Source organism: Suillus fuscotomentosus (genome assembly GCF_016647785.1).
Source record: "Suillus fuscotomentosus strain FC203 chromosome Unknown F5891scaffold_13, whole genome shotgun sequence".
In the NCBI taxonomy this organism is placed as follows: domain Eukaryota; kingdom Fungi; phylum Basidiomycota; class Agaricomycetes; order Boletales; family Suillaceae; genus Suillus; species Suillus fuscotomentosus.
The window spans coordinates 1,505-63,571 of record NW_024539525.1 but is presented as its reverse complement, the minus strand read 5'-3'; the positions used below and the strand labels follow the sequence as shown (position 1 = coordinate 63,571).

At 47.9% G+C, this 62,067-nt stretch overlaps 24 protein-coding genes across 24 annotated transcripts in view; 13 read left to right on the top strand and 11 right to left on the bottom strand.

Moving 5' to 3' along the window:
- F5891DRAFT_1018177 (uncharacterized protein) overlaps positions 1-1,780 on the top strand; it is a 2,003-nt gene extending 223 nt beyond the window's left edge. Inside the window, exons 2-4 of the mRNA XM_041361027.1 lie at positions 22-690; positions 743-1,510; positions 1,560-1,780. Coding sequence (XP_041228824.1) covers positions 22-690; positions 743-1,510; positions 1,560-1,625 — 1,503 coding nt within the window. The 3' untranslated portion in view covers positions 1,626-1,780. The remainder of the gene's footprint in view (positions 1-21; positions 691-742; positions 1,511-1,559) is intronic.
- A 71-nt stretch (positions 1,781-1,851) lies between these two features.
- F5891DRAFT_93119 (ubiquitin-conjugating enzyme/RWD-like protein) lies at positions 1,852-3,446 on the top strand. The gene is made up of 5 exons (XM_041373960.1): positions 1,852-1,997; positions 2,051-2,232; positions 2,291-2,454; positions 2,567-2,578; positions 2,645-3,446. The coding sequence occupies exons 1-5, from the start codon at positions 1,974-1,976 to the stop codon at positions 3,160-3,162; spliced, it is 900 nt and encodes a 299-aa protein (XP_041228823.1). The 5' UTR covers positions 1,852-1,973; the 3' UTR covers positions 3,163-3,446.
- A 297-nt stretch (positions 3,447-3,743) lies between these two features.
- On the bottom strand, positions 3,744-5,430 carry F5891DRAFT_1018170 (uncharacterized protein). The gene is given in 5 exon segments (XM_041361026.1): positions 3,744-4,046; positions 4,133-4,202; positions 4,234-4,254; positions 4,274-4,504; positions 4,524-5,430. 5 exon segments carry the CDS (start codon positions 5,055-5,057, stop codon positions 3,802-3,804), a joined length of 1,101 nt encoding a protein of 366 aa, XP_041228822.1. The 5' UTR covers positions 5,058-5,430; the 3' UTR covers positions 3,744-3,801.
- A 95-nt stretch (positions 5,431-5,525) lies between these two features.
- F5891DRAFT_1185391 (uncharacterized protein) lies at positions 5,526-5,858 on the top strand (the record flags this gene model as incomplete). Its single annotated transcript, XM_041366555.1, has 1 exon — positions 5,526-5,858. One exon carries the CDS (start codon positions 5,526-5,528, stop codon positions 5,856-5,858), a length of 333 nt encoding a protein of 110 aa, XP_041228821.1.
- Positions 5,859-6,076: 218 nt separating this feature from the next.
- On the bottom strand, positions 6,077-6,338 carry F5891DRAFT_919607 (uncharacterized protein; the record flags this gene model as incomplete). Its single annotated transcript, XM_041373760.1, has 2 exons — positions 6,077-6,233; positions 6,292-6,338. Coding segments are annotated over 2 exons (204 nt in total), but the record flags the coding sequence as incomplete, so codon positions are not given.
- A 981-nt stretch (positions 6,339-7,319) lies between these two features.
- F5891DRAFT_1185390 (uncharacterized protein) lies at positions 7,320-8,362 on the bottom strand (the record flags this gene model as incomplete). The annotated part of the gene is made up of 2 exons (XM_041366554.1): positions 7,320-7,676; positions 7,718-8,362. 2 exons carry the CDS (start codon positions 8,360-8,362, stop codon positions 7,320-7,322), a joined length of 1,002 nt encoding a protein of 333 aa, XP_041228819.1.
- Positions 8,363-8,989: 627 nt separating this feature from the next.
- F5891DRAFT_935993 (uncharacterized protein) lies at positions 8,990-9,148 on the top strand (the record flags this gene model as incomplete). The annotated part of the gene is made up of 1 exon (XM_041374050.1): positions 8,990-9,148. A coding segment is annotated over one exon (159 nt), but the record flags the coding sequence as incomplete, so codon positions are not given.
- A 515-nt stretch (positions 9,149-9,663) lies between these two features.
- On the top strand, positions 9,664-11,110 carry F5891DRAFT_93045 (D-isomer specific 2-hydroxyacid dehydrogenase). The gene is made up of 5 exons (XM_041373943.1): positions 9,664-9,745; positions 9,800-9,861; positions 9,926-10,148; positions 10,201-10,688; positions 10,735-11,110. The coding sequence occupies exons 1-5, from the start codon at positions 9,721-9,723 to the stop codon at positions 10,960-10,962; spliced, it is 1,026 nt and encodes a 341-aa protein (XP_041228817.1). The 5' UTR covers positions 9,664-9,720; the 3' UTR covers positions 10,963-11,110.
- Positions 11,111-11,891: 781 nt separating this feature from the next.
- Positions 11,892-12,763, bottom strand: F5891DRAFT_1185388 (uncharacterized protein; the record flags this gene model as incomplete). Its single annotated transcript, XM_041366553.1, has 3 exons — positions 11,892-12,490; positions 12,543-12,620; positions 12,682-12,763. 3 exons carry the CDS (start codon positions 12,761-12,763, stop codon positions 11,892-11,894), a joined length of 759 nt encoding a protein of 252 aa, XP_041228816.1.
- A 3,534-nt stretch (positions 12,764-16,297) lies between these two features.
- Positions 16,298-17,492, top strand: F5891DRAFT_1127150 (glycosyltransferase family 49 protein; the record flags this gene model as incomplete). The annotated part of the gene is made up of 5 exons (XM_041364155.1): positions 16,298-16,472; positions 16,532-16,902; positions 16,955-17,136; positions 17,196-17,343; positions 17,400-17,492. 5 exons carry the CDS (start codon positions 16,298-16,300, stop codon positions 17,490-17,492), a joined length of 969 nt encoding a protein of 322 aa, XP_041228815.1.
- A 484-nt stretch (positions 17,493-17,976) lies between these two features.
- Positions 17,977-19,221, top strand: F5891DRAFT_1185386 (uncharacterized protein; the record flags this gene model as incomplete). The annotated part of the gene is made up of 5 exons (XM_041366552.1): positions 17,977-17,986; positions 18,051-18,112; positions 18,180-18,402; positions 18,456-18,944; positions 19,001-19,221. The coding sequence occupies 5 exons, from the start codon at positions 17,977-17,979 to the stop codon at positions 19,219-19,221; spliced, it is 1,005 nt and encodes a 334-aa protein (XP_041228814.1).
- A 3,443-nt stretch (positions 19,222-22,664) lies between these two features.
- Positions 22,665-23,947, top strand: F5891DRAFT_1185385 (uncharacterized protein; the record flags this gene model as incomplete). The annotated part of the gene is made up of 2 exons (XM_041366551.1): positions 22,665-22,670; positions 22,733-23,947. 2 exons carry the CDS (start codon positions 22,665-22,667, stop codon positions 23,945-23,947), a joined length of 1,221 nt encoding a protein of 406 aa, XP_041228813.1.
- Positions 23,948-24,078: 131 nt separating this feature from the next.
- F5891DRAFT_92825 (uncharacterized protein) lies at positions 24,079-25,394 on the bottom strand. Its single transcript, XM_041373910.1, has 3 exons — positions 24,548-25,394; positions 24,283-24,477; positions 24,079-24,228 (listed from the first exon to the last, which is right to left on the bottom strand). The coding sequence occupies exons 1-3, from the start codon at positions 25,159-25,161 to the stop codon at positions 24,210-24,212; spliced, it is 828 nt and encodes a 275-aa protein (XP_041228812.1). The 5' UTR covers positions 25,162-25,394; the 3' UTR covers positions 24,079-24,209.
- On the bottom strand, positions 25,377-29,048 carry F5891DRAFT_1018107 (uncharacterized protein). Its single transcript, XM_041361025.1, has 12 exons — positions 28,866-29,048; positions 28,748-28,816; positions 28,649-28,691; positions 28,251-28,600; positions 27,899-28,196; positions 27,645-27,847; positions 27,084-27,594; positions 26,696-27,031; positions 26,360-26,646; positions 26,141-26,306; positions 25,859-26,091; positions 25,377-25,803 (listed from the first exon to the last, which is right to left on the bottom strand). The coding sequence occupies exons 1-12, from the start codon at positions 28,962-28,964 to the stop codon at positions 25,498-25,500; spliced, it is 2,901 nt and encodes a 966-aa protein (XP_041228811.1). The 5' UTR covers positions 28,965-29,048; the 3' UTR covers positions 25,377-25,497.
- Positions 29,049-33,600: 4,552 nt separating this feature from the next.
- F5891DRAFT_977829 (uncharacterized protein) lies at positions 33,601-35,574 on the bottom strand (the record flags this gene model as incomplete). Its single annotated transcript, XM_041376740.1, has 8 exons — positions 33,601-33,660; positions 33,696-33,839; positions 34,149-34,193; positions 34,228-34,532; positions 34,758-34,925; positions 34,958-35,007; positions 35,113-35,355; positions 35,417-35,574. 8 exons carry the CDS (start codon positions 35,572-35,574, stop codon positions 33,601-33,603), a joined length of 1,173 nt encoding a protein of 390 aa, XP_041228810.1.
- A 1,532-nt stretch (positions 35,575-37,106) lies between these two features.
- F5891DRAFT_92682 (uncharacterized protein) lies at positions 37,107-38,262 on the top strand. Its single transcript, XM_041373889.1, has 3 exons — positions 37,107-37,443; positions 37,499-37,590; positions 37,648-38,262. Exons 1-3 carry the CDS (start codon positions 37,289-37,291, stop codon positions 38,199-38,201), a joined length of 801 nt encoding a protein of 266 aa, XP_041228809.1. The 5' UTR covers positions 37,107-37,288; the 3' UTR covers positions 38,202-38,262.
- Positions 38,263-39,969: 1,707 nt separating this feature from the next.
- On the bottom strand, positions 39,970-40,923 carry F5891DRAFT_947670 (pseudouridine synthase; the record flags this gene model as incomplete). Its single annotated transcript, XM_041374753.1, has 2 exons — positions 39,970-40,256; positions 40,326-40,923. Coding segments are annotated over 2 exons (885 nt in total), but the record flags the coding sequence as incomplete, so codon positions are not given.
- F5891DRAFT_92641 (uncharacterized protein) lies at positions 40,858-41,599 on the bottom strand. Its single transcript, XM_041373878.1, has 4 exons — positions 41,558-41,599; positions 41,456-41,508; positions 41,361-41,403; positions 40,858-41,312 (listed from the first exon to the last, which is right to left on the bottom strand). Exons 2-4 carry the CDS (start codon positions 41,462-41,464, stop codon positions 40,954-40,956), a joined length of 411 nt encoding a protein of 136 aa, XP_041228807.1. The 5' UTR covers positions 41,465-41,508; positions 41,558-41,599; the 3' UTR covers positions 40,858-40,953.
- Positions 41,600-43,737: 2,138 nt separating this feature from the next.
- Positions 43,738-44,603, top strand: F5891DRAFT_1211427 (uncharacterized protein; the record flags this gene model as incomplete). Its single annotated transcript, XM_041369205.1, has 5 exons — positions 43,738-43,858; positions 43,940-43,953; positions 43,988-44,102; positions 44,197-44,258; positions 44,352-44,603. The coding sequence occupies 5 exons, from the start codon at positions 43,738-43,740 to the stop codon at positions 44,601-44,603; spliced, it is 564 nt and encodes a 187-aa protein (XP_041228806.1).
- A 3,127-nt stretch (positions 44,604-47,730) lies between these two features.
- F5891DRAFT_92572 (uncharacterized protein) lies at positions 47,731-49,077 on the top strand. The gene is made up of 4 exons (XM_041373867.1): positions 47,731-48,161; positions 48,210-48,263; positions 48,317-48,387; positions 48,446-49,077. Exons 1-4 carry the CDS (start codon positions 48,106-48,108, stop codon positions 48,946-48,948), a joined length of 684 nt encoding a protein of 227 aa, XP_041228805.1. The 5' UTR covers positions 47,731-48,105; the 3' UTR covers positions 48,949-49,077.
- Positions 49,078-52,950: 3,873 nt separating this feature from the next.
- Positions 52,951-54,099, top strand: F5891DRAFT_92493 (uncharacterized protein). Its single transcript, XM_041373855.1, has 4 exons — positions 52,951-53,185; positions 53,241-53,341; positions 53,400-53,995; positions 54,050-54,099. The coding sequence occupies exons 1-3, from the start codon at positions 53,043-53,045 to the stop codon at positions 53,936-53,938; spliced, it is 783 nt and encodes a 260-aa protein (XP_041228804.1). The 5' UTR covers positions 52,951-53,042; the 3' UTR covers positions 53,939-53,995; positions 54,050-54,099.
- A 1,232-nt stretch (positions 54,100-55,331) lies between these two features.
- F5891DRAFT_1127146 (pseudouridine synthase) lies at positions 55,332-56,757 on the bottom strand (the record flags this gene model as incomplete). The annotated part of the gene is made up of 2 exons (XM_041364154.1): positions 55,332-55,772; positions 55,804-56,757. The coding sequence occupies 2 exons, from the start codon at positions 56,755-56,757 to the stop codon at positions 55,332-55,334; spliced, it is 1,395 nt and encodes a 464-aa protein (XP_041228803.1).
- Positions 56,758-58,044: 1,287 nt separating this feature from the next.
- On the top strand, positions 58,045-59,075 carry F5891DRAFT_1211365 (uncharacterized protein). The gene is made up of 2 exons (XM_041369204.1): positions 58,045-58,211; positions 58,266-59,075. The coding sequence occupies exons 1-2, from the start codon at positions 58,198-58,200 to the stop codon at positions 58,786-58,788; spliced, it is 537 nt and encodes a 178-aa protein (XP_041228802.1). The 5' UTR covers positions 58,045-58,197; the 3' UTR covers positions 58,789-59,075.
- Positions 59,076-59,341: 266 nt separating this feature from the next.
- F5891DRAFT_902609 (uncharacterized protein) lies at positions 59,342-59,599 on the bottom strand (the record flags this gene model as incomplete). Its single annotated transcript, XM_041373486.1, has 1 exon — positions 59,342-59,599. A coding segment is annotated over one exon (258 nt), but the record flags the coding sequence as incomplete, so codon positions are not given.
- Between the last annotated feature and the right edge of the window lie 2,468 nt (positions 59,600-62,067).

The window sequence follows — 62,067 nt, the reverse complement described above, 5'->3', positions numbered from 1 at the left end:
TGATCGTACTTGATATCACAGACGTGTCGCTACCTTCGCAAAGTCCTTGATGACTCCTCTGCACTGCAGTATGCGATTGAACTCGAAGCACAAAAGATGGTGGAGGTTGTTGCGCCAGACGCAATGACATCCCCCGCCGAACGCTTGGAGATACTAAGAAACCAAATGTGCTCCTGGCGAGCATTTAAACCTACCATCGTAGATCAATTTCTACAGCCAGGTGGCGAGGTATCCATGTCGTTCGGACATCTATCTACCTGGGATGATTATCCCCAGATCGCGCAAATTCGTGCGCTGGATTCAGGCTCTTCAGAGTCCCAGTCATATAGGCGTTGGAATGCAGCCAGTTACCCAATGCCAAAAGATACTTCTTTCCGAGTCCACAACGTCTGCATGGATCCGTCACAAGATTTGTTTGCGTTTGTGATCCTGGAGCCGAACCACATGGCAGAAATTTCTTGCCGGATTTACTTGGAGACCCTTAGCACAAGCGAGCCGCATCCTTTGGCAGCCAGTGAGATCCTGACCTCCTTCAAGCCACATATCTCAGCAAACTGCCACATCGACGAGACAAATATAAAGCTCAAAATCTGGGGAGATCGTATTGTGCTCTTCAACTTCTGCGATGAATATTCTCACTGTCCTGCGAGAATCCAGATCTGGAACTGGCAAGAGAAACAGGACTTCAAGGTACGATCAGTACGCGTTTATTTGAGCGATTGCACTTACCATCTGATTATAGTGTATCTATCGGGAACCGGAACCATATGACAAGATGGATGACTGCTGTATCGTGAACCGAGATCACTTGATCGTATCATCTAGAATGAGCGGCCGCCTACCATGCAGACTGAGCATCTTCTCATTTTCTGACCTTGGGAAACCCCCAGTCCGCATAGCAGAGTGTGTCCTACCCTTTCAACCAGAAGCAACATTTCTACGGCATTCTTCATTTGTAACTGTCAGCCCGGACATCCGTCGTTCTATGGCTTCTCAGGACATACGCTTCTATCCGGACGCTGAAAATCAGCTCATCGCTCTCAATGTTGACGGTCCACCCAGCCTTGTCTTTATCATCGATACAGATCAACTCCTCACGGCTTGCCAAAGCGGCATACATACTGAGGGTCAGAGCCGCGTTTTGCCCTGGAAGGAATGGGGTCCAACTTGTTCGCGATGCATTGTAGACCCCGTGCCTAACAACCTTTTCGTCCTGCGATTAGACGTCGCCGGTGGTAGAGCAGTCCACGCCACCCCAAATGATGACGACTGCACATCTTATAGCCTGCGCACGTACGACTTCAACAAGTATCGTATTTCGCGTGCCGCAGCTTCTAAAGACTTTCGTGGCAGCATTATTACAGAACCATCGACAGTCAAACACCGACAACTCGATGAAGACATTATAACAAGCCTTCCTTACATGGTGGTTGTGGCCGAGGATAGCATCGAGACGGCCACGAACATGATAGATGTCACTTTCGATGACGAAAACATTTTGATCATCAAGGTTTGTAGATCTTATCTGTTCGAGTGTGCGAGGCTGAGATACCACACAGAGCTCCGAGGGGGATGAAAACGAATTTGTGATCGACGTTGCCAAGCCCTCCTCTATGGCTGCATGAGGAAAATAGGATGTACATGGAATTGTAGGATTTATGTCGTTAAAAAGATTGCGACCTGCGTCGAACTGATATTGGATGTCATGTTATTGAGATTGGTTTACTCCTGTACATCCAGCATATTCTGCACAATAAATTCTGAGTTGTTCAGAGTCCCATAGAGTTGTGACCAGTGGCCTTAAACAACAATGGTGGTGGGTACCGGTAATTGTCTGTGCTACATCCCACAGCAAGTCTCACGCAAGACAAGGGCGGTGAGATCCCACGCGGGTGCGGCTATATATATGTTTGGAACCGGGTGCAAGCAACTGGTATTTAGTACTCATTTCAGCTCACTCTTCCACAAGCAACATGCCTCCAGCTCCCTCAACTGCCGTGCGTCGCAACCCTCTGATATCAAGCATATAATTGTATTGATAGCATTACAGATGACTGTAAAGCGCATCCATAGGGAAGTCGCAGATGCCAAGAAGGAGGACCTAGGCTCTATCACCCTCGCACCCTCCACCGACAACCTCTTTCGCTGGACAGGTACCATACCTGGACCCCAAGGGAGTCCGTATGAAGGCGGCGTATTCAACATTAATATTCAGCTGGCGAACGACTATCCGTGAGCACCCTCCATACCCAAACCCGCGTGTTCAAGCTTCACGAATCATTTGTGATAGTTTCTCAGCGCCAAAGGTCACCTTTGTAACCCGGATATATCACATGAACATATCGGACAAGGGCAACATATGCATTGATATTCTCAAACAGAACTGGTCACCTGCGTTGTCGCTCTTCAAGGTCATGCTCTCACTCTCATCCCTCCTTACCGACCCAAATCCGCGTAAGTACTATTTTGAATCTCGATCCTTTCATTGTACCTTCTGTACTTGTCTTGGACTCACATACTTCACCCTGTATGTCTATCTCGGCTGACTGATGTTCTTTGTTCTTAGAAGATCCTCTCGGTAAGCTCCCTCATCCAAGACTCATGTCCTATTTTTCTGAACCATGATCGGTTTGTGTGCACACAGTTCCCTCGATCGCAACCGAATATCTCCGGAATCGCGTGCAGCACGACCGCACAGCCCGGAGGTGGACAGAGCTGTATGCCCGATCACCTGCATCTGTGCTTGCACCGTCACCCATTGCATCCTCATCTACGTCCTCTACCCGTGTCCCTACGCCCACATCTACATCTACATCCACGCCCACGATCTCAACTTCTACAACTCAGGCTTCTGGATCGCGTAAGGGAAAATCCCGTACCTCAACCAATCAACCTGCGCATGGCTCTGGCTCGTCGAATGTTCTCGCCGAGACGATTGACATCTCTGACTCCGATGACGAGTTATCGCAATCACCGCCCACACGCAAACGTCCACGCGGCACTCCCAATGAGGTGGACATCGATCTTGTGGAAGCAGAGCAACGTGCAGCCAGACGCCGGCGCACAGGCGGCGGTGGCAGTCGGGTTCCGAGTGTTTCTAGAGGCTCTAGAGGAAGTGGGAGTATTGTGGGAGCTGGTGAAGTCATTGTCATTGATGATTAGTCCAATAAGAGGGCTTATCATAAAATTGGAAAACTGCCTCGCAAATATCAACTATCAAACACTTCGGACGTTTACTACCATGAATTACAATAAGAGGTGTCTGTAAGTAAGGTTGTGTACAATTCCCACAACAAAGATTCAGGCTCGGTGGAGTAGTAGGCACCAGGGCATTGCAATGTTGACGGTGACGATTTCAAGTTAGTGTTACAATTGGCAAGGGAGGCCGTTGTCACAGGAAAACCCGCCAGGGTGGAAGTTTGTGTTGTGATTGTGGACGCGTGGAGGAGGGTCCAGTGTTACATGAGGCGAAGCGGAAGGAAATAATGATAATATTGAGGATAGGAGCCTGGCACGGTGGAGCTACAGCTCACCAGGTTCAAGACTCGGAATCAACTCAGCTGTACTTCAAGTTTGGATACCTTTTCTTGTTGGCACACCATAGACTCGTCAGTGACTTGCGCTGCAGAACTTGAACTGCAACGTCGACGTCAACGGCTTTTTTGGCACATTCGTATTCGTCCCTGTTGTGGACGGCACCTTAAAGGCCTACCGTGACGATGAGCAAGGGTCATTTGAATGGCGTATGATCTCGTACTTCAATAGTGGTACGTGCAAATGTAGATGTTTCACCCTGTAATGTTAACAGCAATAGCAACAGGGGAGCCAACGTATCTCGAATAACCGGTACCTAACCTCATCCGCACGACCAATTCCCTCGCGACGCCCCACATCCTCCTTTTGCAGCACCGCCAGCTTCATTTCCCCACCACATCCTTCATTTCTCGAAGAGCCACATCCCCCGTCTGGAAATGCATCATCCACAGTTTCCCACAAGCCTTCGTGTCTCCCCGACGAACGCATTGCGATAATCAACCAAAACACCCCTCCCTTCTTTAACTGCTTTCTTCACGCAATTTTTGATCCACTTGGCATGCTCAGGGTGATACACCACGTCTGCACCAAGGATAACAGTCGTAGGGTTCGAGTAGAGGTGGTTTGGACCAGTCCAGTGACTCGATTTGAACGGAGACATTATTGGTCTTCACATTCCTGCAGTAAGTTATCGAGGACCGCAGAGTGATAGTCTGTTGCCTATGATTGTGGCATCGACTCCCATGCGATCGAGAAGTCGTGCGGTAGTGATGCTGAGAAGTCCCGTGCCTGCACCTAGTTCGAGAACGCGCAAGGGAGTAACCCCATGTGGGATGCTCATATACTGAGCAGGATTCGTACAGATGCGTTCAGCGAAAATGATGGCGCTTGCCCAACTTTGCAGACCAACGGAAGTATGATCCGTGGCTGTGAGTGGAGCATCATTCAGCTCGATCATGATGGGCTCGTCCTCCAGCACCAAAGGAAACATAAATTGTCGCTGTGAGAGCATCTTCTTGCTGCTCATCATCACTGGAAAAACGGGCAAGAAGCTTGCTTGCTTCCTCTATAACGACTAGACGTATGTGGTCTTCTTCTGGAGCGATATCGAGTACGTGCGTCCATATATCGGATCGCTTTATGAGGCCTGTAAGCCATTTGATAGAAAAATTTCGTTCAAGCTCGTTGGAACGCAGGACATCAGGGTCCAAGTCTTCAGCATCGCTTTCCAAATCTCCTTCCAGTTCTGCCTCGTCGTCTTCAGAGGCATAACCGGAATCCGGAACGCCATCGCTATGATTCAAGCGTCCCGTCCGCTTTGGGTGAGGTACGTGTACCGTATCAGATATGTCCTGCTTCAGTGCAGGTAAAGCATTTATTGACAGCGTCCTCTTCGGAGGAAGTGCTGTGGCGAAGTAGAGATCCTTCAAGTCTTGCAGGGCATCTTGTATAGAAGCGGTGGTGTGGGTGGAAAGTATAGAGAGTGGTGGAAGAAAGGAAGTTGGAGCGCTGAAGTAGGTCATGATTTGTTCGTCTGGATAGGATATATGTATGGTATACGTTGGATAGATGTCGATTATAACGAAATCGCCCGATTAACGAAACCTTGATAGACAGTCTAGTAGGGGTATTGGTGCACCGAGTCTATGTGCACAATGAGATCTATATCCGAGTCGCCCTAGTATGATCCCAGAGAAGATGGCGTAACACTTCTATGTGTCTATGTTAGCTGAAGAAAAAAAGGGTGTTAGTCTCTAGAAACAGCGCAGACTCTTTATAAGCTAGAGCCTGCGCTGCTATTGAACAAGGAGCATTGGGAACAGCATGGTGAGAAACGTCAAGTAGGAAGAAAGAGAGCAACTTCCAAACAACTTTCACGTTGTTTGGGCAAGTTTTAATGATCACGGGAGATAAGATAAGATCTTACTAAGATAACAATTGGGTCGAGTCGTCGACCTTACAACAAGCTTCCACATATATATTCAGTTCAAATGGATGTTCAATCCAGGGAACTCACAGTGACTTACAAAATTGTCCCACCGCCATCTGCGGTAGCTCCTCCTTCCCTCTCGCAGGAGACAACTCATAGGTTCCCTATCACCGTGACATCTCTGCCTGACCTGGAGTCTCAGGAGGACACTGAATCGGAGCTGAAGAAATATTATACATCTCTGCGAGCGTCGATTGCAGAAGCTCGCACAAAACTCGGAGGAGAGTTGACTGCTTGGAGGGATGCGGTAGGAAATGCAGAACTTGGAAAAGAAAAGTCTGTAAAAACTGAAGTCGACGATGAAGGAGAGGAAGAGGAGAACACAGAGGAATGACATTAGACAGGGATCGTACATGTGATCCTCCGTGAGCGAAGGTATATTCGATTCTCGTCTGCCGCGATTTATCTTCCCAAATGCTTACTCAAACTAATTCCAGTCCTGAACATAGCGTACGGTTGCAGTACAGCGCGCTTCTTAGACGAGTTTTGAACATCATCGTCACAGAATCAATCACGCCTTCCCCTTCCGCCTCAATAATTCCTCTTCCTCGGTTCTGCATCTACCTCGGCTCCTTTGGAGGGCTCATTCCCATGAGAAGTGGCTGGTCCAAGAGGACTGATGTTAGGATCTGCGAGGAGGAATATTGATCCTTCGCTACGCGAGTGCTTGATGGCAGCAGCGAGTCTATTGCCTATGCTCCGTTCGTCTCTGTTTATCAGTTGTAAATTTCGGAGCAGTGCCTGAAGACTAGTGACCAGGGTCATACTTGAAATCGATATCCTGGTGTGCGCGTTCTCGTCCCTCATCATACTTCTTTGTCGGGTTTCTTGTCTGATTGTTTCGATGTTCTGCTGAACCACGTCAAACGGAGAAGGGAGGGTTCAGACAGACGCCATCATGACATCAAGGACTTTTTAAAACGTTTAGCTGGCCAGTCGACGAGTCCCGTCTGCAGACAAATAATATCGATCAAGATCGAAAAGTCATGCTCGCACTCGCCAGTGAGGTCTGGCGCCGGTCTGGTTGTGCGAGGAAATTGCTGGAATACCACAAGTGACTTGAGTGTGTCGTTGGAGTGTTCAACCAACTATTGATGGAAAATTGTCTTGATCGTACTCGAAAGTCTGGCAAAGTAATCCACCGATGGCATCTTAGATTACACGAAAATCAGTGAGCACAGCAGTTCCGCGGCCATCAATGTTATTATCCAGTTAGATACATACACTGCTAACAGACGGTATTATGAAGAGATGTTTGTATGAACCACCGGCCTGCTTTCAACTCCTAGAGAAAGCGGGAGAAAAAAGCAAAAGCACTAAGATGTGCAAGCGTTCGTGTCCGCCCTGCTTTGGCGCAGACCAGCGTGATCGATAAACCTGGTCTGCAATTTGACTTGAGTGCGTTTGAAGAAAAGACGACAAAATTTTACAACTTGATCTCAAGCAACACGCATCACGTGACGTTTAATCGTCCAACAAGAAGTTGAATCAATTTTGAACTGATGGGTCTCACAGACTCACACTGAGTACTGAGTGATACGGCAAGCGGAGGCCCCCAGCTTCATGCTCGGGGGTCTATATCGCGCAATCTGCACGTAAGGACTTTGATACTTTGCTTCCTGTGCCGAAGGCAGAACGGGTGTGTGCTAGTTTATCTAAACGTGCATCTCAATGTGTTCAACCGAAATCACAATAGCCGTAAAGTTCCGTAGACGTAGAGTTGACTCAGCGCCCGATCCCATGAGCTGATATCGGCAGCATATACAGTACACGCTTCGCAATACAAGTGATTGCGTCACTTCAACCTCTGATTCCTCCACTCAAGGAAGCGGCAGGCATGTTGCATGCCACTAGGAGATTCGCTCTCCTGTTCCGTCATCCTAGCTCTTTGTAGGGGGAGTGCAAATGACGCGACGAACGCTGCAGCGACATCCCCCTCATCCCAGAACACGCGGAGATACTGCCAAAGCGTTTCATGCTCCGGAAATGCACGTACAAGCGTGAGAGCATGTCCGAACACGAGATGTAGCCTGTCTGGCAGGAGTGGGCTTTCCGCGTCTTCAGTGAGACGCGCGAGTGTTTTAAGGTGATGAACAGCACTGTAGTCGGATATGTGAGACTCAATCCACTGCATGACGTTGCTGATCTCTTTCTGAAAGATTTCAGTGGAACGTCTGAGGCAGTAGAATGTACCCCGGGTACGAGGGCAGATAGAATGCATATAGTGCGATGGGTCCAGCCAAAATAGTTGCGGGGATAGAGCTCGCAAGCTCTACTGACAAGATGAATTTCCGCAGAAAGGTCATTCGGGGGAAGGTAGAAATTTGGTGAATCAGGAATCATGTCAGTAATCAACCCTTGAGGAAAGCTTGGGACTGGGTATAGGCGTCTGAGGAGCCATTGCCTGTGATACCACAGCTCGCCCTGTTTGCAACAGTGCCTACTCGAAAGTAGGGCGGCTGTGAATTTGAGTTCCTCCCCCATATCGATGAGGTTCCGCACAATAAGTTGCTTTCTAGCATTAAGCGCAGTTTGGTGAGCCGGATTCATCAAAATGAGGACAGCAGAAGAATCGATTAAGTCTTGAATCGCCGGAGACATGGTGTGGTTGGATGGATCCTCGAGTGTATGGAATCCGGAGGCCTTACGGGCAGCAGAGAAGACAGGCACGGTGAAGAGGTATGACCGATGAAGTTCTTTCTCAGGTACACCGAGATTATTCTCCGTGAATAGAAAAGGAGAACGAGATCGTTCTTCAACGTCTGGAATCCAGATGGAGGCATCACCAGGGAGGACTTCGATAGTCGCGCTATCATTGCAGGGTACGACGGAGCACATGAGCTGTAACGTTGACAAGGCAATTATAACATAGCTCACGGAGGTTTGCGTAACAAGGAAGTACTAAGTGACCTGAAGCAAGTCGAGACTGATGCATCTGTCATTGTTTGATCAATGATTTAGGCGTGGACGAAGGTAACGTTGTAAAACACACTATAAACACGCCATATGTGCTTGGGTAAGCTGCAGGACCCTACTTCTACTACTTAGTAGACCAGACTCGCCATAGACTCTCCTTGCAATATTGCGCAATCTGCACGTCGGGGACTCAGAGACTAACAACACTTATATTCCACTGCTTGTCACATGTCAGATTTTGATCGTGACCTCAGGTTTCACCGCCTGGCAGGCTGCAGCTTCTTCGTGTGTTGCGATCGCGGTCATCTATACAACAGATCACTACAGACATTTGCGAGCTTGGCCTACGATACAGCCACTATCCAAGTCCATCAAGATGCCAAGGTCACTGGCAAAACGTATCAAGAAATATTACTTTGGCCTGCATCCTCGTTGTTATCCATCCGAACATACAACTTACCAAGGTCTTCTACAGTCCTGAGATCGTTTGTGTGTTCAATCGTATCTCAAATTGTTTGTCAAAAGTCTGATTTTTGCAACCGCGCATGTCGAACAATATACGCCCTTCTAGATGATTTGCATGACCTGGATGCGTCAATCAACATACACCTCGTTCTCACACCCTTCGACCGTCAATTGAATACTTGGCGAAATGCTGCACGTCTCTTTACTCGTACCGAATTCGTCATGATGCTTGACGTGGACTTTGAGCGACATATTCCAGGAAGTTACTGAATGTATCGTTTTTAGACATTGCTTTCGCTGGTCAAGGCGAAGAAGATCAATATGTTTCCCCGCATTTGGGTTCCTGGTCATAACGGGACCGATAATCCGCGAATCCCTTCCGCCACCCCTGGTGAAGTTTACAAGGTCACGCAGTACCACCCCGCATACGAAGCTTACGTGCTGCTCTGGCAAGTTTCATGCTGGTGTTTGCATACCTTCGATCTATGTGTCTGATGTTGCTTCGACAGATGACGGAGAGTGGATTTTAGTAGGAATGTCAGTAACGGGCGGTCTTCTGCTTGTACCAAACGAGGTTGAATTGTGACTGACAGAAATGACGTTAAAAGTGATAGTCTGATGTGCCTGTGACGATTTTGCCCAAATTTGTTTACCTTCAAGCTTTTAATCATGCGAGTGGAATATGAGCGACCTCGTGGTATGTCCATCGGTTATTTTAGTCTCATGTCCTCAGCACGTGTTGCATTAACGAAAGATAACAGCTTCCTGGGTCTTGTCCTCCGCCACGAGGCTTGCGATAAGTAGCATAACCTGAAATGCTCCCCCGCGTGCTATTGTGTGGTTGGTGTCTAGTTTTATCAGATGGTCATTCGGACTCTGACTCATGTGTTTCAGGTGAGATTGAGTGTGTCCAGGATGAGTTGAAGGAGATGTTTCATGGGATCGCCGAAGTCATAGTGAGTTAACTTCCCCTTCAATGCACCTCTAGCTTTATGCGTCATCATCCCCTCTCCTCTTTAGCATCTGGTTTCAGAATCTCGTTCTCATTTCCTCTCCTCATTCGGGCCCGGTGGGCCATATGAAGGGACTGTCGCTTTGTACAGGCTCAACGAGTCTTCTGAAGTTATAGGGAAATTTGACGCGCCATTAATCCACGCTCTAGCCGATACGAGCATGGTCCGCTGGATCGCTCAGAGCAGTAGTGGTTACGATGAGATCGACGTGCAAGCCTGCAAAGAACGAGGTGATGTTCACTTTCGATTAGAACTAACTGTTACTAACGTGTGTTTGCCCAGGAATAATGGTGTCGAATACTCCAGGAGCAAATGAGGATGCCACTGCCACTGCCACTTTATACCTTATGCTATCGTGCCTACGACATTTCTCGATGGCCGAACACTCCCTTCGCTCTGGTACATGGAGGACACTCTGTAATCCAGCGCAAACTCATGACGTTACTGGACGCACGCTTGGCATCTTTGGCTTAGGTCGCATTGGTCTGAGATTCGCTCACCTTGCGCACGCCTTTCCGATGCGCATCGTGTACTTCTCACGAAGGAAGGCAGAATCCGTACCAGACTGGTGCGAATATGTCTCGAGCGTGGAGGAGCTCTGCAAGAAAGCTGATGTACTGAGTCTACATGTCCCTCTCAACCAATCCACAGCTGGTATGATCGGAGAGAAGGAGATTAAGACCCTGCGACGGGGAAGTGTGCTTCTCAATACGTCACGAGGACGAATAGTGGACCAAGAGGCGATGATACGAGCACTAGAGGACGGTCATGTAACACTTCCTCTATCTTCTTGTCGTCTTTGCTCACGACTTTCAGCTTTCATCAGTCGGCTTGGATGTATACCCTGATGAACCGCACGTAGATCCGCGCTTATTGACCTTCCCACGATGTGCGCTTCTGCCGCATGTTGGGGGAGACTCAGCAGAGTCAGACAGGACAAGAGAACTGCAAGCATTGGGAAATTTGAGAGCTTTTGTACTGGGTGGCGTTGGGGAAGATGTTATCCCTGAGCTGAAGACGGAGATCGGCAACTCGACTACCTAGGTTGGAGTCCGTGACAAGGCATAACATAGAAGTAACAGCTACCTTCGTATATATAATAGAGGAAAAGATTGATCACTGCAAGCCACACCATTCAATGAGCATTATTTAGATAAACTGGTGACCAGCCCGTCTATCAGTCTGATCAACAAGAATTTGCGAGTGGGACTTTCATTGAATCGTCCCGGGTGGCATTGAATATTGAAATTGAAATATTGAAGTTTGTGAGCAACCGTGAGAAAACGAACACTTCGAAGTTCCCGCGCACCGAGCAATGTACGATCAGCGCCACAGTGCATGTACTATATATAGCTTTAGGTTGAATATGAATATATGAATATTGATAGCCCTACTATGACGATCATACTAGTAGAGCCGTCCTGCAGCGTACCACGTATTCTCTTACACTCAACACGCTGCATTGGTTACACCGTTACAGTAATCCAGAGCAAGCAGCCGCCTATCTGAAGCTCTTTCTTTGTCCTGATGATCCCTTGTCCTCAGATATTCGTCTTCCCACTGATTCCTGGCAGGTTCTCGTGGTATCTCGCCTGGCAAAGTTCAAACTAATTTCTCCCAAATCAATTGGCAGCACGGCAGCATTTTGCTAACAGCTTGAACGCTTGCGACATATGTCGTGTCTGGTAGCAAAGCGTCATAACAGGTACGTTCTCGCTTGATCATTGCTTTTTAGCACCAATCTTTGAGACTCAAGTAACCAAATGCCAGCTCAGTAGTTAGATTTGGGAAAATTCTAAGGAGACTTTACAATGAGTAAGCATTAAATACTGAGTGGAGTGCCCGTGATAATTTCAACGGAAAACATAAAACTTACAAGACGGTCATGCCAGCCGTCACATCTAGGTGGCAGCAACGTCGAGCTCCTTCCTCTTTGCAGCGACGGCGACATCACCGTCGTCGCCCACCCCCCTCTATGCAGCGACGGCGTAATCACCGTCGTCCCCCTCCCCCCTCTTGGCGTATTCTGACTCGGGCTCGCGCTTCCCGGTTCCGCTGCCTCCGTAGCTACTATATCCCACGAGGTTGGTCTCAAGCTCCTCGCGTTTCCCGGTTCCGCTGCCTCCGTAGCTACTATATCCCACGAGGTTGGTCTCAAGCTCCTCGCGTTTCCCGGTTCCGCTGCCTCCGTAGCTACTATACCCCACGAGGTTGGTCTCAAGCTCCTCGCGTTTCCCGGTTCCGCTGCCTCCGTAGTTACTATACCCCACGAGATTGGTCTCAAGCTCCTCGCGCTTCCCGGTTCCGCTGCCTCCGCTGCCTTCGTAGCCAATATATCCCACGAGGTTGGTCTCAAGCTCCTCACGCTTCCCGGTTCCGCTGCCTCCGTAGTTACTATACCCCACGAGGTTGGTCTCAAGCTCCTCGCGCTTCTCGATTCCGCTGCCTCCGCTGCCTTCGTAGCCAATATATCCCACGAGGTTGGTCTCAAGCTCCTCACGCTTCCCGGTTCCGCTGCCTCCGTAGTTACTATATCCCACGAGGTTGGTCTCAAGCTCCTCGTGCTTCTTTGCTGTGAAAGGGTTAATCTATAAACGAGTAGATGGCAGATGAGTGTGTCCCACCTTCAGGACCGCTACCTGGAACGTCTCCGGTGTAGTCAACATGTTGAACGAGATTGGTCGCGGAGGGCTCTCGCTTGGCTGAGTGATACATTGTGGCATCTGAGTGGATATGATAATCCTGATGATCATGAATACTCACAATAAAGTCTCGCTGGTGTGGGTGACGCCACAGCAAGGATGGCGAGAGGTATAAGCGCAATAAAGAGTGAAGAGAGTTGCATGTTCAGGGATAGTAAGGTAAGTGACTATTTCGTCGATGCACCACTGAAAAACCAAGAGGCTTTTATACAGTTTAGCAGGTCCACTCGGCCTCTTCCCTGAACAATTGCGACCTTCTCGGGTCGGGTTTTCGATAGGTACGCCACGATACAGCGTGGAATATCTGGTATGGAACTAAGACCTAGCGACAAATGGATAGTTCGATAAATCAGCTGTGACAAATTGCATAGTAACTGCTCAACGACTGATGCGAGTGAGTCCTATACAAAAGCTCCATCGTCATGATTTACGGTACATTCATGGTTGGCCAGCGTTTGATGGCGTGCTAGGATCTTCCACGTTAATTACGCATGAATCAAAATTCAAATATGACCAACATTATCGAGCCTAAGGCCGCCCTTGCATTTTCGAATGACAATTGAATGTTATTGAAAAAGTTCCCTAACGTTAAGCAAGCGAGATTGTGAAGTGCTTTCTGTACCAGAGCGCGACAGTTTAAAGCGAGTGGCCTGGAGGCGAGATCTGTCGATCTGCTCGTAGTTCACTGACTTATCGCGGAGCTGACCAGGAATATCCGATTGAGGACGTCCGGGAAATGGAAACTCTAGGTCTAGTCTACGTAGAGTCTACGTAGAGTCCACTCTGGGTCCTGTCTGGGGGTGTGCCAGCCGCCCGGCCATATTAAAGCGGAGTTTAACTCCAAATCGGGACGATGTGACTAAGCTTCAAGTTGTGACTTAGCTCACCCCGCCCTCATCTTGATGACGCCCGCCGCCCCACACTCTTGCCCGCCACCCAGGGATCCGCATGGGTATAGGTAACCCGTGCGGGTCACAGGTACGGGTATGGGTTGAAGTGTTGAGCACCCGATACGTACGGGTACTGCCGAACCTGCTTACGAATCTTTCCAGACATCGTCGTGTCACACCTACCACATGCCGCATCAAACGATTCAAACCCCACCCTGCGCATCAGCACTTTTTTTATATATACTAATGACATTTCAATTTATATGTACGGGCAACGACGACGGTCATCGTGGTGAATGTTGACAAGCTAGGGGCTGACGCAGTTGTCACGCATGACTCTCAAGCTTGGTCATACTTCGAACGTTCCAATTAGAGATTAAACTCCGCTTTGATCTGGCCGGGCGGCTGGCACACCCCCAGACAGGACCCAGACAGGACTCAGAGTGGACTCTACGTAGACCAGACCTAGAGTTTCCATAAGCCTGACATTCACATCCGATTAACAGTAATCACGTGCCAATCAATTGACCTAGTCTAAGTGAGTTCTTGATGTTAGAATCCACATAATATGAAAGTTAAAAACGCAATTTAGATTTGCCTCATAAAAAACCAGCCTTTCATCTCTGCCTGAGAATCATGCACGCTGCTGTGAGAATCTGCTATTGTATCACCCAATGCAAGATTGTCCCGTCATAGCCGCCGAGTACTCTGCGATTGATAGGATAATTGCATCGTAGAACGTCCGTCGCGCGAGAACGTCACCACATCGGAGGGCTAATATCGAGCAGCTTTTGTGCCTTCCACAAGTAGACAGTGTGGTCCCTAGATACCAATACTAGCAGGGTGCAAACTGGGTTCAATATAAATTCGTGGGATCGGTCTAGACATCGCCAGCCTGTTTCTAAGTGGAGATATCCCAAGAGCAGAAGACGTGACTGATACCTGCCGAGGAGTGGGCAGAGATAGGCATTAAGTCGATTCGGGGGTCCATCACGATACGAGCGATGAGTTCCATTCAACTATAGTCTCCCTAATCAGACCATATAGAAGGTAGTCGTTCTTTCTTGGCTCTTATCCAATCAAACTGAGAATCGGTGAGGCCACTGGCCATTTGAACGGGCAAGGCACTTGGGGGACCGTTTGGTCCCATATTTGAATATCTTTATCAGTAGCATTGACGCCGAGTTGACCAGTTGGAGAAATTCGGACGCAATGGATTTGAGCCGCACACGAGAGACGACGGCACCCCTTCCGGTGCTAGTGCCCCATAATATGATTGTACGGTTCCATGACCCACTGCCTAGGACTCGGATATCGCCGTCGGCGGAATCATCCAATTCATCCACAACGTCGGTGTGAGACGAACTAGAGGACTTGGGACGACTATTCCACTCTTAGGATCGCATACCAAAAACGCTCTCGCCAGCACTGAGTACCGACTGCCAGTATGTTGGAGTGGGCTATGTTGATTCTCAGACTGAATGCTGCTCGGGAAAGGATGGATTAGCGGAAATATGAAAATTACAATAACATAGAAACTTACTACCGGTCCCAGAGCCATTCGAGTGCCGAAAATCCTGAAAAATCTAAAAGGCAGAATAGTTTAAGCCCCCATTGAACACAAACACACTACCTCACACCACCATCTATACTGAACTTGAACTACCCAAGGGTTTCTTCAGAGCAGTTGTCCACGGCTTAAGCACCTGCAAACTGTGCACGCTAATATCCCAGACAGCATCTTTCTGGGAAACTCGAAGAATCACTTTGGGAGCTTCGCACAGAGTTCAGAGAAGATGGAGCTGTACGGTAGTACAGAAGCAGCGCTGAATAATGCATTGGAAGTCGCATTTGCAGAGGGAGCCGCGAAGAGTCTGCAGTGCGCATCTTGTCCGTTTGAGTTTCAGGAGCGTGGGCCTGGCCTCGTTGCTGACTCTTCAGTAATTTTCGTGTCTCGCACTGCGCAGTTGCGAAGCCACAGAAAAATATTCGTAATCTCGATGCCAGAGTTGCCTTGATGAAATTGAATGAGAAGATTGTTGCTTATGCAAAAAAACATGGCTTTTGATCAAATAATTGAGCCCGCCATCGTCCACAACGAGCACGAGCACTTGAGGTATATTCAGAAATAGTCGCACCACGAGAACAAACATCGATCGGAGTTCTAAATAAGTGGCGGCAAATCGGCAATTCGAACCGTAACCTATCGTCCACCATAATTATTACCTTGCAACCGGCAAGGTCAATTGGAAATTTGGAGTGTTCTGCCCCGGGATCAGGAAAACCCTCCCTCTCTACAGTTGTGAACAGGCAAACTCGACAATATCCATGGGTGGCCAAACTGAGGCCAGTTTTGAACTCCGAGAGGAAGTCCAAAAACACTTCTACTATTAGTAATTAGTAGTAGTCGGTCACCTGTGACCAGGTTCGCCATCGACATCCACTCTCATTGCAATATTTATAGTGCAATCTGGACGCAAGGGACTCGGAGACTAGCAACACTTATATTCCACTGCTGGGCACATGTCAGATCTCAGTCGCGGCGTCAGATTCATCCGTCTTTCAGCTTCTTTGTATGTTGTGATCGCGGTCTTCTATACAACAAATCATGTTCTGTCTCCACTACGAACATTTACGAGGTTGTACATGGCCTCCTACGATATAGCCGCTGTTCAAGTTCATCAAGATGCTGAGGTCGCTGGCATAACGTCTCAGGAAATGTTACTTTGGCCTGCATCCGCGTTATTATCCGAACATACAACTGCCAGGGCAACAGACGGGATTCCAATGAGCGAAGATCTTTTTCTGTACAAGGCGTTCTCGCAGTCTATGCACCCTCTCAAAATGGTCCCCTACTATTACAGGGCTTCAGGGACCTTCGAACAGAACGATATTACCATTACCACCCTCGTCACATTCAATCGATTCAAGGTCTTTTCCGAGCTTGTGACATACTACCAAGGTCTGCCCCTGTCTTACAATCGTTTGTGTTTTCAGTCTCCTCAATTTTTTTGGCCAAAGGTCCGATTTCTGCAACCGTCCACGTCAAACCTAGTGCAACACACGCCCTTCTGGATGCTTTGCATGACCTGTATGCGTCAACGCCCGCGATGTCAACCTACGTCGACATACACCTCGTTCTCACGCCCTTCGACCGTCAATTGAATACTTGGCGAAATGCTGCACGTCTCTTTGCTCGTACTGAATTCGTCATGATGCTCGACGTGGACTTTGCCATTTGCACCGACTTCCGTTCTGCCATCAGGGCTAGTTTAGATGTTAAGATTGGACAAATTCTCAAGGAGGGACATGCTGCTCTTGTGGTGCCAGCATTCGAATATGTCAAACAGCAAGATGGTTTGGACCAGAAATATTTCCCTCGCGATAAACAGGTCTAGATGACGGGCGACATATTCTAGAAAGTCACTGAATGATACCGTTTAGACATTACTCTCGCTGGTCAAGGCGAAGAAGATCGATATGTTCCACCGCACCTGGGTTCCTGGCCATAACAGCACCGATTATCCGCGATTCTATTCCGCCGCCCCTGGTGAAGTTTACAAGGTTACGCAGTACCACCCCGCATACGAGCCTTACGTGATCTTCAGAAAGGAAGGGCCACCATGGTGCCAACCAAATCCGAGTCAAAAATTTGTCTTGCTCTGTCTAATAGAATATTTTCCAGGTGCGATGAACGCTTCATTGGATATGGAGGGAACAAGGCCGCTTGCCTCTACGAGATGTACCTCTCCGGCATGTCGTTTTATGTCCTTGCGGATCACTTCCTCGTGCACCAGAGTCACCCATACGAGGAGGAAGCGCGAAAACTTGAGGTATCTATTCTTCTTCTCTCGCAGCCAACAAAACTTAATATTAGGATTTGTATCAGCGCAAGAGTAACCGTAAGATATACCAGGATTTCAAGGAGGAAGTCTGCCTCCGGTTTGTTCTTGGGCTTATCTCCGACGCTCACGGACGATGATATCTGAGGACCACATCTTTTTTCTTAGGTACCTGAAGCGCCACTACGATTCTGGAACGCTTAACACCAGCCACGGATACAATGTTCAAGAGGAATGCAAGAAAATCAGAGGCGTGTCAAAAATTGCTGCTATGGCGAGTTTCATGCTGGTGTTTGCATACCCTTGATGCATATTTCTGATGTTGCTTCAACAGATGGTAGAGGGTAGATTTTAGTAGGCGTGTCAGTAACGGGCGGTCTTCTGCTTGCACCAAGCGAGGTTGAAACGTTACTGACAGAAATGACGTTAAAAATGATAGTCTGCCTATGATGATTGTAACCAAATTTATGTGCCTTCAAGCTTGAGTGGAATGTGAGCGATCTCGTGGTATGTCGATTAGTTATTTTAGTCTCATGTCCTCAGCACGTGTTAGATTAACGAAAGATAACAGCTTCCTAAGTCTTGTCCCCGCCACAAGACTTGCGATAAGCGGCATAACTTGAAATGCTCCCCCGTGTGTTATTGTGTGGTCAGTTTCTGGTTTATCTGATGATCATCTGGACCTTGATGTGTTTCAGGTGAGATTGAGTACGTCCAAGACGAGTTCAAGGAGATGTTTCATGAGATCGCCGAAGTTGTGGTAAGTTAGCTTCCCTTTCAACGCACCTCTAGCTTTATACGTCGTCATCATCCCTTTTCCTCTTTAGCATCTGGTTTCAGAATCTCGTTCCCATTTCCTCTCCTCATTCGGGCCCGACGGGCCGTATGAAGGGACTGTCGCCTTGTACAGGCGCAACACATCTTCTAAAGTCATAGGGAAATTTGACGCACCATTAATCCACGCTCTAGCCGATACAAGCAAGGTCCGCTGGATTGCTCAGAATGGCAGTGGTTACGATGAAATCGATGTGCAAGCCTGCAAAGAACGAGGTAATGTCTATCCTCAGTCAGAATCATCTATCACTAATGTGCATCTGCCCCAGGAATATTGGTGTCGAATACTCCGAGAGCGAACGAGGATGCTACTGCTACTACCACTTTATACCTTATGATATCGTGCCTGCGGCAGTTCTCGATGGCAGAACGCTCCCTTCGCTCTGGTACATGGAAGACACCCTGTAATGCAGCGCAAACTCACGACGTTACTGGGCGCACGCTTGGTATCTTGGGCTTGGGTGGCATCGGTCTGAGATTCGCTCACCTTGCGCACGCCTTTCCGATGCGCATCATATACTTCTCACGAAGGAAGGCAGAGTCCGTACCAGACTGGTGCGAATATGTCTCGAGCGTGGAGGAGCTCTGCAAGCAGGCTGACGTACTGAGTCTACATGTCCCTCTCAACCAATCCACAGCTGGTATGATCGGAGAGAAGGAGATCAGGATACTGCGACGGGGTAGTGTGCTTCTCAATACGTCACGAGGACGAATAGTAGGACCAAGAGGCGATGATACGAGCACTGGAGGACGGTCATGTAACACTTCCTATATCGTTGTGTCGTCTTTGCTCACGACTTTCAGCTTTCATCAGTCGGCTTGGATGTATACCCTGATGAACCGCACGTAGATCCGCGCTTGTTGACCTTCCCGCAATGTACGCTTCTGCCCCATATCGGGGGAGAATCAGCAGAGTCATGGAGGACAAGAGAACTGCAGGCATTGGGAAACTTGAAAGCTTTTGTACTGGGTGGCACTGGGGAAGATATTGTCCCTGAGCTGAAGACGGGAATCGACAACTCGACAATCTTGTAATCGCTAGCAGCAGGCTGGACAATGCACAGAATACAAGGAACAACCGCCTTCCCTCATCTGATGATAGAATGCGGCTCGTATAATGGAGGAGAAGATCGATCACTGCAAGCCACACCATTCAGTCACAGAAGAATGCATTATAGCCTGGTTCGACAGCGTCAACGTCAATCACCATACGTCCCAGGCCCCATTACAACTCATCTTTGTCGCATGTATCACTGGACCCTGATCACATGGCCACTCTCCAACCATACTCTCCCTCGATCAGGGCTCATTGGAACTGAGTCACACGAAAATTCGACTTTATCGAGGGAAAAGCTGCCAATGCATGTCGTTAGGACAGTAAAAAGCCATCTTCGCACCGCAGACAAGCTATCAGTGTGACAAAAGCGACTTTCAACGTTACCGCACCACATCGTTCCCCATGTGTATGGCGAGAGCAGAGTAATATGGACTATATGTCGGCCCGCCACTACAGCAATGCCTCCAGCACTGAAGCCAACACACTTTTTTCTCGGCGTTCAACCAGGGAGCGAGGCTTACAAGCGGACTTTAGAAATGCAACCTATACAGCATATGCCTGAATGGACACCGCTTAGTTATGACGTATTTCATCGATCTATCATTTCCACACGTTGCTGTTGTTTTATTGTATGCTGCACCATCCTGCACGAGGCTCCACGAGAAGTGCTCGGTAAAATGAAATATAACATTCAATGAACTGCAAGTGTCGTTCGACGAAACTCAATTATTTACAGGAGGATTTTATATACGTCTTAAGGGGCCCCACTTGAAAATGTTCTACACAAAGGACTAAAGAAAGAAGAAATAACTGGCTTTCTATTGGGTAGCAATCAAGTGTTCATGAGCGTAAACAAGATGATCATCGAAGATCAAGGAGGTCGAACGTACCCGCTGAGCCAATAGTCACTAACACTCTGATACGAGACAGAGTGGAGAGATTAAACGAACTACCTCCTGGGGGCTACTTGACCATTCGACGGATTTTGATATTTACTGGGGTCTTGAGCCGGCTGATTCGGATTGGGATTACCAGTACTGGAAGCCTTGTCAACGACACCAAGCAATCATCAGCAACATGCCAATACGTACGCCTTCCGGACATTGCTTGGTACCGTGTTACTTCAATCGAAGTCAGTTCGTCGCAACAGTTGGCAGGGATATATCTCGCACTCTTTATCTTTTTTCTTCGAGTTGGTACCGTATAGGTTAGTTTGTGGTCCCCTGGTTTGACCTTGGTCGCTGATATCGAACATCAATGAAATTTAGTGCAACTATTGAGATGGCATACCGTCCTCCGCATAAGAGACTGGCAAGTTTTCTGAGCATGTCTGAGATCTGAGGCTGGGTGGTCAGTAAGGCGTCTAAGAATCGGAGTATATATATGCGAAATAAACGCTCAGTCTCACACTACCATTCGAAGTCTTTTTGTTCCTATCTGTCACCGCCACAGGAGCATCACTGGATTCACAGCAGAAAATGATGGCTGTCCATCTTTTCCATCGAATGCAGTACCTGTCCACGTAGAATCAAAACTGTAAGTATTCGAGTCCCTGTGTGCAATGGATAAGTGTTCTATTATTATACCTTGAACGAGGTGATTCTACGTATCCCCGTTAACAGAATAGACCGCTTACTAATTACCCGGAATTCTCGAGCGGCGAGCGCTACAGAATCAAGGGTCAGTTGATCACGGCGGTGACGACACGATCGCCCTAGACTGTGACATGTGATCGTCGTCTCTGCACTATGCCAACAAAATCAAACAACCTTGTGCTTGCATTTGATCTGAGACGTCATGGTTCGGCACAGCCGAAAACATCGCAGGTACGTGACACACCAAAGTATCAGTCTCCAAAACAATTTTCATAAGATGTCAGAAGTCCGGATCTATGTAGCTGATTGTGAGCGCTGAAGCGCTGATTGATCTATTGCTGTGACTTCTGCCTCCAACACTTCGATGTTACAGATTTAGCAACAGCCGCTAGGGTGTTCGCTGTAGATGATGACGAGGACGATAAGAACGCAATCGATTACGATTGACCCTTGATCCGGCTTCAGTGTTGGGTGTGAACAACCTTGTGATATGATCGGGTGATGGAACGGCGACTTACCTCCTGTATAGTTGTGCGTTCTGAGGTCCCTTCGAGCAAATCGTTCGACCGCCCCTGGAGAAAATGCATTCATGAACGCAGAGGACGCACTTTGGGAAGATGCTGGCCCTTTCCCGAACAACTCGGACAAAAAATGAAAGAACATCCCGACACCTCGTTCCGTGGCCCCTGACGTATACGGTCCAGAACGACGTTAAATGTCGTTAAGCTCAGTCGGAGCCGTAAGAAACATGTGATTTTGCTGTGCAGCAGACAGGAACTAGATGATATCATCAGCCACAGGAACTACCACAATCAATGTCGAAATATCTGCAAAGTACAGGCTGCGTCACTGCTTTCTATTGTGTTCCAGAAACTGAACAACGTACTCTTCCTGTATCGCCCGGGGACTATGTCACACGAGGATGAAGGTTAGGCCTACCCTCCCGGATATGAACAATGAAAGACTGCTGATTGCTCTGAGCGGTGCTGAAGCTTAAGCGCCTGTGATACTCCATGTGGTAGGTGTACTTATCAGCCTTCCATGACTCTTTTCGTTCGGGTGTTCTGGATGTACGTATGATTGCTGTACTTGGTTATATGCAGGAACGAAGAGGGTTCTTGGGTACCGCTACTAGTGCGACACTGGACGTACAGCAGAATTGAATAGGACCTGTTGTTCACATGTCACAGATACAGACAGAAATGTCTATTACTTTGATAAACCAGACCCTAAATTCATTTGACCAAAGTCAGAGAAATAAGCTCAGGCTATGACAAGTACTCTGCCTCGTATCATGGTCTGGGTAAAATAGCGCCCGCGTGAATAAATAGTTGTTGACCCTGAAGCTCCCGCTCCCGAACAACTGGAAGGTCGGCAGTCCTCCGAGAAGACCAAGCGTGGTAGAGCAAAGTCTGGAACTCTTGTTCTCCAAAATCCATGTGACTCGATGGGTCCGGAACTTCGAGTCGAACTTCCAGGCCAAGTACAAATATTCCAAGTCGAGGCGGACTAGGACCTCGATCAGGGCGACCATCAATGCCGTTTTGCACAAGACAGGGCAACACATTCTTCAGACGCCTCGAACAAATCTGCCTGGACTCGTCTGGATTGACTTTGAATTTGAATCAACAGTCCTTTCGCGGCTGCAGATGCGTTCCAGTACAGGTTGTGAAAAGTTTAATAAAGGACTCGAAGACTTGAACATATACACAGAGTAACTTAGAGTTGCAACTTGAAGTTGGAGCTCATTGTGTTTCAACATAGCCACGTGGTCCGTTTCCTCACAGCCTCGTGTGCATCTCATTCCCAAGCCACATCGTCTGCATATGGCGGTGAGTATCTTTCTCATCATTCTTCCATTCCACACTAGTACTGATCTAATAGCTCTCTTCAGAATCATGACAATCCATTTAAAGCTGTTTTCAATGCCTATTGTCGACTCCCACATGACGAGCTCGTGCTTTTCCTCAAAGTTCGCAACCTCCCAACATCGGGCGCGGACATAGAGCTTGCATCCAGATTAGCCCAGCACGATTTCCACACCTATCATTTTCCAACGATATCTAGTGATGCGCCAACGTCTCTCATGGACAAAGGGAAAGATACGAAGACCACAGAACGTCCTGTAGATCTACCCGTCGAAGTTCTGGCTGAGATCTTTGATCATCTTGGTGATTGGGAGCTCTCTCGGGCATTGGGCATTCCTACTTCCTTGTCTCCTCCTAGCGATTGGAGCAACCCTGCACCCATCGACCTCTCTATGCTCACGGGTTGCGTCCCTCTCATCCGTGCAGCAGACCCTGCAGCTAATCCCCCTTCAAGCCACGGCGCCATTGCGTCCGTGCGATTTGGTTACGTCAATGTGCTGGAATTTTTCGTTACACAATACCGCCCCGTATTCTTGTCTATCTTCAAAGATGATTTGATCCCTTTTCACGCATCAAAGCACGGTCGCATAGACGTGCTGTGGTGGTGGAAACATGGCTTCGAGCAACATCCAGATTTAGTAAATCCTCCCAAACCTGGGTCTATTGCTCGTGCCATCGACAGAGCCTCTCGTAGTGGCCAAGTAGAGTCTCTGGACTGGTGGGTGACTTCTGGGCTCCCGCTGGACTACACAGAAGCTGCTCTTGAAGGCGCTAGCGCGAAAAATCGCATTGATGTCCTGGAGTGGTGGAAGTACCAGCATCTCGCCAATAATTTGCCCTTGAAGGTCGGGCGTGTCATGGAGTTAGCAAGTCAAGCGGGGCATGTGGATACCCTTAAGTGGTGGGCAACGTCGCAACTGGAATATACGTATGACCGTCATGTCATGCACCATGCCAGCTGCGTGGGGAAGGTGGAGGTTCTGCAATGGTGGCTTGGAAGCGGGCTACAGTTTATTTTTGACCAGGATGTGCTGACCGGTGCAACACGGCATAACCGAAGCGAGGTGCTGGAGTGGTGGGATAAGAGTGGGTTACCGATTCAATATCGTATGTGCGACATCGAAGAAGCGCTTGAGGATGCGATTGGCGGTGGGGACAAAGCAAGGAGGTGGTGGAAGAATAAGGGTGTCGATTTTAATGCAAACGACAAGGAGTGGATGAAGCTGCAAAATTTAAACTAGCTGGCGTGTTTCTAGAGTCATTCACGATACTCAAGGTAATATTCATGTACTGGCAAGCCATACCATATTTACTTACGACCTAAGTGCTTCGAGACTGTCATTTTTTGTACGCGTTGAGTCTTTTGTTCCAAATTCGTTGTGTAGGTCCAATTGTGCGAACACACAAGGCTAACTGTAATCCATAAATTATGCGTGCCAGAGATACCGGTAACCACTGTAGAACTAACGACACGTCGGCTTGGTGTACCTCTCCCCAGTGTTGTCACTGGGCATGTAAATGCCTAAATGCGGAGCCATTAAGAACATGAATCTTGAAGCAGTCGGAGTGGACATACCGTCCCAGAACTTTGTTCATCCGGAACATATCGACCTTTTCAGTACCAAAAACAGCTCGCATGTTGTCGTCGCACATGATCTCACGTCTGTTGGAAGGGTTTTGAAGTTCATGGCCACGGATATACTCCCATAGTCTCTTCACAACTTGAGGGCGCGAAAGCTTGTCCACGCCAACAACCACTGATAGAGATTCGCTGTAAAACGAAGAAAAGATGAGGATATCGCACGGTAATAAAAGGCACAGAACAGGGGCATTTGAAGCACCTGAGAATATATTCCTTCGCGAAACCTCCTCTTGCACCTCCACTGCGTTTCTTCTTCGGCTTCCCCTCATCTTCGCCATCGTCCTCAGCACCAGAATCAACCACAGCTGCACTCTTCTTCGTCTTACGTTTCTTGGGCGTGGCAGATAAGCCATTTGATGCGCCACGCCGCGACCGGGAGTTGAGTTCTGATGCAAGTTTCCTGGCCAACTCAGCATCAGCCTCCTCGACACTTTTCACGGCACCCTTCTTTTTCTTCGTTGGCACTTTGACATCCTCCTCCGATGCTTCTCCGTCGTGCTCCTCTACAGCGTCATCTTGGTCCTCCGTATCCTCTCCTTGTTCTTCCTGTTCCGTGCCTTCATCTGTCCCTTCCTCGCGTTTCCTCTTCGATTCGTCTGTTTGTGCTTGCCGACTAACGACCTCATAGATACTCGAAATCATAGCGTCCACCTCCGTCCTTCGTTCCTTCAGTCCTCGAGCGGTCAGGCCCAACGCGGCGTCCTCCAGTAACTTCTGCCGAACTCCCTTCGCGCTGATGGTGCTCAAATCAACACCTGGAGCAGTGAGGATGTGCGTAATGGGGCCTTCGAGATCTTCTAGGTTGAAGCTCATAGTGGCAATGGTGCCGCTGGGTGCCAGCTCAGGCGTCGTAAAGGTGAACCACTGCTCGAGGTTTGAAAGGGGGTCTAATCACAAGACCGAGAACCGTAAACTTGTAGATATGCTTGAGTTATGCCCGATTTTACAGTGATTCCCAGGCTGACGTTTATCTCGAATCTCGACGCTTCAACAACCCGCGGTGCTCGCACAAGGGGCTGGCTAGCCAAATATCTACAAATAAGGTGGCAGCGAGGTTTCAAATCGGATCTAATGACCCAAAGTTACGTTTTGATGTGCTGTCACGGCTATATACTTGCAACCATAATACAGAACGTGTGATATCATGCGCTAATGCGCGATGTTCCATTCCTGCCGGGCTGGATCGCCTGGTGGCGGGAACAACCCTAAATCTCTCTGACCCTCACGGTCTTGCTGCGGTTCTTGTTCCTGCTCTCTAGTTCTACGCACGATACGCGTGCGGACGTAGATCAGGAGCGCAACAAGACCACAGAGGGCCACCAGTAACAACGTCTCCGTAAACTCGTCTACTTCTTCTTGCCTTTGGTGTCCACCACGAATAGCAGCTTCGAAATAGTCCTCGGGACCGAAATCAGTGTCCCTTTCGTTTTCCGCGTTCCTTCTCTCTCGTGCCCACTGTGTTGGAGGATAAGAAAGCGGGTGGCGAAATGATAATAGAGGAAATCCTCACTTGGTATAGATCATCCTCCTCCTCAGCAGCTGCTGTACGAGCGGCTTCGCCCTGCCTTCGTCTGCGGAAATCTTCGCTGGCTTTGCCTATATACCACTTCCCATCATCCTCAGACTCTTCAACAACCCTCTCCTCCTTGTGAGGGGCAAGTTGAGGACCGCCATCTTTTTGAGAAGTGTCTTGGGAACCACCATCTATTTCCTGTTTCAAGCGAGCCCTTTCTGCTACAGACACTGCAAGCACATTAGCCAAGATTGTGGACCATAGTGAGATGCGCCACACTTTTGTCTGCATCATATTTCCACAAATTAAGGCCATCCTTGCCACCCTGAAGAGTGTACCAGAGACTCCGACCATACAACTTCACGAGGGAGAGTAGCACAGGCAAGTATGCCTCGCTATTCGTCTCGACCGCCATATCATAATGCCTCTTAGCAAGATGGAAATCCTGTCATGGATGCTCATGAACCACGAGTAACATCCAAGGGTCAAAATTCTCACCTGGGGTACGCCAATACCATTCTCATACATCCAGCCTAGATTCCACATCGCCAGCGCACTGAGCTGCGTATCGGCAGCGCTCTGATAATATTTGGCCGCTTTTTCCCATCTAAGTGCCTCGGGTTCATCGGGGACACCAAGACCGTGGTAATAGTAGTCACCAACTTTGACTAGTGCATCAATATTTCGTTGGGCAGCGGAACGCGTCCACTGAGTGAGGGCGAGGAGAGCGGTATCATTGGATGCCTCGATAGGGGCGAACCGCGTGAGACGAAGCATACTCCGATCTGTAAATAGATCAGGTTGCGAGGGCCTTCAACTTTCATTTGAGCTTACCTTGGTCTAGAACATAAGCGAGATTATTTTGTGCCATTTCGGATCCTCTTTCTGCCGCAACCCACCATTTAAGGATCGCAATTTCCTTGCCACGCTCGGTGCCGCTATACCAGGCAGCTTCGGCGTCTGTCAGGAGATCATCATCCCAAACTCCCCGCTCAGCGACAAGTTTGAAGAAGGAAACTGCAGAAGCGCAAAAGCCTGCTGCGAAACCTTCATTTGCAACACGCATATTTAGGGTGTGAATCTTCGCAAGGTAAAAGTGGGCCTCAAACGTTGAGCCAAAGCGCACTGCAGCTTCAAAGTACGTGATAGCAAGCTTGAATTCGCCGCGGTCTGTTTGTTGTTGAGCAAATACAAGCGTTCGTTTGAGGAAATATAGGCTCACAATAGTTGTACTTTCCAAGATTGACGTGAGCTTCTGCGAGTTCCTGACCTGCGGCTCTAGTGAAGTGTACAAGAGCTGTCTTCATATCCTGGCGTCCTGACACTAGACCATCTCTCCACATGACACCCAATAGATTGTGGCATTCTCTGTCCTCAAATTCGGCCCCTCGTTCAAACCACATCATGGCCATCGCGTAGTCCTGCTTCACACCCTCGCCCCGGAGATACATCCGCCCGAGATATGCCGCGCTCTTTGGTGCGAATCCAGGATGCTTGACGTTTTCAGCCTTGTAACCAGGTGCATTATGCTGTAAGGGGTTCGTAGGGTCACGAGGCCAAATCTGCCGTGCGATCTGGAGGAAGTAAAACTGAGCTTGATAGAAGTCCTGGGGGACACGTCCAACCCCCTCCGAGCCAGAACCAATACCACCCGCAGAAGAGTAGATGCTACCCTGGTAATAGATCTTCCCCAACTTGTACGCAAAGTCTGTTTCTCCTCTGTCGGCGTTGAACTAAACTTACATAAGTAGAAAGAATGACATGGTAGATGAAAAAAGCGCACGATGTAGTACTCGAGAACGTCATCCCACGTCTCGCCAGCAGTCTGTGCTAGGCCAGCCTTGACAGCGGGCTTAATAACGTTCAAGCCGGTAGACGCAACACTGGCACCCGGCCCGAACACACCCCCATCTAAATCAGACAACCGCGTTGCAGTCTGCGGAAGGGTCTGGCCACCAGGAGGACCAGACAGGAACATTGACATCGCTAGGATGCTTTGTAAGAACTTTGCAGACTCAAAAACTATTGTTCATTCACCTTCATCCGCAGCAGCCTCGTACCATTCGACTGCGCGTCCGCAGTCTTCGACTGTGCTGATACCGCTCCAGTACCGATACCCCAGAGCCATCTGTGCGCCTTTGTGACCGCCCTGAGCAGCAAATGTATAATATAATAATGCTTGGGCTTGGTCGATGGGAACGACATCTGCATAACCTGTTGCATGGAAGAAGGCGAGAAGAGCTTGCGATGAAGCGTTGCCTGTCAGTGCAGCATGGTGCGAGAGCGAATCATATGCAAGTTTAGGGTCGGACGGAAAATGGGAGCTCGGAGGGAACTAGTCACATAAGTTAGCACGTTGAGTTTTGGAACACGTAGAAGCGAGGCCTACCAGAGATATATACCCAAGCGTAAAAAGTGCATCCAGATTCCCTAGTTCAGCAGAGTGTTGCAGCAGATCCACCACCTTTATTGCCTTTCCACGCATCTCCTCGTCCCTTCTCCTCGTACCACTTCCACTGGGTCCACCGAACAGACGGAAAAGAAAGAATTGTTGACGAAGTTTTAGTGCTATACGGATTGCACTTCCTAGAGGGCCTTGGCCTTGTGGATTGGGAAGGAGCGCAGATAGAAGAGAAGGTGTTGTTGTAGTTGGTTGGGAGAATACGTTGTGGGTATGAGATGGCGGATGTGCGGTGAGGTTAGAAAGTGTGAATAGAGCAGATTTGTACGCTCTTGTCGCTGTGTGATATGTTAGATCCCTTAAGTGCTGAAGGAGACCCTGCTCACCCTCAGCATCCTGGTCGAAATCTGGTTCCGAATATACGGTAGCCTATACAAGAATGAGCACTGTCCAAACACGGGGATATCTTGAATCTGCCTGCATACGTCATGTGGGACTTGAGCATTTTGTTGCACACTGAACTCCAGCTCCGACTGGGTGCTCTCTATATTATCCTAAAGAACACGTTAGTATTCATGACCGTGCAATCATGATAACACTGACGGTTTGAGGCTGGGCTGAGGCAGAGAATGCAGCGAGCGCCACCAAGCCAAAGGCTAACCACGTTGCCCGCCTTGAACTTGCATTTTTTCGAGCGCTCATGGCTTCATGAATGACTGTAGCTTATAGGAATCCTGAAAGCCGTATTAGTAATTGTCACTTGGTCGAACGAGCTACAAGAAGTTAATACCGCGTTCTCCCAGCGGAACCTGGAAATGCCACGTTTGCAAACAATTGCACATATATCCTTAAATTATCTGATAAGATAAATAGCTCGGAGACGCAGACTCGGTACTCATCACACCACACTTGCCCAGCAAACTCATTCCATTTCCACCCATCTTCTTTAGAGATCGCGATGCCAGCCAAGTATAGAATCCACACCGAGTCTGGACAAAAATTTGGCAAGCAGACGATAACCACGAGTACTGAATAAAACGCAATGCTGCACTCATCACAGAAGTCTCTTGAAGTGACTTTGGCTATTCAGCGGCTCAAGTAACGTTAAACTTGGGTCGGCATGACTTAAGAGTAATGATTACTAGGCTGTGCAACATTAATCATGGCCCGTTCTGCATGCCCAAGTTGCGCGTAATACAAGTTAGTCCAAGTAACGATATACAGCAAAGCTCCGGCTTCATTCGATCTCTCCCTGCCTCCCTTAGAGACTGCGACGCCAGTATCAAGTATGCAAACCTGAAGTTCAAACAGAGATTTGGCCGCAGCAGGCGCTGCGACATGACCAGTCCGACTACGCGTCAATTTGAGATGTGAGCATGCTTGGTAGTATACGTCAGGCTTGTCACGAGCCTAATCGCAACCATGAGCGGTCAACGTGTCGCTGGCGGCCCTGAATATATGAAAGACACGAACTTGGAGCACTCCCGAAAATAAATGCAGTGGCGGCCAATAACATCTCTTGCCACATTGATAACGGGTGCATGCTGCATATATGTGGCTACCTCGTGGCTCAAGCAATGGTCGCTTGCGTTGGGTCGAGCAGTCTAAACCTGTTGTTCATGTCCAAATAGCGGTTAGTATTTCGAAAATGACATTCATGCTATGTACTTATCAACAAGGCCAAATCAATTATTGGCTATTTGTGGGCCAGGGACAGCCCCTGAGGTATAAGTAAAAACGCGACTATGCTCACATAAGCTCAGGATAGAACATCACATGACATAATTAGCGCAATTGAAATCTCTATATCACGCGAACTTGACCGCCTCTGGTGACCTCTCCAAAGAACCTGGACGTTGTACGAACGTTGAGATTAGTGCAGAAGCATCGCGCGTCATACTTACCACTGGGGTAACCAAAAACGTATCCTTGCAGTGTGAAGTGATGATCACCGCGTAATGCCGAAGCCTCCCTGTTTCGGAGGAAAAGTCGCTGACTCAGACTCCGTTGAGCTCGGTAGTACCGCAGGAGATATGAGGCGAGAAGCACTGCAGCGCTATCTCAAATGCAAATAAGTCGGACATGCCTCAAGCAGGTGGAAAACAATCACAGTACAAAAACTCCCATCATCCCAGCCTCTAATGATACCAGTATCTCATACGCTTGTACTCATACAACACGCCCGAGTCAGAATGAGCGCCAGCTAAAAGAACTGACTCTTTGGATCCACTCGACAGTCGGTGAGCGGAAGAATAGAGTTTTCAAGCATAATCAAACGCTTACAACTCCTCTCCACGCAGTCGGTCCTTGTCCTTTTTACGAGACACAGTCGACTTCCGACACCGTATTCAGCATATGTTGGAACGCTCGTTCGCGCAATTAAGCGGAAAGATGCAAGGCAGTGAAAGAACGATAGGGAGATTGAAAGCACCTTCATGACTGTGAGTATTAATCACATCTCTATCTTGCCTTGAAGTTGCCCACGAGCTGTTATTTTTGACTAGCACTGCGAATGGTTCAGCCCCGGCTGAAATTACCATCTTGGTATAAGTCTGAGCCAGGATTCAAGCAACTCGTGGTAGTTGTGGGCTGGTTGTTGCGTGATGATATTCTCAAGTACATACAGTACTTCAGATCTAAGAGAGGGTGTGTCAGCGGTAACCTTATTTACCAGTCCGAGTATCTAGCAGTAGCAATAACCGCAGGAAATTGTCCGTAAGACCAGGAGGTGAGTTTGCATCACTTCATTTTCCGTCTCTATTTCCACATGATAAAAACAGTGTCGGTGAGTATGAAACTTGCGAGCCACTTACTACGGCTACAGTACCGAAAGTTTGATGCGTGCAAGACCAGTCTCGCCTTGTGCCCTGGTCCCGGGTACCAGAGTCCACGATCTAGTGAGGTACTGCCGTGTCTATAAGGTTGCAGAAACGCAAGTATTAGACAATTTGGCCGACAACGCATGAGCACGTGCTAAATCATCAAATGAGTACGAGTCATCACTCAATAAAAAGACTCGGAGCAGACACCGACAGAAGGACTCCGGGTGGGTAAACCGCGCTCTCGATACTCCACGATGCTCAAACAATCTTCGAAGCAGGAGACAGAAACACCGTCATCAACTATCTGCTGATCTGTTACAACAAGTGAGACAGGCGGAATCAAGGCGAATGGAGAAGGCAAAGCAGATCATGATGAAGACTGGCAGAGCCAACCAAAGGAGGTGACAAACTCGAATGATGGCTAAGCAAAAGTGGAAGCGCAGGAAATTGCAAACATACACATATCATAGGCATTTATTAGTATAATTGGGTGACTTCCTGTAGAGGTAAAAATAATATTAATGCAGAGTATTCTATAATTTCACGCATTAGGTTGAACTTTAAAAGCCAACCATGGTCTCCCTTCCCCAATAAACCTTTGAATTTGTAAGGGTGCAGCTTCTTCGTCTGCTTCGTTCTTTAGAGATTGAATTGTCAAATCGTCCATGGTGGTGGGTGCGGTCGATATTCTGTATTATCTATTAGCCTGCGGTTCAGTATTTTGTGCAGATTATCATTTTTGAATCTGTTTTCGCACTCCGATATATGATAATCCAGACTATCGGAATTGCGCAATGTATTCCATTTTGCTTGACTTCCTATATGAAAACCTTCACCTCCTCGCTGATTCCGCGATGGCAGTCCTATCATATGGATGCTTTCAACGTTCAATGCCGCAATGACGAAACTTTAAAATTGGTAGTCATATGCCATTACCATGCCAGCCTCGGCCTTCAGGTTATTCCGATTTCCAACGGCCAAAAGACTAATATGTCAAAGTTCACGAGGTCAATCTCCAGCGTCTACCCGCCGCAATATCCGTCCTGGCAAGGCCTACTCATGCACACGCCTCTTGGCCCCTGCGGTCGCGTTTCATTACTGGCGTCAAGCTTTGAAGATTCATGATATATAAAAACAAAGTCTCCTGAGTCGTATCCATGTACCTTCCCCCTTGGATCTGCTCGAGATGGTATCACTCCTCGCCCACCTAGATGGTTCGCAGGATGTGGCTATGGTTATAAGGTGCATATATTTCAAATTCCTCCCGACTCAATTGACGAGACTCAGCAGTAACACAAATATGACCTCTTTCGATAGTGACTTCGCCGTTGATCCTTTTGAGTGCGTTTGTTCCTCATAAGCTGACATTCACTGGTGATAATTTGGTTCTTCTAGTCGAAATATAGTTGTAGCAAATGTTGTCACTCATATACATGCGCCGCAGCCTCGCCGTCTATGCCTCGGTAAGAGGATTCATGCACATGATCAACACATGATTGTTAAAGACACCCTTCTTATTTGGCTGTGTTTTGTCCAGATACTATATACACGGGCTCTTGCTCGCCGGCGCACAACCAGGCAATTGGATCGAGCATTTCTCGACCTCCCGCTCCCATCTTCAATCATCCACAACCTCACCGTGCTCTGCGCCATGACAACACTAGCCACTCCACTTCATCCCATATCGACCTCTCCATTGAGCGCCATAGTACCCGTGCTTGCAGGTGGGACAACAATGGAACACCTTGCAGTCACGAGCTATCCCAGAATATTGTTGCCCACTTTCACCAATATCATCGCATCGATGTCGACTCAGATGAATCGTTCACCTGCTCCTGGATCACGCCCCACGCCGGCCGTTGTGGGAGGAAGCTGAAGGTCGACAGCTTTAGACGCCATATCATTACCCACATTGGTATCAAATTCAGGTGTTCCGTTTGCAAGAAGAGCATAGCGGCTCGGAAGGACGTCGCGACCAACCATCGTCGACGCCACCCGGCTTGCTCTCAGGCAGCCTTTGACACTATACAGACCACCATACCCCTTTCTGATAAATGACCACGCTTCCTTTACGATGTGTTGAATGGTTCAGTACCTTATCGTGTCATGTTGTCATATAACCATCGGAGCTGCGCCCAATGTGGACGACGTTTAATTATAGCCATCTATGTTTTTGACCAAGCAGTGACCGGACGCGTGCCTGTGTACTCGGGTTTGTTGGACCTGCCCGATGGTGAGCCAATACCCTACGGTATTCCAAGATAGGACCGGACTTGGAACGTTCTCATTGATAGAACGCCTCAATTTGTAAACAGGTTAGCTATTCGTTGTGTTAGCCCCACGTGTACTGTGTTCACCATCGCGCATTGCAGGACGGGAAATGCATGTACTCTGCAATGCCGGATTTGGATAAATTTTGCCACTCATTTCAAAACTCGTGAGCCACTTGGAGTCTGAAGTACGTCTTTGTGTCTTCGATACATCTCTTATTACCTTATCATTACGTTCCTGTGGTTTCAAGCTCGACGTGCCTGGTCCTGCGCGTTAAGCACTTTGGTTTCCTTGACAGCAACAGCCTGAATGTGCTTTCTCGTTGTAATATTAAGCTTACTTTTATGGCAGTCCTACCAGTCGGAGGGACACAATTGGTTGGTATGTCTCGTATCTGCAGTAACCAGTATACTGATCTGGATATTTGCTCGAGGTTCCCATAATGCTGAGGCCAAAAATACGATCCTGGCGGTCGTCCACGGTACTATGTATTAAAACAATATCGACCAGCTTTCAATCGTAAAGTCGTGCATATTTCTTGTCCAGACCGTGCAAGGATGATTCCACGCTGTCTGATATACTGCACCCTGCTGTATCCGAGTCACTGTTGCGCTACTATAATGATCATGCATGCTAACTTATCCTAATCATGTACGTCGCGTTTAGAATATTTTCGAAACTGTATACTGATTCAAGAACATCACATATTATAGCCGACATCAGCGGGTTAGATCGTGCTACAGAGTGCTACGGAGCGCTTCGTAGCACTATGTAATCATGTGTAATGAGTTACGTTTCCCTGATGGATTTCATGGCTCATCTCTGTCACGTCCACCCCCTGCATCAATATTGTATGCCACCTGACACATTACTTTGTCCGCTCGACTATACAACTCGTTTGATGTACACTTAGCCTGCGACCCCACAAGTCGATGCATAAATTCTACGCGCAAATAACACTTATTCATATTGGAGCAGGGTGTCCCAGGCGCGGTGGCAGGAGTCCTGGCTCGTAGTCGGTAGTTCTCGCGCATGTCGTAGTCTGTCCTCCATAGATAGAGCCGTAGCCTCCCGCTATAGAGGTCCGGCCTTGGTTCCCTTGCAGTCCGTGCCCGTTCCAATCTAAACTGCGAACTTCGACCATAGCGAGCTTTATCATTGAACTTCCCCTTGTCAACTGTGGACTTATCGTACATATGATTTATAGTTTTCTTGCTATGGCTAGCAGTACAATATGGTGCAACTAAATTGGTTCTGCAATTGCACTTGTTGGTGTCGCGTTGGTTCCGAAATTAATACAATAGAGTACTATTATGAAGGTCTGTTGTGGAGTCGAGAATACTGATTTCTTTTACTAAAAACATCCAGAGGGGCGCAGCCCTATATGGCAGAAAATACGTACTAAGATATGCTGTGTCCATTGGTTCAAGCAGATGCGATGTGGGCCCGGTGCATTTCTCATCCGTCCTCTTCATCGTATGAAACGAAGTAGCGGCTTGATGTACTTGCGGATGCGTAACTGATGAGGTGACTAGCATGTGGAACATGTCATCTGGCATAGGCGGGCAGGCTGATAGACAGCGATGGACAGTTTTGTCGCACTGGTGGCATTGCTGGCATGTTGGACTGAGAACTTGCGTGATGCAGTGGAACTGTGGAAGTGCTCATGCATAGATGTGTCCAGAGTGCAGTTGGGAGATAGGGGAGAGTGAGAAGAAGATCGATTCATTTTGTATACGACAGAGAAGCAGACTCACTTCACGTTGGAGTCGAGACCCTTACGAGGAGGTCTGGTGATGCGTGTTTGAAGCGGAGTTAGTGAGTTAGTGGAGGAGTCTCGGGAGTAGTAGGTCTCCGGTATATACAACGGATTGGAAGTCCAGCTCCGTTCCATTTCCGCTTCGACGCCGCCCATCTTTCTTGGAGATTGTGACGCCAGCCAGACGTAAGAATACAGAAGGTCGGACAGAAATTTGGCAAGCAGACGATGACCATGAACACTGAGCGTGTCACGGTAAAAACATGAAGGATCCCCAAAAGATCTTTCTGTCGGACAAATACAACACCGCGGTGGTGGCCAACAGCACCTCGTTCTTGTTACAGAAGTTCTTTGCCACAGTGACATAAGTTTTTTGCCAACCTGCGCCTGAAGGAAGCATCATTAAACCTGCCAGCTCGGTGAGAGCATCATGCCGTACAGCATTCAGCCTTTTCTTCATGTCCGAATGGCGTTGAGTGCCTGACAAATGACATACGTAGATCGCCCAGGGTTATTTGTATGTCGCACCACCAACATCCAAATCAGTGCAGAAACTTGTCTGCACAGAGAATAGTCACTGCATGGGAGACGGTGCCTCGCTGAGTAAATGCCGTGACCACGTATTCAGAATAGAGATAGAGATATTCTAGAAATTTGATCCAGAATTTCTTGACGTCTTGTGCAACGTGAATGTCTGCGTGAGGATGGCTTTGGAGGGTGAAGAAGGCATATGCGACACTATACGAAGCGGAAATAAGAATAAGTTATGAATGCTGGGCTCATCCGGAAACAAAGTTCATACCTCAGGATCGTGGCACGCAGGCAGACAAGCGTCAGCGGGAGCACAAAAGGGGATATCCTTTGGCCAGTGTTGAATATTCTCAGCTACTTAGCACCCTGCAGTGTGCTGTAGCTTCTACATCTAACCACTGGGGGAATTACGTAGATGGCTAGAATCGAACTCATATGAGAACAGTTGATCACTCAAAGACACCAAACTAGAATGAGCGCCAATCAAAAGGCCTAGGCCCACGGACTCATTCGGTGATGGAACACTGCTCACATGCACAAGTGACCCTGATTGCAACTCCTAGAAGGAACGGTGATCTTCATTAGTCGATTGGAGACTAGAAATCTCCGGTCGAAGTATTTTGTTATGATGTATTCTTTGTCGTGGGCATCAATTGGTGCTACCTACATGTATATGCGGAGTAAGTACCCGATACAAATGATTTATCACCACTCACAAGACGACAGTCGAAGCCAAGAGCCTGGAATTGCCTGAAATCTGTCGTTCTAGTATCCCCTTCTGCTCTGATAAATGAATGAGAGCAGTTCTAACGCACTTGGAGCTGTTCACACAACCGGAGCTTCCGAATCTAGTGATGAATCCGATAGAGAGGATATTGGTGGTCACCTGGAGCTAGGGACACGACAAAGATATTCTAGAAGTTCAGAACACGATGTTGGCAGTGCCATGCCATACAAGCGTGCGGAAAGCATTAGCTATGTAGTAAGTAAGACCGTGACGGGGAAACCATGGGATTCTACTAAACAAGGATTCTCAAGATCTGTCTGATTACATAAACCGAATCTTGATGCCTAAAAGATCGCGACTGTTGTCGATCGGGAACATTCCTGCACAGAACCGTTGAACGCACTTTTGGAAACAACCAAGCACGCGGCTCCGGATCATGTACCTTCAAATTTAATCCTACGACATCAACATTAAATATTAGTCCACCGATATCACATTCTTTCTGGCAACTACAACGTTTCTCCTCCTGTTGGCCCGTCTCCATCATCTAATATCTTGGCTTGGAGCCTGCTGCGACCCAGATCGGCAACCCTCAAGGCCTCATACGTCTTTGGGACTTTGGCGGTGCAAACTATTCCAACTTCCAAGGGTTACGAAAAGACCTTTATTGCTCATGAAGATAATCACCTAGTGACCGGTGGCAAAATCGTCGGTAGCTCTCCGAAGTCTGGCACGTTCACCCTGCCAACATTCTATAGTTGCGTTCTATGATATGTCCCTACAGAACCCCTCCGCTGCTGTATATCCAGCATAACTTGGCATTGTAGATGTCGTAATGTTAAACATGCGATTACCTGCCCACAATGCTCGATTCCTCTCTTAAAAACCGAGCAACATTGTCTGCTGAGTGGTATCGATGGATTCCTTTGACTCTTTTTCTGAACCTAGTGATCTGCTAGAGGGTTTTGAATATCGTTACATGTCTGTCTCTGCCTACCAATCTGCAGGTTCACATGGTGGTTTTGTGCCTACTGGTGACTCAGATCATTTAGTCACTGTTCCTTTCGAGAGGTGTGTCTGTTCCCCATAATTTTAGCATTCACTGGTGAAGATTTAGTTGCTCTAGTCGAAGCAGAATTGTGGTTGATGGTCTCGTATGGCCTACTCATATACTACACGCGCCACAGCCCAGTCGTCCTCTGGTTTATCCGTGGTCTGGTGAGAATATTCATGATCATCAATATACCCTCCTAATTTGGCTGTGCCCCCACCTAGGTTCTATGTACACGGGTTTTTACTCGACGAACAACCAGATAATTGGAATGAACATCCCTAGACCCTCCGCCCCTATTCCCGCCCTTCAGATGCGAGACGACTTGCTTGCAAATTTCCATGACATCTCCGATAACCTACCACTTCGCCTTCCGCGTGGTACTAGTCGCTTCGAGCCATACCATAACGATCGTTCCCATAAGTACCATGACGCATTTATCTGTCAGTGGGATAACGAAGGAGCACTTTGTGGTGATGAGCTTCAAGCTACACCCAAAGATATTTTCGCCCACCTGCGGCAAGATCATGGTATTGGGGTTAGCAACAAGGGAACTTATCGTTGCCTCTGGATTACAGCTTATGGTCGCTGTGAAGATCGGCTGAAGTTCCAGAGTTTTGGGCGTCACATCATTAAGCACGCTGGTATCAGATTTAAATGTTCTCTCTGCGACATGACAATGCCAGCTAGGAACGACCTCGCTACCCAGCATCGCCATCACCACCCGAATTGTTCTCAAGCAGACTTCTTCGTCATCCAAAGTCAAGCATCATTCTGACAACGGCCACCACTCTTTTGCGATGTTTCGGATGATTTGTCGCATGTCATGTGATATGTGAGTGTCCAGCAATCGGGAAACCATTATCCAAAACTCAGACATTCTTTCTAGTTAAACCCCTCTTCAGCTGGCTGAGATGGGCACGATTTTCGATTTTGGTTCAACAGAGTTTTCACGTTCTTTGGCCTGCGGCCTCTCATAACTTAGTCAGCCCCGCCTTCCCCGTTGGCTTCTCTTCCCCGCACGCATCAGTTGCCTACTTGGTCGGGTTGTCAATTCTTGGCTCTGCATACGAGCATTGATAATTTCTCTTTGTTGATATAGAATTATATGCGCTAGGCTGTCATGATCAATTCGTGACGCTGAAGTATACACCTTGAACCAGCATTGGTATTGTCTTATTATAGTCTCCGGATTGTTTGTACAGTTCTAATAGCCCTCGACGGTCAAATTCTACTGTAGCACATCGGATAGAAATTAGTTTACTGGCGCACAATTTACGATGCATGTTGTAGCGGTACCATTTCTTATTTTATTGTTGATTCTATCTTGGACCACCACACTCTCCTATGTATACTACACGACGACACAGCATGACGTGGTGGACAACATGCCGGCGGTTATGGGTGCTTATATACGTTAGAATTAGACACGCAATACTCATGCCTCTTTCCCCGACCACGCTCGAACCATTAAACATTTCGCTATCAGTTGAGTTATTTGATATTCTACCCCGAAGTGAGGTATGAATGCAGGGTTAGGTGCGGCAGCGGCAGTGCAGTACGTGGCTTCCGCACCACGCAGTGCTCGCGCCAGCAGGCTCAAACCTGCCTGCTGCCTTCTGCCTTTCTTTTTTCCATGTTTCCTCTCGTCGAAATTTTCGTGACCCTACTATAGGTGACTCCCAAATTTTTATTGGCCTGATTTCTATTTTCTAGGCTATTTTCAAGTTCGCCGGCTACCTGGCAACACGGTGGGCTCTGAGGGCCTGAATCCTTACACGCATTCGCATGCAATGAAGACAAGTCCAGCGGGGACGCTGGCCATAGGTAGAGGGCATCCAAAACGCTTCTGCGCCGCCCTCTCAAGTTTACTCATGCAGAAAATTTGCCGTTGTAAACTCTCGTCGGGTTCCTTGTCGCCCATCAGAGCGGGGAACCTGATAAGGGGAGGGAACTATCTGCTCACTCACCTTGATGTGAAGTAGACTGCCCTGCATACTGGTTTTTACTTTATCTCTCCCATTGCTCTTCCCCCCACCTTGCTCACGCGGATGCCCACATATTCACTCATGTGGATGCTCGCACTTTTGCTCACGCGGACGCCCCCAAGCTGCTATCCCTTCTTTCCAACGCCGCTTCCCTCACCTCGAAACGTCGCTCTGAGGATCCTACAATTTTGGGATCCGATGTTCACTTCGCTGCGTCGCTCTCACTCATAACACCTGGGAATTGCAGCTCACCTCGGCTCTCTCTCGCACAGGTTGGGGCTGGGTGGCCCCTTCAGGGCTTCCACCCGAAAAGCTATCTGCCTCAATAAAGCAAACATTTCCTTTGTGTACTTCGCCATTGCACTTCTTCACCGACTCGCGGATTTAACGCGCGCCGTCACTGGGGAAACGAGGAAAATGCGAAAAAGGGTAGGACTGGTATATGGACACAATGTGTAGTACAGACATATAATCAAAATGTACCGGTCGAAGTACATAAAGCACAAGATTGCATACAACCCAATAGCCTACCGCGAAACGGCATACACAAGCGCGCGCTCATTCGGTTCCATCATCAGGCGTCTTTTGCTTGCTATACTTGCTCCCCCTACCTATCCGCCATCGTTCGTTGGCCACATCGACGTGATAAAGTCTCTTCCTCTCCAACAAAGGAATGTACCTTGCGTTGCGCTTGTATGTCCCTGCACCGAGTGGGACACCAAGGACCGCTTCTCGGCCCGAGGTCGAATGAGGGAGCGTGTAAGGCGTCAGTCCTGTCTGACTGAAAGGGAAGTATTGAGGTGGTGGAGAATGATATTGAGTGGCAGCTGTGAGGAAGTGCTCGTCTAGGACTGTGTGGATGAGGGAGCGTTGGTGAATAGAATGGAGTTGTTGATAGAGCTCTGAGCCGGTACCGCTTTCTGTACCGTCGCCGTCTGTTTGCCACGTGACATCCGAATCTGCGTATGCACAGTCCCAAAGCATGAGAGGAAGGGCGTCTGCCATCTGATACTCGGGTTTGCGATCTACCAGTGGCAACGGAGACTTAGTTGATGAGTCTGATTCTGCATGAAAGACGTTCATAAGAGCTGGTATGATGGATGGCTGTTCAACTCCTGTTCCGACGAGGAAAAGGACAGCCATGATATGTCGAACTTGATGGTATAGGAAAGCAGATCCTACGAGATCGAATACGTATACTCGGTTATCGCCGTCAGACTCTGGAGAGAGCGGATTGATCTGTGCGCGCATGACACAGCGGTGAAAGTTGGTGATTTGTTTTCCTGGATCAAGCTTGCACATATTGCGAAAGTCATGTTCGCCGACGAGATGGTTTGCAGCTGATTGCATTAGAGATACATCGAGTCCATGAGAGGTGAAGAAGTATTTGTAATGTCTGTGTTTACAGTTGAATCGAGCAGAAAAATCGGGGGAAATGGAAGACCATGCTAAGACGCGGGTTGTTGGAGGGAGCAAGCGATTTAGTATGAATACGTAGCGGAGGTCGTGTTTTGGGGGGCGTCCTCCGTGGATAGGTCCTCCTCAGACGATGGTGATGATGCTACCTTGGAAGAAGTTTCGGTGGTTTGACCAAAGCTCCGCAGAATGTTGCAGCAGATCCACCACTTCTATTGTCTTTCCACGCATCTCCTCAACTCCTCTCCTCGCAGAACTTCCACTGGGTCCACCGAACAGACGGAAAAGAAAGAATTGTTGACGAAGTTTTAGTGCTATACGGATTGCACTTCCTAGAGGGCCTTGGCCTTGTGGATTGAGAAGGAGCGCAGAGAAAAGAGAAGGTGTTGTAGTGGTTGGTTGGGAAAATACGTTGTGGGTATGAGATGGCGGATGTGCGGTGAGGTTAGAAAGTGTGAATAAAGCAGACTTGTACGCTCTTGTCGCTGTGTGATGCGTTAGATCCCTGAAGCGCTGAAGGAGACCCTGCTCACCCTCTGCACCCTGGTCGAAATCTGGTTCCAAATACACGGTAGCCTACACAAGAATGAGTACTGTCCAAACACGGGGATATCTTGCATATGCTTGCATACGTCATTTGGGACTTGTTGTACACTGGGCTCCAGCTCTGACTGTGCTATCCTAAATAACACGTTAGCATTCATGGCGGTGCAACCAACATAACACTGACGGTTTGAGGCTGGGCTGAGGCAGAGAATGCAGCGAGCGCCACCAAGCCCGGGCCAAAGGTCAACCACGTTGCCCGCCTTGAACTTGAGTTTTTTTTTCGGGCGCTCATGGCTTCATGAATGGCCGTAGCTTAAAGGAATCCTAGAAGTTGTATTAGTACTGTGGATGATTGTATACGACGGACTCCAAACTACTCCAGATCATTACTTATTCCACACCATCAAACTCACCGAGATCCAGACTTGTCCCAGTTCCACCCATCTTCTTTGGAGATCGCGGTGCCAGCAAAGTAAAAGGATGTATATCTTGGAGTCTGCAGAGAAGTTTGGCAGGCAGACGATAACAATGAGCACAGAACACACGCAACGCTGGAGAGGCGGCCAACAAACCACTGCTCATCGACATCACAGAAGAAGTCTCCTGATACCCTAATAACGGATGTATGCTACATAGCTTTGGCTATTCCGCAGCTGAAGTAACGTTGAACTTGGGTCAGTATGACTCAGAGCATCAGGCCGTGCAGCATTAATCATGGCCTGTTCTGCATGCCCAAGTCGCGTGTAATACACGAGTTAGTACACGATCCCTCAAATTTACCCAACTGACGATATACAACAGAACTCTGGCCTCGCGATCTCCTCTTGTGTCACTTGCCTCCCTCAGAGACCGCGACGCCAGCATCAAACATACAAACCTAAAGTTTGAATGGAAATTTGGTCGCCAGCAGCCGTCGCAACCTAGACTCGTAACGAGTCTGACTATTCAATTTGAGATGGAGCATCGTGGCAGTATACGTAGGCTGGCCATGAGGCTGGCCGCGACCATGAGCGGTCAACGTGTTGTCGGTGGCCCTGAATGCATTGAAGACACGAACTTGAAGCACTCCCGAAAAAAAATCTTTTCTCAACATTACGCGGCGGCAGCTAGTATTATCTCTTGCCACATTAATAACGGGTGCATGCTGCATATTTTGGCTACCACATCAGGGAAACGTAACTCATTACACATGATTACAGAGTACTACGAAGCGCTCCGTAGCACTCTGTAGCACGATCTAACCCGCTGATGCATGTGGCTCAAGTAATGTCGCTTGCACAATCAGAACGAGCACTGGTCTCCACCTGTTCTTCATGCCCGAACGGCGTTGTGGACTATTTGGTAAGCTTGAATGTCATTCACACTAAGGCCAAACCAGATTGATCATTGGCTATCTTTAGGCCACAGTTCCTACCATCCGCAGCCAGCTTGGGTCGTTAATCAACGCAATTGGGATTTCTCAAGATACTTGCCACTGGTGGAACCGCCAGCCTTGCACTCGAGAGAGAGGAAGAGAATGCACTGCTGCCTGCTATGAAACGAACCGAACCCTGTGTCTACAACATGTACATCCGGGCTATGTAGCCCGGGACCCCAAACCCCCTGAGACCCCGATCTCTAATCCTGCTCTACGCTCGTGCCTCTACACTCACGCTCACTCCGAGCCTGCTCTCCTGGCCTCTCTGCGTCCCCCCAGCCCTTGCACGGGGCTTCCCGTTACACTGGGGCTACCGTGACCAAAAGCGTATCCTTGCAGTGTGGAGTGGTGATCACTGCATAAACGCCGAGGCTTCCCTGACTCGGAGGAAATGCAGAGCCCAATCCATGTCTGCGGAAATATGCAACGGGGCGCCATACCAAATGCAAATAAGTCGGATATGCTTGAAACCTCCACTAGCGAGTGATCCAGGCCCGTTTCGAAATACATAGGTTGCCCAAAGCTCCCGAAAACAAGTGCAGCGTAACGTAAGAACAAGACCTCGAAAACCTTGTCAACTGCAAGTTTGCCTCTGACTTTGAGTAGTCACAACGGCGGCAAAAGCCTCTTGATGGCTATCATTTTCGTTCTCCGTCAAAGCCTGCCCTCCCTCCGCCAAATTCATCCTGCATTATCCTGCCAATAACGCTGGACACGTTATCACCGAGTTATTCAGCATCGATGTCTCCAGCCTCAACCGCATCTCGGAGAATTCAAAATTGTACTGCTCATATCTTATGATTCTTATCGGCATCATAGCAAGGTATTCCAAAACACAAGCCTGCGTCGGGACTACTGTCACCCTCTGCCACAGGGTCCGCGAGCTCGCTTTCCAGATAAAATGAGTATCCCCCTCGCAACTACTACAGGACAACCTTCTCGCACTCATGAACGGCAATGATGGCTTCGGTGTGTTGTCCATTTTGGCACTCTTCGTCGAAGTCTGGACGAGCTTAGAACATAGCGTTAGGAACATGTCTTCTTACTTTGTTTTGGAATACAGTACTAGTGCGTTGCATATCAATTGCACACTGCAATGCGAGTTTTTCAACTCGGGTTTTACAATATGTCGTGCTCTTGATCTAATAGTACCGGTCAAGGTAGTGAGCCCAAAAAATTGAAAAACTTGTACTGCAGTTTGATATGCAACACACTGTAAAATCGAGGACGTCTCTGAAATGGCCGGTCTGGGCCAAAGTACGGGCCAACTTGAAAGTTTCAAGTCTGAGAGTCATCGGGATCCCCATGTGGAGTTGGTCACCGGGGTTGATTGGCATTGGCCGTTCTAAACATCAAGCGGAGTTTAAACTCTGCTCGGAGTGCCGTTGACTGCCATCGTGTCCCAGACTCTGGCTCGTACTTTGGTCCAGACGTTGTCCCAGACTGGCGATATTCTGGTAAAAATTTCGTATGTCTCCACAATCTCCGGTGTTTGTTGTAATCAAATTTACTTGCATTTTTCTTAAATCACCTTTCCATCTTATGTGGGTTTACCAAGTAGAATAACTCCGATGTAACTGGGCGAAAGCAGGAAGTGATAAGAGGACCCCCGGAGGTCACACTCTGGCATGCCCGTCAGGTTTCGAGGCGTGGAGGCAGCGCCAAGCTTCGTGCACGTACGGTTAGGCCTGGCGCATCATGGTGGGAGGTTGGAGGTTACTCAATGTCGGGTGCTGTGCCGCCAAGTTTAAATTCTGCTCAGCTACCTTTGACAATAGTCGAAGACTTAATTGTACTACACATCGAGTCTTGAATGTTACCAATCGGCACTTTCAGCACACTGAATGGCGCACTTAACGAGGCACAGGCTTCATAGGCAGATAGTAGATTATGTAAAAAATGTGTGGATGGATGTGGTAGTTAATAAACAGACCCGGAATTATGAAATTAAAGCCGAACAGACATAGATCTAAATCGAAAACGAGTGAGGCTCGCCATAAAATCCTCGTCAACTGAGTGAGGCTAACTGTCGATGGTGAGATTCTCGTCCAAGGATCAAGGCTCACAACCAATGGTTAAATACCCATCAAAGAAAGTTAAGTGGGGACAGCATGGGCAAAATGTAGCATAGGAACGCCGCAGGTATCAAGTTGTATGTCAGAAGATAAACGGAGCTGGTAACTAAGATTTACTCAGCTGAGGAATACTATTACTAGCCCAGGGGTTGCTGGGGTCTAGGGCTGGCTAAGTAACTTGTTACTAGTACTGTTCCGAGATACATCGGCTTCCAAAAGCTCCCGAACACAAGGTACATGCACGGCACCTATGACCTCGTTGCATCGGGACTTTTACTCTGGAAGCTATAATAGCCCCCTGACGAGTACTTTCGCAGGTCTGAAACCGCTACTATCCCCACCACCTAGCGTCTCTCTTGCCATAGCTAAGATGCCCTTATAAACTCAAACTCAAACTCAAACTCAAACTCAAAATCATATTCAGCATATGGCCGTATACGACCATCGCTTCCACTGGCACATACATTGACATCGCCTTCACAAAATTCAAACCTGGAAGCTCTACGAGTGGAAGTTCTACAGGGAGCTCTCTTCAAGTGATATGTTGAAACAGCTAATTCATGCATTAAGGCGGAAAGATGCAAGGCAGGAAAGAGCGATAGAGAGACTGAAAAAACCTTGACGACTGTGAGTAGTCATCACATCCCTACTTTGCCTTCAAGTTGACCACGAGCCGTTATTTTCGACAAGCGCTGCGAATGGTTCAACCAGCGCTTGAACTGTCATCTTGGTATAAGTATGACTCTAGGATTCAAGCAACTCGTTGTAATTTGGGGGTGATTGTTGTATAATGATATTCTCAAGTACTTACAGTACTTTCAGATCTGAGAGAAGGTGCGTCAGCGAGAACCTAGTTCTCCAGCCCGAGTATCTAGCAGTAGAAATAATCGCAGGAAATTGTACCAGGAGGTGAGTTTTCGTCACTTTATTCTTCATCTCTGTTTCCATAAGACAGAAACAGTGCCAGTTGTTATAGCAGGTGTAACTAGACAATCAGCAAACATACCTGTGAGCGACACGATCCATGCCTCAACGAGTAGTGTCGGACTATCTGAGCTTCGAGTAGTATAGGTATATATTGCGGTACTACGGCTACACTACCAAAACTTTGATGTGTGCAAGACCGGTCTCGCCTAGTGCTCTGGTTCCGGGTACCGGAGTTCACGATCTAGTAGCGAGGGTGCACTGCTATGTCTATATACTTGCAGACGGGGAAAACATGAACATATTGCGTAGCCGATCTGGATTCGTGCTGCGTTATGACATATATTCCAGGAAGACTACCTTACATCATCGATTCATCATGGATACGTACCCATCCTCGAAAGAGATAAAACTAGGTGATGCTTTGTCTATTCTAAAACGCCTCTTGGTCTCCATCCTCCACAAATATAATAATATTGTCCAGCGCCGAAACACTTCGCGAACCCCCTTGTAATGCACTCATTGCTGACGAAGATCAGCGCCTCTCGCCTGCCCGTCGCTGCTCCTACTCTACACCTAACCTGCTAAGGTGTCTGACTACAGTGCGCTGTGGTAAACATTCGTTTCGCAATAAAGAAGGTCGATTGAGAAACCGCGACAGGAACAGGGTCAGCAGCCCGAACATATTAATACGCACAAACTGCGCAAGCGCCACACTTCTCTTGCCGTTCAGCAATGATACGCATCTTATCTTCCATAGTACGAGTAATCGGAAATTGCGGATCGTCTTTGACGACAACGCCAATACAAGAGTTGGATGCACAGCAAGGTGCGGCAGTGTTCTGTTCTGTGTGCACAATCTGGTCAATCTCGGAGAGTTTGGCAGGCGAGCAAGCCTTCGCGAAGGCGGAGATGTGTTTGCTGGACTGAGCAAAAGGCTCAGGCCCAGGGATAAGTTCAGCAGCGAAGTTACGTCTCGGAGCCATCAAATGTTTGAAGATGAAAAGCAAGTCACCACAATCTTCCGTACATATATGGACACGTAGCAGCCTAGCACCAATGGTCGTGAGTATCAGATACTTTGACCGACATCAAATGAGTACGAGTCATCATTGGAAAATTATCAATCAAATGACGGAGACTCGGAGTAGACACTGACAAAAGATTCCAGCTGGATACTGGTGAACCGCACCCTTGATACTCAAACAAACTTCGAAGCAGACTGGAGATGACGGCAACTATATGCTGATCTGTTACAACAAGCGAGACAGGCGGAACCAAGGCGAATGGAGAAGGTAAAGCAGACGATGAAGACGCAGCATGAGACTTAAACCGAAAGGAGAGTCCCTCAAATCAATGATAGACAAGAAAACAAACAGGGGCAGAGCTCAGCTGGACGCGCGTAGTACGTGGGAGTTAGGTTCAAGTTAGTGTTAGGGTGCTGGTCCCTGGAGTTTGTACGCCTTTCCCTTGGCAAGTCCGGCTTTGTAATACTTACTCAATGGTTTTTTTTTTTGACCCGCGTGCCGGAAATTTCCGCAGGTTAACTCGTCCTAGGTGCTCAGAACACGTTCTTACACCTGCCACAACGGCCCATCATGCCATCGACATCGATCGTTAGCATCTGTGCTAGCTGCATTCCAATAGCCTCAGTTATTATGTCCGGCTCCTTTCTGCACCACTTGATCCGCAGCTGAGGAAGGAACCCGTGAGGTCACGCATCGTGGTCTTCTCAAGGCCCAGGGGTGATATCAATATTGATTTCATTGTATCATAGCGTGATTCCGGCACCGGGCGGCGGGCAGATTATCTACCAGACTTGTAGTTTTCTTATAATTTTTTGTCCTTGTTGCTTACGCTTATGTATCACTTTCTTTGTCTTAGAATATAATTATATATTTTTCCTGAATTTTCGATCTATAGTATCAACCTTTCTCTGATGTGACTTCAACGTTTCAACGTTCACCGACGCCGTTCAATGTTCAACGACGAAGCCACTGATTAAATTGGTAAAGCAAGCCAATATGTCACTGCCACCAGCCTCGGCCTTCAGGCGCTATTCCGACTTCCACCGGCCAAAAAACTAATATGTCAAAATTCACGAGAAAGATCTTTCAATTGTTCTGCCAACTGAATGATGCCGCCTACCTACTGGTAGCACACGCTTCCTGGCTGCTGCCAGTGCTATCACGTTTTGTTAATGGAGACAAGCTTGACTTGGAAGACCCATGGTCATAAAAACAAGATTTCCTGAGCTGTATCCATGTTCCTCCCCCATTTCTACTCTTTTTTAACCCTCGCGATTTGCTAGAGGTGATGTCGCTCCTTGCCCACCAACTTGGTGATTCGCAGGATTTGCCTATGCTTCTAAGGTGCATATACTTTAAATATTCCTTGATTCAATTGACGAGACTCAGCAGTAGCACAAATACGGCCCCTTTCAATAATGACTTGGCCATTGATCCTGTCGAGGAGTACGTTTGTTCCTCATAAGTTGACATGTACTGGTGATAATTCGGTCCTTCAGTCGAAGCATAATTGTGGCGGATGTTACCACTCATGTACAACATGCACCACAGCCTCGGCGTCTATGGTTCGGTAAGAGGATTCATGATTGTTAAGGACATCTTTCTTACTTGGCTGTATTTTTATTCAGATACTATATACACGGCCTCTTGCTCGCTGGTGGGCAACCAGGCAATTGGATCAAGCATCTTTCGGCCTCCCGCTCCCATCTTTAATCAACCACAAGCTCACCGTGCTTTGCATCATGACAGCACTATTTACTCCAGTTCATCCCATATCAACACCTCCAATGAGCACCATAGTACTCATACTTGCAGATGGGACAATGCAGGAACACCCTGCAGTCACGAGTTTACATTTCAGAATATTGTTGCCCACCTTCGCCGATATCATCACATTGATGCCGACTCAGACGAATCGTTCATCTGCTCCTGGATCACACCCCACGCCGGCCGTTGTGGGAAGAAGTTGAAGATTGACGGCTTTAGACGCCATATCATTACCCACATTGGTGTCAAATTCAGGTGTTCCGTTTGCAGGAAGAGGATGGCAGCTCGAAAAGACCTTACTGCCAAGCATCGTCGATATCACGCAGCTTGCTCTCGGGCAACCTTTGATATTGTCACAGACTGACACACGATGACTACGCCTTCTTTACGATATGTTGAACGGTTCGGTATTTTATTATGTGATGTGTCGTCTTGGGGCTGCGTTCAATGTATACGATACTTAATTATAGCAATCTATGTTTTTTGATCAGGCAGTGACTCGATGCGTACCTGGGTACTCGGGTTTGTTGTCTGCTTGCTCACTACTGATGGCGATCACTCAATACCCTACGGTATTCCGAGAAAGGAGGACTCGGCTTAGAACGTAGACTGCCTCACAAACACGTTAGCTATTCGTTCGTGGAGTGGGTGCTGTTATAGCTTCCACGTGCAAGCGGACCATACTTAATACTCAGATCTGGATGTGATTCATATGTCGGGTCGGTGTAACATGGTCAGACCGCCGCCACGCATAACCGTTACACCAAAAGGTGAAATACTGAAAGCTTAGCTTTCAGTATCAGCGACGGTATATGTACTGATTATGAGAACTCAGGTAAGCCAGCGTGCTTACAGTCGGGTCACTATTCTCCACTGTACTAGTAATCAGCACCGTGGGGATCTCACAGTTACCCTTCTTTGGCTATAGTATCTTCTAATCTATTGATACTATTTCTGAGTTAACCCGACAGGGGTCGTTTCCCCAGTGATTGCAGTGTCGGTGTCGCATTTCAAGAATAAGTACAGTAGAAAATGAGTTACGAAGGTCTATTGTAGAGTCGAAATGTCAATTTCTTTCCAAAATTGTCTACAGAGGTGCCGCCCTATGGTAGAAAATACGCGTTAGGATATACTGTATCCATTGGCTCAAGTAGATGCAAGAATGTCAAGGCCAATCAACGGTAAAGGTATGTGGGTGCGATGCTCATTCGTGTTCGTCGTCTGCAGGCGCTTGTTATGGGACGAAGTGGCGGCATGATGTACTTGCGGTTGTGTAACCGATTCTCGAGGTGGCTAGTATATGGGATACGTTGTCTGTGCAAAGACGTGCAGGCTGATATACAGTGATGGACAGTTTTGTCGCACCGGTGGCATTGCTGGCGTATTGAAGTGAAAACTTTCGTGATGCGGTGAAAGTGCTCATGTATAGATGAGTCCAGTGCGCAATTGGAAGAGCGGGGAGGGAGAGAAAGAGGACCAATTTGTTTGGTATAGGATGGAGAAGCAGACTTATTTCACGTTCGAGTAGGGGACATCTACGAGAAGGTCAGGAGGGGTTTGGTGGTGTGTGTGTGTAGAGCGGAGTTAGCGGAGGAATCTCGGGAGCAGTAGGTAAAGCAGTACCTTCTCCAGCCGTGCAGTCCAGAGTCCACTCCAACGTTATCTCAAATTCATACCTAGCTGTATACGGCGGATTGGAGGTCCTGCCCCGTTCCATTTCCGCCTCGACGCCGCCCATCTTTCTTGACAGAAATTTGGCAAGCAGACGGTGACCATGAACACTGAACGTGTCATGGTCTCTAGATTAAAGACATGAAGGAACCACAAAAGATCTCTCTGTCGGACGAATGTAACACCCCGGTGGTGGCCAACAGCACCTCGTTCTTGTTGCAAACTCAAGAGGTTCTTTGCCACAGTAACAACAGGCTTTTGCTCGTAGGGCCAACCTGCACCTCAAAGAAGCGTCATTAAACCTGCTAGCTTGGCGTGAGCATCACAACATGCAGCATTGAATCGGCCTGTTCTTCATGTCCGAATGGTGTTGAGTGCCTGAAAAATGACATACGCACGTCGCCAGGAGTCAGTGGCTATTTGTAGGTCACACCGCCAACGTCCAAAGTAGTGCAGAAGCTCGTCGCTTCGAGACCGCACGGAGAATAGTCACCGTATGTGAGACCATGCCTCACTGAGTAAATGCTGTCACCACGTATTCAAAATAGGGATAGAAACCTTCTAGAAATCTGATGCCAATTTTTTGATGTCTTGTGCAACATAAATGTCTGTAGGAGGATGACTTTGGAGGGTGGAGTAAGGTGCACGAGGTGCTGTACGAAGCGGGAACATAAGTCATGAATGCTCAAGGCCCATCTATAAAATTAAAATCGTACCTCCAGGACTGTGGCACGCACGTCAGCGGCGAGTACAAAAAAGGATTTCCTTTGGCCAGCGTTAAACCATTCTCAGCTCTTGAGCGCCCTGCAATGCGCTGTAGCTTCTACATCTGACCACTTGCGGAATTAGATTGTTGCAATCGAACTCGTGTGAGAAGACAGTCAATTGCTTGAAGACGCACCAAATTAGCAGACACCAGAATGAGCGTCAATCGAAAGGCCTGGGCCCCTGGATTCACTTTGTATCCAGTGAGCAACAATGATTTCTGCTCACAAGTGACCCTAATTGCAACTCCTAGAAGGGACGATTATCTTCATTAGTCTAACGGAGACTAGAGAACTCAGGCTCAAGTATTTTGTGGTTAGGCCAACCCGGCGCTTGTGATTTTTACAGCAGCATCGTCTTCGGACGCCGTACTTGAGACTACCCCAAAACGGTCGCGAATAATAAAGAAGTGATGCCGCTTTCAGCAACTCGAAAAGTTTCGAGGTTATTATGTATTCTTTGTCGTGAGCATCAGGTGCTACCCACACCAACATGACCGCATATACTGGGTAAGTACCCGATACACATAATTTATCACCACTCACAGTACGACAGTCGAAGCCAGGGGTCAATTGCCTGAAATTTATCTCTGATGAGAGCAGTCATAACATACTTGGAACTGTTCACGCACACTGGCATGAACCGGAGCTTCCGGATTCAGTGATGGAATTCGATAGAGACGATATTGGTGGTCGCCGATATGTAACTGTGGATGTATGCTAAAGCTGGTGATACTTCCACTGCCATCGATTATTTTCAGAACTAGTAACCGGCGTGAAGCCGCAATATTGGTCAGCTGGAGGGAAGGACACAGCAAGGGCATACTAGAAGTTCAGAACACATTGCACGATCACAATATAGACATGGGCGCAAAGTAGCGGCGGCATGCCATACAAACTGTGTGTGGAAAGAGCATTAGCTGCGTAGTAAGTAAGAGGTCACGGGGGAAACCGTACTAGAAAAGGGTTCGCAACTTCTTATGATGTTACTCAGTACTGACTCCACCACGCCGCTCATTGTGATCTTGCTTTGTGATGTCTGAATAAACCGAATCTCGATGCTTAGAAAATGGAGACTATCAATATGTCGCGGACGTACTATAAGTACACATGTGCATTGTGCAAGCTACACATAAGTATGTTTTGCATGAAGAAGAAACGTTACTATTCAAATGAGGCTGTCCGGTTTATTACATAATTTAGTTACGTATGAGTTCAGTCTATTAATGGTATTCAAAGTAAAAATTTCATCGGTTATCGATTATCAGTAAGTTACGTACTCAGATCAGAGTTACATCAGCCAATTAAAAATCGTTTATCGTGTTTCGACCGATAATTTATTTAATTGCCATGATATCGATACAGTTTAATATTAATATTCCTGTACTGTAGTACAGAGCATCACAGATTGATGCGTCACGCAAGCGAGGTTTGTATCAAATTGTATGTCATAGGCAAATGCAGGAACCGGGGAAACCCCATGAGACTGCCTGGTTTTTCCGATGCTCCGGATATTTTAATCTCAGCCTAACTCTGCGACGACACTTTGTAACGGTCCACCGGCGTCACGTACTCTTTCTGGCAACTACAATCTTCATCATTTAATATTCTGGGTTGGAGCCCAGATCAGTGGACCCTCAAGGCCCCATAACTCTGGCAGTGCCACTGTGTTCCAACTTCCGAGGGTGATGAAGAGATCTTTGCTGCTCGTGAAAGTAATCACCGTCGCAGCTCCTGGGAAACGAACCACTGTCCGTGGCAAAATTGTTGGCCGCTATCTGCAGTCTGGCACGTTCACCCTTGCCAATAATGTCTACAGAATTTCGCCACGCCAGCATTCTATAGCTGCCTTGCGTGATATGCGCGATCGAACCCCTCCGCTGCTGTGCATGCAGTATCCTTTGGCATTGTCAATGGCATAATGATAAGCATGCGAGTACCTGCCGACATGCTGGAAGATCACGATGCCTCCTTTAAAAGTAGACTCGGAGGCTGGAGCAAAATCATCTGCTGAGCGGCATCTATGGATCCTTTGCACCCATTTTTCGAACTCGATGAGAGTTCTACTTATTACACGTCTATGTCTGCCCACCAACCTGCAGGTCCACACGGTGGTTGTGTGCCTACTTATGACTCAGATCATCTAGTCGCTGTTCCTTTTGAGAGGTGCGTCCATTCTCCCTAATTTTAGCTGTCACTGGTGCAAACTTGATTCCTCCAGTCGAAACAGAACTGTGGTCGATGGTCCTGTATCACCCGCTCATATACTACAGGCGCCAGTGGCTCCACAGTCCAGTTATCCTTTGGTTTATCCGTGGTCTGGTGAGAATATTCATGATCGTCCATACACCCTTCCTCATTTGGCCGTGCCTCCACATAGGATCTACGTACATGGGTTTTAACTCGGCGAACAACCAAATAATGGAAATGAACATCCCTCGACCCTCCGCTCCCATTCCCTTCGAAAATTTTCATGACATCTCCGATAACCTACCATTTCGCCTTCGGCGTGGCACTAGTCATTTCGAGACATACCATAATGACCGTTCCCATGAGTACCATGGCGCATTTCTTTGCCGATGGGACAATAAAGGAGCCCCTTGCGATGATGAGCTTCAGGCTACACCCAAGAGTATTCTCGCCCACCTGCGCCAGGATCATGGTATTGGGATTGGAAACAAGGAAACCAACCGTTGCCGTTGGATCACACCACACGGTCGCTGTAATGATCAATTGAAGTCCCAGAGTTTTGGGCGCCACATCATTAAGCACACTGGTATCAGATTCAAATGTTCTCTCTGCGATACGACCATACCAGCTCGGAATGACCTCGTCACCAGGCATCGCCATCGTCACCCGAATTGCTCTCAAGCAGACTTTATCATTATCCCAGGTCGCGATAGTCAAGCGTCTTTCTGACAATGGCCACCACTCTTTTGCCATGTTTCAGATGGTCTGTCGCATGTTATGTGATATGTGAGTGTCCAGCAATCGGGAAACCATCATCCAAAACTCAGACGTTCTTTCCAGTTAAACCCCTTTCAGCTGGCTGAGATGGGCGCGATTTTCGGTTTCGGTTTTAAGATTGTTGGGCCTGCAGCCTCTCGTACTCAGCTCTGCCTTCCCCATTGGCTTCTCTTCCCCTCGCACGTACCAGTTGCCTGCTTGGGTTGAGTTGTTATTGATTTATTGATTTCGCATTCGGACATCGACAATTCCTCTCCATTGATATGAAATTGTATACACTAGGGCGTCATGGTCGATTCGCGACGCTGAAGTATATACACACTGGTACCGTCTTATTCTTACCATATCGTGGTCTCTAGGTTGTTTGTATGGTTCTAGTAAAAGCCCTTGACGGATGAATTCTGCTGTAGCACATCGAATAGGAACTATATGGTGCATTCGGTCTACTGGCGCACAATTCACGATGCGTGTTGTATCGATACCATTTCTTATTTTATTGTTGATCCTATCTTGGACCGCCACCTGCTATGTAGACATTACCTATACTTCTTGTGCTTCTCGAATCATTAAACATTTCGGTGCCACCCTTCATATACCCTCATAATTAATCAATTTAGTCTTTGTTTGGTTTTTGTACTTTAATTACCACGCGCATTAAATGTGATGTGCGTAGGCCGAGCTATATCTTATCGTTCATCGCTTCGAAGCCGCTTAGCCTTCGAATCATCCTTTGGCTTTATCGATCATCCTTCACTTACACATTCCGCATTCGTTTCTTTAACATTCCTCGAGCCTCTTTGACTCTCATTCACTATACTACTAACATGGCCTGTGACGTCTATCGAACTCAACCCGAAAACTTTGCGAGGTACTAGCTTTCTCTTCTTTGGAGCTGGCTGGATTCTCACTGCGCATTTTGTAGCAGATCATCTTTGATTAAGCAGCGGAAGCTAACCTGACTTGGAGGTAAACCTGTCGACAGGCCTGGGGTGGGATGTGTGCGCCAACACACAAATAACTCTCAAGCTGCTTTCATGATTATCCCAAGTCACGATACTGAGGCGTTTTTCTGACAATGACTACCACGAATGCATGAGTTATATGTTTCACGGCAGTCATGATACTCAGGACGCTGAGATGTAGGCTCCCATGCATCATTCGTGACGCTTCATCCATTTGAACTTTCCTATGTTCTGCTATTCCACCATTGTAGTAGATATCGCAAGAATGAATTTGAGTAATCCATACTGTCGCTTGAGTTACTTGTGTGTCGATAGAGCGATAAGATTTACGTCTGTAATCGCGCTGCCTACCCAAAGGCGAAACGACACACGCAAGCGCCCGCTTATTCAGTTCCGTCATCAGGCATCTTTTGTTTGCTATACTTGCTCCCCCTGCCTATTCGCCATCGTTCGTTGGCCACATCGACGTGATCAAGTCTATTCCTCTCCAATAAAGGAATGTACCTTGCGCTGCGCTTGTACGTCCCTGCGCCGAGTGGGACACCAAGGACCGGTTCTCGGCCTGACATCGAATGAGGGAGCGTATGAGGTGTCAGTCCTGTCTGACTGAAAGGGAAGTATTGAGGTGGTGGAGAATGATATTGAGTGGCAGCTGTGAGGAAGTGCTCGTCTAGGACTGTGTGGATGAGGGAGCGTTGATGGATAGAATGGAGTTGGTGATAGAGCTCTGAGCCGGCGCCGCTCTCTGTACCGTCGCCATCTGTTTGCCATGTGACATCCGAATCTGCGTATGCACAGTCCCAAAGCATGAGAGGAAGGGCAGTCTGCCATCTGATACTCGGGTTTGCGATCTACCAGTGGCAACGGAGACTTAGTTGATGAATCTGATTCTGCATGAAAGACGTTCATAAGAGCTGGTATAATGGATGGCTGTTCAACTCCTGTTCCGACGAGGAAAAGGACAGCCATGATATGTCGAACTTGATGGTATAGGAAAGCAGATCCTACGAGATCGAATACGTATACTCGATTATCGCCGTCAGACTCTGGAGAGAGCGGATTGATCTGTGCGCGCATGACACAGCGGTGAAAGTTCGTGATTTGTTTTCCTGGATCAAGCTTGCACATATTGCGAAAGTCATGTTCGCCGACGAGATGGTTTGCAGCTGATTGCATTAGAGATACATCGAGTCCATGAGAGGTGAAGAAGTATTTGTAATGTCTGTGTTTACAGTTGAATCGAGCGGAAAAATCGGGGGAAATGGAAGACCATGCTAAGACGCGGATTGTTGGAGGGAGCAAGCGATTTAGTATGGATACGTAGCGGAGCTCGTGTTTTGCAGAAGACTGGAGTGAGGTGTTTTGGGGAGCGTCCTCCGTAGATAGGTCCTCCTCAGACGATGGTGATGATGTTACCTTGGAAGAAGTTTCGGTGGGGAGAGCACTTCGAACCCATAACGAAACTACCTGACCAGCAGCACTCACTCCTCGATCTGTCCTTCCACATTTCTCCCATCCACACCCATCCAAGCCACCAGTTTCATCGACGAGCCTTGCCTTTACAAAGGCTTTGAACAAGACGTCCTCGACCGTTGGAAGAGGCGTAGGACCGTTTTGATATGCCAGTCCATTATACTCCCACCCCGAGTAACAGAACTTGATAGCGATCTTCCGCTTCGGGTGGGATGAAAAATGGAATGGTTTCTTAGATGTTGGTGAATGAGTTGACTTGGGGTGCTTTTTGGCCTCCAGCTCTCTGAGACGTGCGATCAGCTCATCCTTTGACCAGGATTCGTAGTTTGGTGTCATGATGCGGAAATATTGCGTTTTGGATGGTAGAAAACGGTACGTGAATCCAAATCTTCCAAAACGCATGAGACTGCAGCAACTTACTGGTCAGCAAGCTCTTGGTACGCAGAAATCAATTCTTATGTCCGTCCGGGACTTCGGGCCGGGCCCTCAGGCCAGCTCATTATTTTCCTTAGAAGCCTCTGAATCTAATCCACCATGATTCTGTCGTCCGCGCGCCAGACGCTCAGCGCCAGCGCTCACCACTGGAATTTCATCAAGCGTTCCTCAACGCTGTGCTGCCACGGTCATGGCTAAGTCACCACAGCACTTTCACTTGAAGTAGACTGACAAATGCTTGTTTGTCTCCACAGTGCAAAAGATTCGGAATCGAAGGGAGGGAAATGCTATACCCTGTACCACCGGTTCTTGTGAATTCACACTTTAACTGTTATGTCACCGGATTCCACATCGGTACTGGCAGCCACTTGTCGGGCCTGGCCTCGTCGGTCTAACCCTAGTCCGATTGGTACATATCTCAATGATACTACGGGTCACAAGCTTCATATTGAATCCAGATCCCTCCACTATCCCGATTACTCCGGTACACTTGACTCCTTCGAGATGTCATAACAATACGCGAGACATAACATAGATACCATACTGTTTGTTATTTCGCTAATGACGCGTGCTCACAGTGCTCCTTTGACAGATGATTCGTCTAGGTCCGTGTACCGTATCTGCAGCTAGTCGTTTCATCCACTGCACTTTGGTATCTCAGCTGCTGTCAGTGAACTTTCAAGGGACGTGCTAGTCGGGTAACTGACATCTACACTACACTTAGAGACAGGTTGTGACATTGTCTAGATTTAAAATTCTGCAGATAAGTCGCCTTTTCGTGGCTTTCAACTTGACTGATCCCTGACGATGTTTCCGATCGCAGCTCGACAAGAGGCACGAGTGTTGGCTGGGATCGCCAGGTTTCCATTAAGCTCTCGGGTTCGTGAAATTCCGCTACAATGGTGGTGGAAGAGATAGATTAGTTACGCACTGTGTCGTCGCAACCTTCAAACAGGCAAGTTGATGGATGGTAGTCACTTCTGGTCAGTGTGCCAATGTTGCCATCCCAGAGCGGATCACCATGGCAAGTGACCCACTTATCAAATCGATTTCACATTGGAGTATTTTCTGAAGTGAATTCTGTATATGACAGGCGTCACATTGGAAAGCCTTCGTGGCACCCGGGTAGATCAAATTTTGATCCGTCGATTGAGGATACGATCCGCAGCGCCTAGGTGATATAGCGAGATGCTACGAGTTGGTCATATATATGGTTTCGTTCGTCTCCCGGGCCGACTCATTGTCGTACCGCGTTGCAACCCATGTGCCAGTGCGCAGCGTAGATGGCCAAATACCAAATAAAATATTCATTCAGTCAACACAGCACCTCTCTGATCTAATATGAACACAGATCGGTTAGCGGCAACATTCTCTACCATTTCTTTGTGGCTCACTGTTCTTTATTTCAGCTCGTCTGAAAACTTCATGGTCCATGATATCATGATGCTCCGGCCTGAGTATAACAGGGCGAATTTCATTCTGATTGATCGGGGTATTCTGTGCGACCACAACACCAAGGTCACAGTGCACCCGTGTAACTGGGATGGCTGCATGATGCATATTGCTGTAGAGCACAAGCAGGTCTGCAAACATCTCCAGCAACATCATGGTCTCAACACCACCAGCCCCACGAGCGACGACATGCAGCAGACTACGTGTCTTTGGACGGCTTGTCTCGGTGCCCACATGAAATTGGAGAACCTCCCACGTCATATGTTGTTATCACACCTTGGAGTACGGTGGATTTGTTCGACATGCGGGGGTTCACTCTCGCGGGAGGATGCCTTTCGAAGACATGCTCTCGAAAGACCGGGCTGCCAATATGCGAAACCCGTTGTCAAGTATGGAGATGGATCACTGGTAATTGACAACAGTGTAGTACTTGATGGGGGTTGGTCGGCCAGCCAAAAGGTCCGAGTCACGGTCATGTGAATCTTCTAACTTCTCTTACAGTAGTATCCCTATCGGTTTGTGTTCCAACCTCAAGTATATGCACCTCCCTATAGCTCCTGTCCGTCCGCGTCACGTCAGTGATCATGAATTGTCTTACCGTGTACTCCTACTTATGTAATTGATCTGCACTATTTGCAGCGGAAATTGCGTCTTTTCTCCTTGGATTCGTTGTAGTGTCGACCATCAAGTTATTCGATTGTCTTTATATCAACTTGAAGATACTAAAGTTTCAGTCCCATTCAACTACCTTCCAAGGCCTGAATTTGACGCCTACAGCTTAAGTCATTCCGCTTGCTTCAATATGGCAGTGCATTGAAGGAACAAAATACAGGTTCGACAGTACATACGTCCACAGATCAAGCTTAAGATCCAACTAAAGTAACAAAATGAGCATACAAGCTGTGCTGTCGTCGGTAATGTGCATAATAAGCTGCAAGAATATCAGACGGGAAAATCATGGCCACGACAGGCAAAGGCGTTTGGCACGACTGTCATGGGGTTCAGATTCTCTGCACTCCTTTCGTTTTGAGACCTTCAAGTGGCGCAGCTTAGAATCTGATCGGGTAAACTGCTTTCCGCAACTACCACATTTCGTTTTGTCGCTCAAATGAACCGTGACGATGTGCCGCGATATGCTCTCCTTCTGCATCTCCTTCCCGCAGCTGTCCCAGTGGCACAGCATCTTATCTTTGTCGCCGCCAGATTTAACATCGTGGTGCAGTTGGAGGTGTTTCATCACTTCGGACCTGTCGACAGTCAGAACTGAAAGGCACCCGCCATCCCAGCGGCATCGGCCCGGGCATGATGTGTCATTCAATGATGCATAGCCATTCCTCTCCTCCGACCGCGGCGGTGTAGGCAAATGAAGATCGGTTCCGCCACAAGAACTAGATAGATAAACATCGCCGGGGTTCTGCGCGTGACTTTGTATGTCGCTGGATGATGGCTCGACATGATGATCTTGGGCGTGCTTGTTTGCCCACGGGAAATAATCCTGAGATGATCTCCCGTTGGAAGATGATGCGTCAGGTGACTGCGGCGGGGGACTCGTAAAAGGAATCCACCACTGGAATGAATCGTCATCCATAGAGCGGGTCATGGAAAGCTCTGGAGAGGAGTTACTGGAAAATTCGACAAAAGGTTCCAGGTTGGAGCTGCGACCTTCAAAATGGCCAAGCCAGCTATGATAGGGTGCATCCCTTCCGTTGTCTGGATCAAGAGCGTGAATAAAATCGAACTCCATGGGAGATGGGCCGCTAAAGCTGGGCGACCGTGCGCCAAGCACAAAGGGGCCCTTGTTGAACGCGGAATCGCCGCGTGTCCAGTCACCGCCAATGTCCGAGCCATGATATTGAGTTCCTGAAAGAGACGACCTGCAAAGAACTCCTCAGTAAATATTTCCGCATATGCGCGCAACCACACGAACTGGAACTGATCATAGATTGACTCGGGTTCTTGGAACAGACTGCGTTGCGCTTTAGAATGGGAAGGGCAGGTGGTTGATTGCTTCGTTATTTCACGTTGTGCCCTGAAAAGACGTAGGACTAAGTGATTCCGGTAGTGCAAGTAGTATTCATACCTGATCATGGTTGTGCGACTATCCCGGATAATATCCTCCAATTTGTTGCATTCAATCCGCAACTCTATATATCTAAGCTCCAAGTCTGTGCATATATCTATATCCTGCCTGTATTTGGATGAGGTGACGGGTGACTTCGTTCGCGCTTGGGTGACGCCATCGTCTTGGTGGGGTACATAGGATCTACGTCTATACCGGTGGCATCTATTATGGGAGGAGTCGGACGAAAACGGGATTGTGTTTGTCGACATTTTTAATTGTGTCTCTGAAGTACGGATACAGGCCTGTCATCATTGTCAATAGAGACTTTATATCTGTCCATGATTAGCGCCTTGAAGGGCATGCGCAGAACTATTTGCGGGCAAGCCGCAATTGTGCCGGCACGAACCGTCAGCATGACGATTCTGCCACTAGATCTGCCACCTGGTCAGAGCGCTATAGGCTACTGTCACTAGCCACTGGAAAGTGTATTATCGGCGGACAGTCACACATTGTCACATCCGCCGAAAACAAGTGGCTGGCACATGTGGCAGTGTTTACATGCGGTGTCGTGGCTTTGTAGCATTCATCATTGTTATTAAAAGCAATTAAAAGCGATTTATTGAATATGCATTATCAACTGGTATGAAATTATGAGGGGCCATAGATGACTTGCATATGGTACAAAAGAAGGTGCCACGAATGAGTAAGTAGGTTGGTGGTGCTTCCTGGCAGCATGTTGAATGGACTGGCGGCGTGCAGTGGCACGATCATGTAGAGTCTGAGCAGAGATCTAAACAAAATGATCCGGTGTCTTCATATTATGGTGGATCTCAGCTGATGAGCTTTTGCTGCTGCCCTATAGCTCTTATATTTTCCTCTTTGAACTCCAGCAAGGGCTTCTTGAATCCGCGACTTGTGCTGGACCCTTTGCTTGGATTTGGGGAATGGGCACCCCTGCTCCAAGCGCACCTCATCTGTCATCCAAAATTCAAGCAGATTTGCCAGTACACTGAGTGGTCCGGCGGAAATAAAACTCCGCTACAACAGACTCGGCTTGGTGGCAATAGTGTTACCTTGCGAAGCAAGGTCAGGTTCACATGGATCATTTTATGTGATTTCCAAATAATAGTAAATACAGTGACGCCATACAACGTGATACGATGATGCGAACTTATCACCTACCTCCGATTTCCCTTCCAATACTTGTCGTTTTCTGAATAACAAAGTAATAACTTAGACCGTGCAACTCCCTCGCGCCCAGAGCTCCGCCCACAGGGCGAAGCTAGCGCGCTTCCCTTCCAATATTCGTCGTTTTCGGACAACTCCCTTTTTTGTTAATATGTTGGTAATAATGTGATGAATAAATAAAAATTAATCCTATAATTTTACGCCGCGACCCTAAACATCGTATTTACTATCTATCTATCGAAACACCATGCAACCTAGCGTATTTAAACTGCTAAGTACCTCCATCAGACATTTGGCTCCAGTATGACAAAGCTTTAGCTAGCTTTATCTAATGTATAATATCAATAATATGTATCACAATTGTAGACCACATGACAAAGGAATAGATAGGTAGACTACATAGGTAGAATCTGCCAAAGCTATAATATTGATGGGCCTGTGGTATCAAATTGCAATGTACTGGCACACTGATGTGTCGTTGTCAGATGTATCTACTCTTGCATGGGTTG

Excerpts from the sequence above, each read along its gene's own strand:
- F5891DRAFT_1018170 (XM_041361026.1), bottom strand. The coding sequence starts at position 5,057 with ATGACCTACTTCAGCGCTCCAACTTCCTTTCTTCCACCACTCTCTATA. Across the intron at positions 4,203-4,233 it reads CAACAGACTATCACTCTGCG|ACCAATAATGTCTCCGTTCA; the intron begins GTCCTCGATAAC and ends AGGAATGTGAAG. Across the intron at positions 4,047-4,132 it reads TCTACTCGAACCCTACGACT|GGGTGTTTTGGTTGATTATC; the intron begins GTTATCCTTGGT and ends TAAAGAAGGGAG.
- F5891DRAFT_92493 (XM_041373855.1), top strand. The coding sequence starts at position 53,043 with ATGGATCCTTTGCACCCATTTTTCGAACTCGATGAGAGTTCTACTTAT. Across the intron at positions 53,186-53,240 it reads GTCGCTGTTCCTTTTGAGAG|TCGAAACAGAACTGTGGTCG; the intron begins GTGCGTCCATTC and ends TGATTCCTCCAG. Across the intron at positions 53,342-53,399 it reads TTTGGTTTATCCGTGGTCTG|GATCTACGTACATGGGTTTT; the intron begins GTGAGAATATTC and ends GCCTCCACATAG.
- F5891DRAFT_92825 (XM_041373910.1), bottom strand. The coding sequence starts at position 25,161 with ATGAGCTTCAACCTAGAAGATCTCGAAGGCCCCATTACGCACATCCTC. Across the intron at positions 24,478-24,547 it reads GCGAAGGAATATATTCTCAG|CGAATCTCTATCAGTGGTTG; the intron begins GTGCTTCAAATG and ends TTCGTTTTACAG.
- F5891DRAFT_92572 (XM_041373867.1), top strand. The coding sequence starts at position 48,106 with ATGTCGCTCCTTGCCCACCAACTTGGTGATTCGCAGGATTTGCCTATG. Across the intron at positions 48,162-48,209 it reads GATTTGCCTATGCTTCTAAG|TAGCACAAATACGGCCCCTT; the intron begins GTGCATATACTT and ends GAGACTCAGCAG. Across the intron at positions 48,264-48,316 it reads GCCATTGATCCTGTCGAGGA|TCGAAGCATAATTGTGGCGG; the intron begins GTACGTTTGTTC and ends TCGGTCCTTCAG.
- F5891DRAFT_92682 (XM_041373889.1), top strand. The coding sequence starts at position 37,289 with ATGGATTCCTTTGACTCTTTTTCTGAACCTAGTGATCTGCTAGAGGGT. Across the intron at positions 37,444-37,498 it reads GTCACTGTTCCTTTCGAGAG|TCGAAGCAGAATTGTGGTTG; the intron begins GTGTGTCTGTTC and ends TAGTTGCTCTAG. Across the intron at positions 37,591-37,647 it reads TCTGGTTTATCCGTGGTCTG|GTTCTATGTACACGGGTTTT; the intron begins GTGAGAATATTC and ends GCCCCCACCTAG.
- F5891DRAFT_93045 (XM_041373943.1), top strand. The coding sequence starts at position 9,721 with ATGCTCCCCCGCGTGCTATTGTGTG. Across the intron at positions 9,862-9,925 it reads ATGGGATCGCCGAAGTCATA|CATCTGGTTTCAGAATCTCG; the intron begins GTGAGTTAACTT and ends TCTCCTCTTTAG. Across the intron at positions 10,149-10,200 it reads GCAAGCCTGCAAAGAACGAG|GAATAATGGTGTCGAATACT; the intron begins GTGATGTTCACT and ends GTGTTTGCCCAG.
- F5891DRAFT_93119 (XM_041373960.1), top strand. The coding sequence starts at position 1,974 with ATGCCTCCAGCTCCCTCAACTGCC. Across the intron at positions 1,998-2,050 it reads CTCCAGCTCCCTCAACTGCC|ATGACTGTAAAGCGCATCCA; the intron begins GTGCGTCGCAAC and ends ATAGCATTACAG. Across the intron at positions 2,233-2,290 it reads CAGCTGGCGAACGACTATCC|TTTCTCAGCGCCAAAGGTCA; the intron begins GTGAGCACCCTC and ends CATTTGTGATAG.
- F5891DRAFT_92641 (XM_041373878.1), bottom strand. Across the intron at positions 41,313-41,360 it reads TTTCGACCAGGGTGCAGAGG|CGACAAGAGCGTACAAGTCT; the intron begins GTGAGCAGGGTC and ends CGCATCACACAG.
- F5891DRAFT_1018107 (XM_041361025.1), bottom strand. The coding sequence starts at position 28,964 with ATGAGCGCTCGAAAAAATGCAAGTTCAAGGCGGGCAACGTGGTTAGCC. Across the intron at positions 28,817-28,865 it reads CCTCAGCCCAGCCTCAAACC|GATAATATAGAGAGCACCCA; the intron begins GTCAGTGTTATC and ends CGTGTTCTTTAG. Across the intron at positions 28,197-28,250 it reads CGCTTGGGTATATATCTCTG|TTCCCTCCGAGCTCCCATTT; the intron begins GTAGGCCTCGCT and ends TTATGTGACTAG.